This window comes from Oncorhynchus mykiss, chromosome 18 (genome assembly GCF_013265735.2).
Source record: "Oncorhynchus mykiss isolate Arlee chromosome 18, USDA_OmykA_1.1, whole genome shotgun sequence".
In the NCBI taxonomy this organism is placed as follows: domain Eukaryota; kingdom Metazoa; phylum Chordata; class Actinopteri; order Salmoniformes; family Salmonidae; genus Oncorhynchus; species Oncorhynchus mykiss.
The window spans coordinates 59,475,578-59,547,666 of record NC_048582.1 but is presented as its reverse complement, the minus strand read 5'-3'; the positions used below and the strand labels follow the sequence as shown (position 1 = coordinate 59,547,666).

At 42.7% G+C, this 72,089-nt stretch overlaps 2 protein-coding genes across 5 annotated transcripts in view; both read left to right on the top strand.

The window, feature by feature from the left end:
- Positions 1-22,652: 22,652 nt before the first annotated feature.
- Positions 22,653-46,499, top strand: col1a2 (collagen, type I, alpha 2). The gene is made up of 49 exons (XM_036953412.1): positions 22,653-22,851; positions 24,994-24,995; positions 26,614-26,649; positions 27,202-27,285; positions 27,994-28,050; positions 28,846-28,890; positions 30,610-30,663; positions 31,027-31,080; positions 31,265-31,318; positions 31,431-31,484; positions 32,040-32,093; positions 32,581-32,625; positions 33,036-33,134; positions 33,442-33,495; positions 33,853-33,951; positions 34,163-34,207; positions 34,862-34,960; positions 35,064-35,117; positions 35,226-35,333; positions 35,439-35,492; positions 35,641-35,739; positions 35,875-35,928; positions 36,151-36,249; positions 36,531-36,584; positions 37,054-37,107; positions 37,215-37,322; positions 37,588-37,632; positions 37,841-37,939; positions 38,226-38,333; positions 38,601-38,654; positions 38,771-38,824; positions 39,902-39,955; positions 40,086-40,139; positions 40,350-40,457; positions 40,581-40,634; positions 40,917-40,970; positions 41,058-41,219; positions 41,525-41,632; positions 41,932-42,039; positions 42,186-42,239; positions 42,468-42,575; positions 42,674-42,727; positions 42,890-42,997; positions 43,272-43,325; positions 43,441-43,548; positions 43,787-44,033; positions 44,361-44,545; positions 44,845-45,087; positions 45,381-46,499. The coding sequence occupies exons 1-49, from the start codon at positions 22,782-22,784 to the stop codon at positions 45,525-45,527; spliced, it is 4,059 nt and encodes a 1,352-aa protein (XP_036809307.1). The 5' UTR covers positions 22,653-22,781; the 3' UTR covers positions 45,528-46,499.
- Positions 46,500-60,379: 13,880 nt separating this feature from the next.
- casd1 (CAS1 domain containing 1) overlaps positions 60,380-72,089 on the top strand; it is a 14,120-nt gene continuing 2,410 nt past the window's right edge. Inside the window, exons 1-19 of one of the 4 annotated variants that reach the window (XM_036953409.1) lie at positions 60,382-60,509; positions 60,588-60,648; positions 60,922-61,244; positions 62,463-62,559; positions 62,710-62,830; positions 63,165-63,209; positions 63,399-63,461; positions 64,014-64,058; positions 64,161-64,284; positions 64,394-64,608; positions 65,296-65,462; positions 65,854-66,112; positions 66,336-66,425; positions 66,560-66,679; positions 69,258-69,414; positions 70,020-70,099; positions 70,317-70,418; positions 70,968-71,108; positions 71,499-71,576. In XM_036953409.1, coding sequence (XP_036809304.1) covers positions 60,932-61,244; positions 62,463-62,559; positions 62,710-62,830; positions 63,165-63,209; positions 63,399-63,461; positions 64,014-64,058; positions 64,161-64,284; positions 64,394-64,608; positions 65,296-65,462; positions 65,854-66,112; positions 66,336-66,425; positions 66,560-66,679; positions 69,258-69,414; positions 70,020-70,099; positions 70,317-70,418; positions 70,968-71,108; positions 71,499-71,576 — 2,217 coding nt within the window. In that variant the 5' untranslated portion in view covers positions 60,382-60,509; positions 60,588-60,648; positions 60,922-60,931. Of the gene's footprint in view, positions 60,649-60,921; positions 61,245-62,462; positions 62,560-62,709; positions 62,831-62,932; positions 62,997-63,164; positions 63,210-63,398; positions 63,462-64,013; positions 64,059-64,160; positions 64,285-64,393; positions 64,609-65,295; positions 65,463-65,853; positions 66,113-66,335; positions 66,426-66,559; positions 66,680-69,257; positions 69,415-70,019; positions 70,100-70,316; positions 70,419-70,967; positions 71,109-71,457; positions 71,577-72,089 lie in introns of those variants that run through there. The other 3 variants (XR_005037524.1, XM_036953411.1, XM_036953410.1) reach the window with 3 other exon arrangements.

The following is a 72,089-nucleotide window of genomic DNA, read 5'->3' as shown; positions in this document are numbered from 1 at the left end:
AGAGAGAAAGAGAGAGCTAAAGAGTGAGTTTGAGGCCTGGTGATTACAGTGAGTCTACATGCACCCACAGCTTCAATCCTCAACTCAAACCCTCCTTCTCTATCTGGCTTATAGGCTGGAAAACATGACAGAGCAGCAAAGCAGAGACTGGTGGTAACTACTCACAGACATCACTTCACAGGCAAGACTCTTACAGAACTAAACTAAAAACTCAGGGGACTAGGGTAAAAAACAAAAACAGAAATTGAAAAAGCATTGCTGACATTTTTTTCATGCCCCACACAGTTTTCTTTCTATCCCTATAGGTCAGGCCTCTTTCACACAACTAAACTCATGAACTCAGCAAAACAATAAACGCCATCTCACTGTCAACTGCTTTTATTTTCAGCAAACTTAACATGTGTAAATATTTGTATGAACATAACAAGATTCAACAACTGAGACATAAACTGAACAAGTTCCACAGACATGTGAATACCAAAAATTTAATAATGTGTCCCTGAACAAAGGGGGGGGGGGGTCAAAATCAAAATAACAGTCACTATCTGGTGTGGCCACCAGCTGCATTAAGTACTGCAGTGCATCTCCTCCTCATGGACTGCACCAGATTTGCCAGTTCTTGCTGTGAGATGTTACCCCACTCTTCCACCAAGGCACCTGCAAGTTCCCGGAAATTTCTAGGGGAATGGCCCTAGCCCTCACCCTCCTATCCAACAGGTCCCAGACGTGCTCAATGGGATTGAGATCCGGGCTCTTCACTGGCCATGGCAGAACACTGACATTCCTGTCTTGCAGGAAATCACACACAGAACAAGCAGTATGGCTGGTGGCATTGTCATGCTGGAGGGTCATGTCAGGGTGAGCCTGCAGGAAGGGTACCACATGAGGGAGGAGGATGTCTTCCCTGTAACGCACAGCGTTGAGATTGCCTGCAATGACACACCAATGATGCTGTGACACACCGCCCCAGATCATGACGGACCCTCCACCTCCAAATCAATCCCGCTTCACAGTACAGGCCTCGGTATAATGCTCATTCCTTCGACGATAAACACGAATCTGACCATCACCCCTGGTGAGACAAAACCGCGACTTGTCAGTGAAGAGCACTTTTTGCCAGTCCTGTCTGGTCAGCGATGGTGGGTTTGCGTCCATAGGCAACGTTGTTGCCGGTGATGTCTGGTGAGGACCTGCCTTACAACAGGCCTACAGCCCTCAGTCCAGCCTCTCTCAGCCTATTGCGGACAGTCTGAGCACTGATGGAGGGGTTGTGCGTTCCTGGTGTAACTCGGGCAGTTGTTGCCATCCTGTACCTGTTCCGTAGGTGTGTGATGTTCAAATGAACCGATCCTGTGCATTTGTTGTTACACGAGGTCTGCCACTGCGAGGACAATCAGCTGTCCGTCCTGTCTCCCTGTAGCGCTGTCTTAGGCGTCTCACAGTACGGACATTGCAATTTATTGCCCTGGCCACATCTGCAGTCCTCATGCCTCCTTGCAGCATGCCTAAGACACGTTCACGCAGATGAGCAGGGACCCATGGCATCTTTCTTTTGGTGTTTTTCAGAGTCCGTAGAAAGGCCTCTTTAGTGTCCTACGTTTTCATAACTGTGACCTTAATTGCCTACCGTTTGTAACCTGTTAGTGTCTTAACGACCGTTCCACAGGTGCATGTTCATTAATTGTTTATGGTTCATTGAACAAGCATGGGAAACAGTGTTTAAACCCTTTGCAATGAAGATCTGTGAAGTTATTTGGATTTTTGCTAATTATCTTTGAAAGACAGGGTCCTGAAAAAGGGATGTTTCTTTTTTTGCTGAGTTTATATGCCTCCTAATACAAAATAAACTGTGCATTAAATTTGACTTTCAAAATGCTTGTTGACAGTGTTTCTAAACCCTAGATGGTATTCTCTCTAAGTCTACTGGAGTTTGTTTAAATGTCTCTACTCCTCCTCAGTGTGAGACAGAGAACAGAGATGTGAAGGATAAATAATCACATTCCTGACTGTGAAACAGAAATGTTCTGACGAACCTCGAGGCATAGAAACAAACTGAGACAGACAGATTGGAACTGAACATCATCCTCCTATTGAAACAGATGCAGATTCACCCACACTCTGCCGAGCTTGTCTTTGGGAGATGACCAGCGCATTCTTCCATGGAGCCGAAGATCATTGTGCATTCTGAAAGAAATGGGGGGCACAATTACAAATTATTCAGTGACTTTGCAGTGTGTGGAAGCTTATGATTGAGGAGGACAAAGTGATACATCCCACTCAAAAAATTATATTTGAGTAAAAAATATATTTCTCCATACTAGGTTTAGATAGGAGGTTTAGCAATGTACCAGCCGTTTGGTTAACATTATCTGGTTTCCGACACCAACGTATCTGAACTAGCCTTTTCTCACCTAAATATCAAACAGATACAGTAGCTTAAACAAGCTAACAACAAGTCACTAACAACAGTAGCAACAACATACTAACAGCAGTAGCAATGTTACAACCGTAGCATAAGGTGGCTAACAACAACGCTGCCCATGTCAGGAAGTGCACCAACCTCACTCCTACAGTGCTCTATTGAATAAACAATAAGAATTCCACCTGTGCAGTTATAGCAATGGATCTGTCTAGCCTTAACGTGATCATTTTACCACAAGCTCAAAGATATTTAAAACCAGAGTGCCCTCAGCAATTGTACTCCCAGGTTTTATGTGGCAGGTGGAGGTTTGATTGTAAACAGGTGGAAGACATTTGCGCTTCAAGTTTTAGCCCATGACCCTGAAACAGAGGGCAGATACATTACAGTTAGATGGATAGCTTAACCCAACTACACTCCATATGTCATTGTACTAATAATACAAATGTGATCGTCATTCAATCAGTAATATCTTTGCTGAAGTTTTGTTTAAAAATATATTTTTCCAATGCTGGCCTTCCTACACCCACACGGCGTAGGATTTTCAATTGATCGGAAAATCATTCAGAATAAACAGGCAGATCATACAAATATTCCTCAAAGGAAATGGTTGCACAGTAAACCATTTTTTCTCAATTCAGTTTGACCCGCATACACTTACATTGTACAACTGATCCACAACGCATTTGACAAAACAGATAAAACAGATATTTTTGTGATACAATCAAGTGTTAGAGTGCACAAACATGTTCACACAAACGTTGTGCGGTGTCCCCAAATTATTTTTGTCCAGAAAAACACCCTGTTGTATCACCAGTTGAGACAAAATGCACGGCACTTCTGTTGTACAACTTGAGTCTTACAGTAAGAACAGTAGGAACCTTTTTTTGAAAAAGGAGAGTCAGTGGTACTATCAGGGGTGTTTACTGTTCCTGTTCCTATATCTGTCTGCCCCCCCCCCCCCCCCCCCCCCCCCCCCTTCCATCTGTAAAACAATTAATGCAGAGGGAGAGAGAGAGAGAGGTCTGGAGGAGTCATTTACTCCCTGGGAAGTTTAGCAGCCCTAAAGCAGCAGGGTAAATCCTCAGGGAGGTGTACACTCACAGACTGCAGCAAGAAACCTGTAATTCTCTACTCTAAGTATACTTATAGGGTAGCTATACCTATAGATAACTTGTGTTCAAAATAATCCATATGTCCAGTCTTAATTCCTTTATTGTAACGGCATTCTTCCTCCTATTCTGAGGAGGAGTAGCGAGAAGGATCGGAGGACCAATGCGCAGCGTGGTAAGTGTCCATAACGTTTATTTTAAGATATAAACAGAACTCTATAAAATACAAAACAATAAACGTGAACATGAACGAAAACCGAAACAGTACCGTGTGGCAACAAACACACACACGGAAAACAAACACCCACAACTCAAAAGTGAAACCCAGGCTACCTAAGTATGATTCTCAATCAGAGACAACTAACGACACCTGCCTCTGATTGAGAACCATACTAGGCTGAACTCAAAACCCCAACATAGAAAAACACACATAGACTGCCCACCCCAACTCATGCCCTGACCATACTAAATAAAGACAAAACAAAGGAAATAAAGGTCAGAACGTGACATTTATTTAGATACATTGGTGAATGTGTGAAGTTGTTGGATGTTACTCTCAGCACTTTCAGAAAGAGCTGGTGGAAAATAAGTAGAATTCTCTCAACTCTGATCTTTCCAGTCCAGTCTAAGCCACAAATTACATTTGAGTTTTCCATAATGTGTCCTTTGGCACAACAGAAGTGTTAAGGGTGAAGTTCCCCAGCCCATTCCAATGAGATCACTTTGCAATAGACAATAGAAGGTCCTTCTCTAAGTCCATCAATGCAATAATGCAGTGCTTGTGTTTCAAGTTTGAGAACAGTTTGAAACTGTGGAACAATAGATTACAATTTAAAAAAAGGGGAATTTACTCTGGATGAGATTGGTTGAACAGAGAAAGAGAGAAAGAGAGAGGAGGGATAGAGGGAGAGAGCGAGAGAGAGGGGCGATAGAGGGAGAGAGAGGGGGGTAGAGGGAGAGAGAGAGAGAGGGAGGGAACAAGAAAGTGCAAGATGGGGAAGGTTTCTTTTGGGGTCTCCACGGTCTCCATAAACCCCTCAGTTGTGCACAGGAAGTTGAAGTCAGGAATGGGGGCGGGACATGAGCTCACTCATGCAGAGGTTTCTTGCTGTTGTTTTTCTCCTCTCTGACCTCCCCTCCATAACTCTTGATAGTGACCCACCCTCTCCTGCTGTTTACATCTGGGTGCGTAGAAGAGACCCACTGTGGGGGTGGGGAGCAGATGTGTGTGTGTGTGTGTGTGTGTGTGTGTGTGTGTGTGTGTGTGTGTGTGTGTGTGTGTGTGTGTGTGTGTGTGTGTGTGTGTGTGTGTGTGTGTACTTGTGGATGTTGGCGGGGTACGAAAATATAAGGCTTTGACGCGAGTTCTGAAAGGGGACTATCTTTTTCTATCAGGTCCGTTTTTCACAGTATTCCAACATTGTCTGAAGTAGATGGTCAGCAGGACTGCGGTTGAGTCAAAGAAGTTGAAGTCATGGAAAGGATATTATTGTGGCATGTGAAGCTGAGACAGCCAGGCAACATTAATTTTCCATATTGGAAAAAAGCGAGGGAAAGAAGACCTCCATGTAGATCTATTCTAGAGAGCAGAGAAACCAGGGCAACCACTTAAAGGGGGAGGAGTTAACAAAGAGAAGGGAACAGGAGAAGGCAATGAACAGGGTGTCAGATTCCCATCAACATTAATATGAATGACGATGCCATTTTCCCCTGTCATACTTGTTGTGTGGCTCGTGCTATCCGGGGATCTTGGGACGTCCCTACCCTAAACCCTAGCCCCAACCTTAACCCTTACTCTTACCCAGACCTTAGCCATAACCAGAACCCTTACCTAACCATAACCTTAACCCTTACCGTAACCATTTAAAATGTCTACTTCAATGGGGTAGGGATGTCCCAAGGATACCGGATAGCTTTTGCCTAGACAAGGAAGGCGGAGCCTGATGGTAAACGCCCTCCCACCTTTTATAAAAGACAGCATAGATGCCGTGACACAACCAATGAGCACAGGCCCATATGGCTCATCCTTAACCCCTTAACAACCTCACCAGCTCTCACTACCTCCACATAATATGGGGCTACAAATGAATGTAATTTAGCATGTTTAAGGAGTTCAATACAGTATGAGTCACTAGTTTATAACAGACCATTTTACATTACTCTCCTATTGGGCTTCTCTTTTCAGCTCTCAAGTCTTTTTCTTAAAAGCTGGTTACTCAGTGCATTTCCCAGATGTGTAATGATAAACTGCGCTGCTCTGGACTTGCCCTCGTTGCCAGTGAGAGAGGCCGTGTCCCAAATGGCATCCTATGTAGTGCACTACTTTTGACAAGAGCCCTATGGGAGCCCTATGAGCCCAGGTCAAAAGTAGTGTACTACGTAGGGATTAGTGTGCCATTTGGACTGAACCACAGAGAGAGAGAGAGACGCTCCAGACAACTGGACTCACTTAAATCTGTTCCTCATGTGTGCAGTAATACGGAATAGATTTCAGCGTTCGACTCCTCTCCCACTGCCTTGGCTTGGCTTAACCCTTTCATGGTATTTCAGACACAAACCTACTCCATACTGAGACCTTCTGAATGTAATGTACATTCTACGTTATACAACGGGTGGGTCTAATACAACAGGTGGGTCTAATACAACAGGTGGGTCTAATACAACAGGTGGGTCTAATCCTAAATGCTGATTGGTTAAAACGGCATTCCAGCCGGTGTCTATTCCACAAGTTACCACCGACTAAACCACCGGCTAAAATTAATATGTACTCTGTTCCAACTAACTTCGCAATCCACTGTCTCATCAGCCCAGCCAGGCAATTTATACACTTGATCTCCAATATAAAAAGCATCTAGACATTATCTCACAAATGAACAATTATCAGTATTCCTTGTAGTTCTTCCATCTCTGCCAGCTGGCTATATCATGTGTTTACTAATAAAAGGGAGACAACAATTGGCGTAATTTTCAACGCTACAAATGTAGGATCTTACTTATATGCATAGTCTCTTTAACTATACATTCATGTACATACTACCTCAATTGGGCCGACCAACCAGTGCTACCGCACATTGACAAACCGGGCTATTTGCATTGTGTCCCACCACCCACCACCTGACTACCCCTCTTTTACACTACTGCTACTCTCTGTTCATCATATATGCATAGTCACTTTAACCATATCTACATGTACATACTACCTCAACCAGCCTGACTAACCGGTGTCTGTATGTAGCCTCACTACTTTTATAGCCTCGTTACTGTATAATGGCTGTCTTTTTACTGTTGTTTTATTTCTTTACTTACCTATTGTTCACCTAATACATTTTTTTTGCACTATTGGTTAAAGCCTGTAAGTAAGCATTTCACTGTAAGGTTTACATCTGTTGTATTCAGCGCACGTGACAAATAAACTTTGATTTGATTTAATCTTAATTTGAGCCAGTTTACTACAGCATTAAAATATTCCTGCATCAACAGGAATAGTGAATTATTATGTAGATTTGAATGAATGGACATTTTTGTAGAATCATTGACACTCTTTGAACTGGAACTGAAACGTCCTTTGTGTATTTCTTCACGAGCACTAAACTTTTATAAATCATTTTTTGCTGGACAGTCTCTCGCTGGTCTTAAATCCCATCATACAGTACGTTGCAGGTTTTCCCTCTGAAACCACGGACAGAGCTATCCACCAATTTTCCTGTTGCTTCTGACTCCGGGGACATTGTGTTGGGATATTTCTGTCACATTTATTATGCCTTTGCTGACCAGACTATGAGTCATGTGGACACAGAGGAAGATAAGTATGTCTTAGCCAGAACCTAGGGAGGTTCCCAACTTTGATTCTCTTTCACGACACGTAAACTTCCACTCTCACAGACAGGGAATAGGGATAGTTAGTGAATTGTTATTGTTTGATAACCCTTAGATACCCTGAGCAGTATCTTACACATTTCTTTGACTCTGTGGGCTTACAGAGAAGCAAACTATGCAATGAGCATCAATTCAGACAGTTGCAAGGCCCAAATAGCTTGTTTAAACATGGAAGATGCAAAACTTCCGGATGAAAAACAGCAGTGTTTTGAGCTGTCTGAGCCTCAGTTGTTATCTATCTCCAACAGGACATTCAATTCCCAGTTTGACCCCCCAACCCCATGTTTATGTATGACACATTTTTATACTCACAAGCCCACCCCCACCCCATCCTATGGTAATAATGCCGCAATAACCCCACCCCCTCACTCTCCTGGTAACAATTGTGAGAAATATGTTCCATCGGAACATCCCTCATATGTGGTAGCCTCAAGCAGCAGAGAGGTAAGGGGGGAAGAGAGAGAGAGAGAGAGAGAGAGAGAGAGAGAGAGAGAGAGAGAGAGAGAGAGGGAGAGAGAGAGAGAGAGAGAGAGAGAGAGACAAGCCTATGCCTATCCCCCTGTCATGTAAACCCAGCAATGACTGAGCCACTGCACTGGACCACCAAGGTGTTCCAACACATGTCGTTGTTGCTGGGAGCCCCCCTCAATCCCTTAAGACTGATCATTCCTGAGGACTTAAGGTGCACTCAAAATAGGCACAAGAGAGAAAAGAGAAATCTAAACAGATTTAGACATTTAGGAAGAGTGGTTGGGTGAGAGAGAGTGTGGTTGGGGTGAGAGTGTGGTTGGGGTCAGAGAGAGAGTGGTTGGGTGACAGAGAGTGTGGTTGGGGTCAGAGAGAGAGTGGTTGGGTGAGAGAGAGTGTGGTTGGGCTGAGAGATAGATAGTGGTTGGGGTGAGAGATAGATAGTAGTTGGGGTGATAGATAGAGATTGTTTGGGGTGAGAGAGAGATCGTGGTTGGGGTGAGAGAGAGATAGTGGTTGGGGTGAGAGAAAGAGAGTGGTTGGGGTGAGAGAGATAGTGGTTGGGGTGAGAGAGAGATAGTGGTTGGGGTGAGAGAAAGAGAGTGGTTGGGGTGAGAGAGAGATAGTGGTTGGGGTGAGAGATAGATAGCGGTTGGGGTGAGAGAGAGATAGTGGTTGGGGTGAGAGAGAGAAATAGTGGTTGGGGTGAGAGATAGATTGTGGTTGGGGTGAGAGAGATAGATCGTGGTTGGGGTGAGAGATAGATAGTAGTTGAGGTGAGAGATAGATAGTGGTTGGGGTGAGAGATAGAGAGTGGTTGGGGTGAGAGAGATAGTGGTTGGGGTGAGAGAGATAGATAGTAGTTGGGGTGAGAGATAGATAGTGGTTGGGATGAGAGATAGATAGTGGTTGGGGTGAGAGAGAGATAGTGGTTGGGGTGAGAGAGAGAAATAGTGGTTGGGGTGAGAGAGAGATAGTGGTTGGGGTGAGAGAGATAGATAGTGGTTGGGGTGAGAGATAGAGAGTGGTTGGGGTGAGATAGATAGTGGTTGGGGTGAGAGAGATAGTGGTCGGGGTGAGAGATAGATAGTAGTTGGGGTGAGAGATAGATAGTGGTTGGGGTGAGAGATAGATAGTAGTTGGGGTGAGAGATAGATAGTAGTTGGGGTGAGAGATAGATTGTGGTTGGGGTGAAAGAGAGATAGTGGTTGGGGTGAGAGAGATAGATAGTGGTTGGGGTGAGAGATAGATAGTAGTTGAGGTGAGAGATAGATAGTGGTTGGGGTGAGAGATAGAGAGTGGTTGGGGTGAGAAATAGATAGTGGTTGGGGTGAGAGATAGATAGTAGTTGGGGTGAGAGATAGATAGTGGTTGGGGTGAGAGAGATAGTAGTTGGGGTGTGAGTGTGGTTGGGGTGATAGATAGATAGTAGTTGGGGTGAAAGAGAGAGAGTGGTTGGGGTGAGAGATAGATGGTAGTTGGGGTGAGAGAGTGTGGTTGGGGTGATAGATAGATAGTAGTTGGGGTGAAAGAGAGAGTGTGGTTGGGGTGATAGATAGATAGTAGTTGGGGTGAGAGAGTGTGGTTGGGGTGATAGATAGATAGTAGTTGGGGTGAAAGAGAGAGTGTGGTTGGGGTGATAGATAGATAGTAGTTGGGGTGAGAGAGTGTGGTTGGGGTGAGAGATAGATAGTGGTTGGGGTGAGAGATAGATTGTGGTTGGGGTGAGAGATAGATAGTAGTTGGGGTGAGAGAGTGTGGTTGGGGTGAGAGATAGATAGTGGTTGGGGTGAGAGAGATAGTGGTCGGGGTGAGAGATAGATAGTAGTTGGGGTGAGAGATAGATAGTGGTTGGGGTGAGAGATAGATAGTGGTTGGGGTGAGAGATAGATAGTAGTTGGGGTGAGAGATAGATAGTGGTTGGGGTGAGAGATAGATAGTGGTTGGGGTGAGAGAGATAGTGGTCGGGGTGAGAGATAGATAGTAGTTGGGGTGAGAGATAGATAGTGGTTGGGGTGAGAGATAGATAGTGGTTGGGGTGAGAGATAGATAGTAGTTGGGGTGAGAGATAGATAGTGGTTGGGGTGAGAGATAGATAGTGGTTGGGGTGAGAAATAGATAGTAGTTGGGGTGAGAGTAGACCACAGTCAAAGTTGTATGATTTGAAGCACAGAAAGTAAATGTTTGTCCCTCTGCTTCCTTCCTTCCTGTAGATAAAGCCAGGAGCAACATGCCAGCAGCATTCTGATATGCGTTTAGGCCTGTTGGTGTAATGCGCTGAATTCTTTGACGCAGCGTGCCTGGTGCTTAAAGACTCATGCATGTGCCAGCAACCTCCTACAGTATAAGTCACCAGAAAACCCTGTTTTACTGCACTGATATCAAATGAATTCAGGGGAATATTGTACAGCTGGTCATCTATTACTGACTGGTGGCCTATCTTGAGCCAAGGCAACTAACAACGTGTAGTTTCTGCCAACATTATCTACAGGAGGGTGTACCTGTTAATGTAGTGGGGCTCATTAAAAATATAACCTCAATTCCAGAGTGCATCTCAGTACTGACAAATAGGAGTTTACAGCAGAAAGTATAATGAATACTGCTTCAGTACAGCTAAGCTGAGTTTCACAGTTGACGTTTTCTTGCAGATTCTTTCTTTCAATATTTCATATGGAACGTTCGTAACCACAGTGTCCAGAGCAGAGCAAGAGAATATCATAGCCTGGCATTTAAAAACCTCAGCCATCCTGGTAGTTGTCAATTGCTGCTGTGTGTGTCTTATATTCTCTCTCGCTCTCTCTCGCTCTCTCTCCTTCTCTGTCTCTCTCTCTCCTTCTCTGTCTCTCTCTCTCCTTCTCTGTTTCTCTCTCTGTCTCTCGTTCTCGCTGTCTCTCTCTCTCTGTCTATGTCTCTCGCTCTCTCTTTCTCTCTCTGTCTCTTGCTCTCTCTCTCTCTGTCTCTCTCTCTCTGTCTCTCTGTCTCACCCTCTGTGTCTCTCGCTCTCCGTGTTTCTCTCTCTCTCTCTCTCTCTCTCTCTCTAGTCAGTGAAATAAGTCCATCATTATGGGAGTGTGTGCTCCTCCTCTTTAATCACTGACTCTCTCTCTGCCCTGTGTCTCTGTCATCCCCCTCCCCCTATAGGGAGCTCCTCTGGACCGGTGTGCCAGTCACGTAACTTTGTCTACGTGCATCGGGACACCTTCCTAATATTGAGTTAATAAAAATGAAAAGCTGAAATGTGTTGAGTCAATAAATATTCAACCACTGTTTTATGGATTCATATTTTTGTTCTGTACAAGCGACCTTGTTTTCACTCTATAATTTAGGTGAGTATTGTGGAGTAACGGCAATGTTGTTGATCCATCCTCAGTTTTCTCAGTTTTCTGTAACTGTTTTAAAGTCATCATTGGCCTCATGGTGAAATCCCTGAGCAGTTTCCTTCCTCTCCAGCAACTGAGTTAGGAAGGATGCCTGTATCTTTGTAGTGACTGGGTGTATTGATACACCATCCAAAGTGTAATTAATAACATACCCATGCTCAAAGGGATATTCAATGTCTGCTTTTTTATCTTTACCCATTCACCAACAGGTGCCCTTCTTTGCGAGGTATTGGAAAAAAATCCTTGTCTTTCTGTTTGAATCTGTGTTTGAAATTCACTGCTTGACAGAGGGACCTTACATATACTGTATGTGTGGGGTTTGTATGTGTGAGGTACAGAGATGAGGTAGTTGTTCAAAAATCATGTTAAACACTATTATTGCACACAGAGTGAGTCCTTACAACTTATCATGTGACTTGTTAAGCACATTTTTACTCGTGGACTTATTTAGACTTGCCATAACAAAGGGGTTGAATACTTATTTACTCCAGACATTTCAGTTTTTCATTTTTAATTCATTTGTAAACATTTTTAAAAACATAATTCCACTTTGACTTTATGGGGTATTGTGTGTAGGCCAGTGAAGTAAAATCTCAATTTTATCCATTTTAAATTCAGGCTGTAACATAAAATGTGGAAAAAGTCAAGGGGTGTGAATACTTTCTGAAGGCTCTGTATCTAGAAATCCATTGATGTATCCAAAACCTTTTTATGAGTCAAGTGTTTAATGTACCTCAAGGACAATTTGTTACATTCACTAAAACTGATGAAAGTGATCTCTAAAGCCGTTTATCTTGTTGATTTCCTGTTTCAACTGGCTGCAGGGCCAGAATAACACATCATAGCCCACAAAATGTGTAAAATTGCAGGAAATCTATTTTTTTTCTGCCGTCAAGTGGGGGGCGACTAAAGTGTTCTGCCCGTGAGGTGGCAGGGCCCCCAAACCAAATCTTGCTTAGGGCCCCCAAAAAGCTAAGGCCGGCCTTGAATCAGTTACCCAACCAAGGCAGGGCACCCCAGTTACCCACATGGGACCCCTACCTCCTCTCCTCCACCCATGTAGCAGAGCGGCAGCAGGCAGCAGCAGGCTGTCTACGCTCATTGATAGCGGGCCCCTGAGTCCTTCTGTGGTTGGTGGTTACAGTAAACAAAAATGATATATATAATCTATTTTCTTTTTTATTTTGGGGGGGTTCTGTTGGACCCCTGCATTAATCTGGCACTGGCTGGCTGGCAGGTGTACAAACACCACTGACATGGAGGGATTCAGCCGGCCTATAATCCTCAGTGCCTGCCTCTAGATCTGGGGGAAATATGAGATGCCGTGATAGGGGCCAGGGAGACGAAAGACCAACACTAGCCAATCAGAACGCAGAATGCTGGCTAACCTGACACAGAGACAGAGGCTCCAGACAACAGTGGAAAAGAAGGAGAAAAAGGTTTCAGCAAAATGACCAACGGCTGGAAGAAAAGAATGAGGGAACTCTCCTTGTTGCCCTGAGAAGGACTTTCACTAGGAGAGAATATGAAGTTTAGACTGGAACTCTTTAGCTAATCAATAACATTAAGTGATTTTTTTAAGTGCTACAAGGGGATGGCTCAGGTACTGGCGTTTTCGCACGCATTCAAATGAAAGGGCAAAATCACCCTTTTTTCTGTAGGCATTTAATTCCCTTCCGTGAGTGACCAACATGTACCACACATCAGGGAGCCCATTGTAAACCATGATGTTCAGTTGTCTTATGACAGACAAATCAACACATAATCCTCAGGCTGGCCTAATAACACAGGCTGGCCAGACTTGATTCTAATGACAAGACTGTTGCATTAGCGTGTGAAGGGAAACGTTGGGAATCCCCATGGGGAGATGTTCAACTGTGAGACAGGTCCTACTGATAAACTCTCTGATTCTTAAAGAAACCTCACGTTCCAGGGGTTTAGGATGGACAAGACAAGCACTATCCACTACGCTGTTCCAAAAAAGGCTTCCAAAATGGTTCTCTCGCTGTCCCCACAGGAGAAACCTTTTTAGTTCCAGGCAGAACCCTTTTGGGTTCCATGCACAACCATCTGTAGAAATGGCTCTACATGTAACCCAAAAGGGTTCTACCTGGAACCAAAAACAGGTTGTTCGAACTGTTCTCTTATTGAGTCAGCATAAGAACCCTTTTAGGTTCTAGATATCACCTTCTGTTCTCAGAGTGTAGAGACCTGGATTTAAGTACTATTTGAAAGCTTCTATTAAGCCAGGCAAGCAAAGCAAAGCCCAGGTAATGTTTTTGTAATTATTTCTATTAAGTCTGATCCACTAATGCTTTGAGGAAAACTTTGAGGAACAACTATCTAGACACTGACTCACTATTGGTATTATATAGGGTGTAGTGCCAGTGTGAAAGTCAATGTTGAAGGTACATTACTGTACCACATACATATACTGAACCAAAATATAAACGCAACATGTAAAGTGTTGGTCCCTTGTTGCATGAGCTGAAATTAAAGATTCCCAAAATGTTCCATACGCACAAAAAGCTTATTTCTCTCAAATTTTGTACACAAATTTGTTTACATCCCTGTTAGTGAGCATTTCTCCTTTGCAAAGATAATCCATCCACCTGACAGATGTGGCATATCAAAAAGCTGATTAAACAGAATGATCATTACACAGGTTCACCTTGTGCTGGGGACAATAAAAGGCCACACTAAAATGTGCAGTTTTGTCACACAACACAATGCCATAGATGTCTCAAGTTTTGAGGGAGTGTGCAATTGGCGTTGGCATGCTGACTGCAAGAATATCCACCAGAGCTGTTGCCAGGAATTTAATGTTGAATTGAATTTCTCTACCATAAGCAACGTTTTGGAGAATTTGGCAGTACGTCCAACCGGCCTCACAACTGCAGCCCACGTGTAACCATGCCAGCCCAGGACCTCCACATCCGGCTTCACCTGCGGGATGGTCTGAGACCAGGCAACCGGACAGCTGTTGAAACTGTGGGTTTGAACAACCATAGAATTGAATTGAACAACCATAGAATTACTGACCTCTGCCTGCCCTGACCCTGAGCCTGCCTGCCTTTCTATACTTTATGGATTCTGATCTGGATTACTGACCTCTGCCTGTCCTGACCCTGAGCCTGCCTGCCGTTCTATACTTTATGGATTCTGATCTGGATTACTGACCTCTGCCTGTCCTGACCCTGAGCCTGCCTGCCGTTCTGTACCTTATGGATTCTGATCTGGATTACTGACCTCTGCCTGTCCTGACCCTGAGCCTGCCTGCCGTTCTGTACCTTATGGATTCTGATCTGGATTACTGACCTCTGCCTGTCCTGACCCTGAGCCTGCCTGCCATTCTATACCTTATGGATTCTGATCTGGATTACTGACCTCTGCCTGCCCTTGACATGTCATTTTGCCTGCCACCTGTTCTAGTAATAAACTTCTGTTGCTTCGACACCGTCTGCATCTGGGTCTTCTTCTGAAACGTGATAAAACAGAGTGCCCCATGGTGGCGGTAGGGTTATGGTATGGGCAGGCATAAGCTACAGGCAATGGACACAAATGCATTTTATCGATGGAATGCACAGAGATACAGTGATGAGATCCTGATAACCATTGTCGTGCCATTCATCTGCCAAAATCACTTCATGTTTCAACATGATAATGCACGGCCCCATGTCGCAAGGATCTGTACACAATTCCTGGAAGCTGAAAATGTCCCATTTCTTCCATGGCCTTCATACTCACCAGACATGTCACCCATTGAGCATGTTTGGGATGCTCTGGATCGACGTGTACGACAGCGTGTTCCCGTTCCCTCCAATAGCCAGCAACTTCGTACAGCCATTGAAGAGGAGTGGGACAACATGCCACAGGCCACAATCAACAGCCTGATCAACTCTATGCGAAGGAGATGTCGTGCTGCATGAGGTGGTCACACCAGATACTGAAGGAAGCCTGACGCACCAATGTGTTGGAGGAAACACCATACAACCGGCGACCAAAATCGTCCCTAAACAAGGGCAAGGGCATCCCAGTGCCAAACCCTCCCCTAACCCGGACGACGCTGGGCCAAACCCTCCCCTAACCCGGACGACGCTGGGCCAAACCCTCCCCTAACCCGGACGACGCTGGGCCAAACCCTCCCCTAACCCGGACAACGCTGAGCCAAACCCTCCCCTAACCCGGACGACGCTGGGCCAATTGTTTGTCGCCTCATGTGTCTCCTGGTCGTGGCCGGCTACAACACAGCCTGGGATCGAACCCAGATCTGTAGTGACGCTGCACCACTCAGGAGACCTCTGACTGGTTTTCTGATCCACACTCCTGATCCACCTTTCAAAAAGGTATCTGGGACCAAAAGATGCATATCTGTATTCGCAGTCATGTGAAATCCTTAGATTAGCGCCTAATGAATTTACATATTTCAATTGGCTGATTTCCTTATATGAACTGTAACTCAGAAAAACATTTGAAATTGTTGCATATTGCGTTTATATTTTTGTTCAGTGTACATGGTGACTTGACTTGATTTAGGCCTATATGTGCATTTCTTGATTTAACTGTTGGTTTTTGGTGCTTGATGTTTAGATAAGTCAAACATAGACACACACACAGATGTAATGTCTTAATCTGATCACTCTGTTATCATAGAGAATCTTCCTGCACCGCAGGACATGCAAACTTGTAGCAGTTTAAAAAAGCTTCTACAGTTTGTAATTTCTACTTTAAAATGTCAGTTATTTTGCCCCAAAGAAACATGTATCAACCCCTACAATATGTTTATTAAATATAATCCACATTACAACTCACATGTCCTGTTACTGCAGAATTATTTTCCTGCTGCATAAACTTGTCAAATGAAAGACAGCAGATCTGTAGATCTCTAAAGAACTCTTGTTCTAAATATGACTCTAACGAAGAGTAATGTTTTTAAGACTAGACCTGTGTTTGTTGTCAACTGTAGTAGAGTTTGAGCCATCATTGTTTTGTCTGTCATAATGAAAAGATACTGGAGTCTTGCAAGCAGGGAGCATCTTTCATTTCATATTCATGAATGCAGTCGGGTCTCAAAGTAGTTCAAGACTTCCAGTGTCTCAGTCAGAGAACATGAGCCATGTTCAGCTGTAACAGTGAGTTGGGCGTGCAGCCATCTTTAAAACACATTTCATCCCAGTACCACTCACCCCTCACCTCTCTGATCTCCCCCTCCTTTCACTCAGGGACAGAGAAAGTTGAGTTTGGGTTGTCTGGATATTCTAGCGATGACTAATTTTTTCCGGCACTGCTAAGGTAGGAGAGGGGAGGCCAGTGGAGGAGGACCATGGAAAAAGAAGATCAGAGAATCTGCCATTTTGAGGCATACTAGGCTACATCAGTGGCTAAATTACGGACCCAACACTAGTATCATAATGTTTATCCGCATCTTTCCTACAGTATTTTGTTAGCAATGCCTGGGTTTATCATATAAGAGAGTGTGGATATTAAAGGAGACATGCCGAAATGGAAAAAGGAACACAACATCTGGAATCTGACTACAGGCAGTGCTACAGTGCCTTGCGAAAGTATTCGGCCCCCTTGAACTTTGCGACCTTTTGCCACATTTCAGGATTCAAACATAAAGATATAAAACTGTATTTTTTTGTGAAGAATCAACAACAAGTGGGACACAATCATGAAGTGGAACAACATTTATTGGATATTTCAAACTTTTTTAACAAATCAAAAACTGAAAAATTGGGCGTGCAAAATTATTCAGCCCCTTTACTTTCAGTGCAGCAAACTCTCTCCAGAAGTTCAGTGAGGATCTCTGAATGATCCAATGTTGACCTAAATGACTAATGATGATAAATACAATCCACCTGTGTGTAATCAAGTCTCCGTATAAATGCACCTGCACTGTGATAGTCTCAGAGGTCCGTTAAAAGCGCAGAGAGCATCATGAAGAACAAGGAACACACCAGGCAGGTCCGAGATGCTGTTGTGAAGAAGTTTAAAGCCGGATTTGGATACAAAAATATTTCCCAAGCTTTAAACATCCCAAGGAGCACTGTGCAAGCGATAATATTGAAATTGAAGGAGTATCAGACCACTGCAAATCTACCAAGACCTGGCCATCCCTCTAAACTTTCAGCTCATACAAGGAGAAGACTGATCAGAGATGCAGCCAAGAGGCCCATGATCACTCTGGATGAACTGCAGAGATCTACAGCTGAGGTGGGAGACTCTGTCCATAGGACAACAATCAGTCGTATATTGCACAAATCTGGCCTTTATGGAAGAGTGGCAAGAAGAAAGCCATTTCTTAAAGATATCCATGAAAAGTGTTGTTTAAAGTTTGCCACAAGCCATCTGGGAGACACACCAAACATGTGGAAGAAGGTGCTCTGGCAACAATGCAAAACGTTATGTTTGGCGTAAAAGCAACACAGCTCATCACCCTGAACACACCATGCCCACTGTCAAACATGGTGGTGGCAGCATCATGGTTTGGGCCTGCTTTTCTTCAGCAGGGACAGGGAAGATGGTTAAAATTGATGGGAAGATGGATGGAGCCAAATACAGGACCATTCTGGAAGAAAATCTGATGGAGTCTGCAAAAGACCTGAGACTGGGACGGAGATTTGTCTTCCAACAAGACAATGATCCAAAACATAAAGCAAAATCTACAATGGAATGGTTCAAAAATAAACATATCCAGGTGTTAGAATGGCCAAGTCAAAGTCCAGACCTGAATCCAATCGAGAATCTGTGGAAAGAACTGAAAACTGCTGTTCACAAATGCTCTCCATCCAACCTCACTGAGCTCGAGCTGTTTTGCAAGGAGGAATGGGAAAACATTTCAGTCTCTCGATGTGCAAAACTGATAGAGACATACCCCAAGCGACTTACAGCTGTAATCGCAGCAAAAGGTGGTTCTACAAAGTATTAACTTAAGGGGGCTGAATAATTTTGCACGCCCAATTTTTCAGTTTTTGATTTGTTAAAAAAGTTTGAAATATCCAATAAATGTCGTTCCACTTCATGATTGTGTCCCACTTGTTGTTGATTCTTCACAAAAAAATACAGTTTTATATCTTTATGTTTGAAGCCTGAAATGTGGCAAAAGGTCGCAAAGTTCAAGGGGGCCGAATACTTTCGCAAGGCAGTGCTATGTAGCTAGCCTGACCATCATCTGGGCTGGATGCAACAGTTGAATGGAAGAAAAAAAGGTTTCAGCAAAATGGCCAACTGCAAGAAGAATAAAATGAGGGAATTCTCCTTGTTGTCCTGGGAAGGACTTCCATATAGGAGAGAATGTGGAGTTTAGACTGGAACCCTTTAGCTAATCAATAACATTAAAGGGATCAATGAAGTACTAAAGAGTGATGAACATCAGCAGGGCTGACTAGCCCTCAAGGACTGGAGTTATGCACCCAATCAAATGAAAGGGCAACATCTCCATTCATGCAGTGGGCATTCAATTTCAATCGGTGTGTGGACAATTTTGCTTTGGCTGCCTGGATGTGCCAAATGGGCCAGGTTTGCAGTTTGGGGACTATTCTATTGCTCCATTAAGCCTGAAAAGCACTATCAAGCCCAGATGAAGTATTTGAAATAATTTAAAATAGTATTTAAACAAAGGTCTGATCCATTAGAGCTCTGAGGAAGACTTCTGCACATTTAGTCTAAACAACTATCTAGACACTGACTCACTATTGGTATTATATAGGGTGTAGTGCCAGCTGTTGGAGGTGCATTACTGTACCTCCTACATACATGGTGACTTGATGTCGGCCTGTATCAGCATTTCTTCATTTAACTACTAGTTGTTGATGCTTGATGTTATGATAGGTCAAACATAGACACACTGCATAGATCCCAAAATAACTATTGTTCTAAATATTACTCTAATGAAGAGTAATGTTTTTAAGACTAGATCTGTTTCATATTCATAAATGTTGTCTGGTCTCAAAGTAGTTCAGCAGTCTGGTCTCAGTCAGAGAACATGAGCCATGTTCAGCTGTAACAGTGAGTTACAGCCATCTTTAAAACACATTTCATCCCAGTACCACTCACCCCTCACCTCTCTGATCTCCCCCTCCTTTCACTCAGGCGAGAGAGTCGAGTTTGGGATGTCTGGAAATTTCAGCGATGACACATTTTTGTCCAGCACTGCTCAGGGAGGAGAGGGGAGGCCAGCGGAGGAAGACCATGAGAAAAGAAGAATCGGCCATTTTGAGGCAGACTAGGTGGCTGGTTTAGGGACCCAACACTCATACGGTCTCCCTCCAGTTCATTTTCACTGGATTAAGACTGTTAGTGTCGGCCTCCCGGGTGGCGCAGTGGTTAAGGGCGCTGTACTGCAGCGCCAGCTGTGCCATCAGAGTTCCTGGGTTCGCGCCCAGGCTCTGGGGCGACGCACAATTGGCCTAGCGTCGTCCGGGTTAGGGAGGGCTTGGTCTGTAGGGATCTCCTTGTCTCATCGCACACCAGTGACTCCTGTGGCGGGCCGGGTGCAGTGCGCGCTAGCCAAGGTTGCCAGGTGCACGGTGTAGCCTCCGACACATTGGTGCGGCTGGCTTCCGGGTTGGACCCGTACGGGAGTTGTAGCAATGAGACAAGATAGTAGCTACTACAACAATTGGATACCATGAAATTGGGGAGAAAAAGGGGTAAAATTCAAAAAAAAAAAGACTGTTAGTGTTATTATGATCCACACATTGTCTTTATTGTTAGCACTGCCTGGGTTTATCAGGGACAGCACTGAGGGAAATTATATTGCAATAAGAACTGTCTTCTCATTTGACTTCTGATTGAATGAATGCATGAACACAATGAATAAACCAGCAAATATTGTCAGGGTGGAGAAAGGCCATGAATGTCATCAAGAGACAGCCAGGATATGGGCAGAAACGTAGAATTGTCAATCATCGGGCGGCAGATAGCCTAGCGCATAGAGCATCAGGCCAGTAACTGAAAGGTTGAATATTAATACACTATTGTGAAATAGGACAAATATAAACACCCACCAAGTTGTTATTATTATTAGGATTGTAAGTAGTTACTTCAAGTTAAAACATATGGGGGTATTTCTGATCTGATAGTCTGCATAGATATTGCAGTAATGATTTTCCTCTCTGTTGAAGTAGGTCCTCATTTCCCTAAGGGGATGTAGAAAGTTGTATTACATACAATGTGTGTCCTTGGGTTGTCTGATGTCAGAATACTCTTTCTAAACTATACTGAACAAAAACATAAACTCATGTAAAGTGTTGGTCCCATGTTAGATGAGTTCAAATAAAATATCCCAGAAATGTCTAAAATGTTGTGCACACATTTGTTTACATCCCTGTTAGTGAGCATTTCTTATTTGCCAAGATAATCCATCCACCTGACAGTTATGGCATATCAAGAAGCTGATTAAACAGCATGGTCATTACACAGGTGCACCTTGTGCTGGGGGACAATAAAAGGTCACTATAAAATGTTGAGGGAGCATGCAATTGGTATGCTTACTGCAGGAATGTCCATCAGAGCTGTTGACATATAATTTAATGTTAATTTGTCTAGAATTTGGCAGTACGTCCAACTGGCCTCTCAACTACAGACCAAGTGTAACGACACCAACCCAGGACCTCCACATCCGGCTTCTTCACCTGCGGGATCGTCTGAGACCAGCCACCCAGACATCTGATGAAACTGAGGAGTATTTCTGTCTGTAATAAAGCCCTTTGGTGGGGAAAAACCTGTTCTGATTGGCTGCGCCCACCCATGGCTGCGCCTCTGCCCAGTTATGTGAAATCCATAGATTAGGGCCTAATGAATTTATTTAAATTAACAGATTTCCTTATATGAACTGAAATTGTTGCATGTTGTGTTTATATTTCTGATCAGTAAGTCCATTTTACTTTACAACAGCCTCCATCAATTATATTTACACTTTGGTGTGGTAAAGATATCATTTTCTAATCGGCTGTTGTAGTAAACATTACATTTACTTTTGAATGTGTGATCATTTCAAACTCTTTAATGTGCAGTCCAAATAAAAAGGGTCTGTGTGACTGTGAGAGGTAGAGATAGCATCAGGGAAGCATTAGTGTGGTAGTAGTGTGACTGTGAGTGGTATAGATAGCATTAGGGAAGCATTAGTGTGGTAGTAGTGTGACTGTGAGAGGTAGAGATAGCATTAGGGAAGCATTAGTGTGGTAGTAGTGTGACTGTGAGTGGTATAGATAGCATTAGGGAAGCATTAGTGTGGTAGTAGTGTGACTGTGAGTGGTATAGATAGCATTAGGGAAGCATTAGTGCGGTAGTAGTGTGACTGCCAACATGTCTGGTCATGTGGCCAGGTAAGAGCTGATTGGGGAGGGAGGGAGAGAGAGAATCTGAAATCAGATATCTCTCACCTGTCTTTTGTATGATCAGTCCAGGCGGTAGAATACCTCCATTCCATGACAATGCACAGGCTTTTCCAGAAAATAGTTCCCTTTGAACACCGGATCCCCCATCACCATCAATTAATGTAGCCTACAGCTGTGCTATAATTTATATCAAAACGCCCATATCTTACACTGTATGTTGCTTGGGGGATGATCTGTCATTAAACCTGTGCTTTTATTCATTCAGATAAATATATAAAATGTTTGTCTCGATGAATGAAAAATGCTTTCTTTATATTAATTAGGACTCACTTAGAAATGTTAGAAGCTTTACAATGTCGTTAGGCAGGGAGAGGCCTGTGTGTGAAATCAGTGAAATGATTGTGCAAAACAGTAAATAGTTATAATGCGTAAACTTGGGGGGGGGGGGGGGGGGGGGGTAAATATAGGCTAAATCCACGCTTAAAAAGTCAAACTTGGAGTACAAATAGTCCATGAAAAAAATTGCTGATTTTTACAACCAGAAAAATCTCCTGCGTCCTCTCCCTGTATGGCATTTTCTTATTTAAATCCGACCGACATAGATGCAGGGCGCATTCCTGCGCGCACCGCACTGGACAGATTTGGCCTACGCGTCAGACCCGACCCGGGCAAAGCACAAGATGACAGTCGGATGGCCAACGTGCCCTCACCAAGCTCCGGCGTACTGAACTACCCCTTCTTTCTCGGCTACACGTCCAGTGTCATGAACCACCTTACAAAAAGTCTGAGAAAAAAATGCAGGTCTTACTCCTTTTTAAACGTCTACATTGTCCACGTCCTCAAGAATGGATCTAATTAAAACGATGCACTCGTCATCATCGACGAAGCATTGCCAACGTTTCTGGGAGAAGGCTGGAGATGTAGGACCACATGACTTATTGGGGATGGGATGGGATGGGAGTCGTATAGGATTTCACTTCTCCTATTGGTCCGAGGGCTGACTGTTGACACGCAGACAAAGGAACCTCCTGCCATATAAATAGGACTGATTGGTCTGTATTATTCTAGCATCACGGCAGCAGGTTTCCAAGCTTGGAGTTACTCTAGTCACCACAACTGTATGCCTGCTTGAAGTAGTTAAACAGGGCACTGCAGCACAAGGAGTCTGCATGTCTGCTTAGACATGCTCAGCTTTGTGGATAACCGGATTCTGTTGCTGCTTGCAGTAACTTCATTTCTAGCATCATGCCAATGTAAGTTTGATTTGTTTTTGTCTTTTACCGAGGATTTTTGTCCTGTTTTAAGAGTTCAGGAGGACCTTACAGCGCTTATGCTTGGCTTTTATATGGAACTTACTTGGAAATAACCAGAGGACCACTAAAAGTTATTTTGAGGGTTTCCCTCTGGCTGTATAAAACCGAACGGATCCTGGTCATTTCGGTGGATTCTTCATTATTTTTCCGTGGATACAATTGATTAGTCAGAGAAACGCACTGATGAGAACGTTATAACAGGCTTGAAAGAATCGTTTAAAGTTGTTAATGTAGTGTCTTTGAATATATTTTAGAACAATGGAACTGCGAACATCTAGACTACAATTGGAATGTATGTTTAAACTCCTAGGATGAAAAGTTTGGGGCGTTGTACATACTGTTCAGAGTCCAGGGAATGAACTTTTATTATAGGGAATTGAAACGTCGCCCCCTGGTGGTCAATTTAACAGTATCCCCTTTGGCATCAACCCTCCTAGATATATTTTCTATAGAAATACATATAGATCTTTACAAAAGTATAGATTTTCGATCCCAAAATTATTTTGACATATTCTTGAGTAACTTAGTGCAAGCTATGACCTATTTGCTAGGCCTTGTGAAAGAGATGGCCTGGTGTAGAGAGGTTTAGAGCTATTTCATTTAAATATAGTTAATATTAGTATTATAAGAATTAAGAGCATTATTTTCAAGTAAAACAAATTACATTTCCGTTGTATATACAAGTAATATAAGTTAAAACATTTTTTCCCGTGATGATATTCTTTTAAGTGTCCAACTGCGTTATCTAGTGGCCACGTAAGGACATTACAACGCAGTATTTTAGAGGAGGTGCGATGCCAATCCATCAGCAGAGCAGGACCAAATGTAGAGGAACTGGTTGCATCATAATGAGGACACCACTGAGGCCTAAACAGGAAACGCCTAGGTCATAACAAGCAACATAAGATGATAGTTCTTCAGAACCATTGACAATGTAATTTAGACCAAAATGTAGTAATTTAGACTCCTCAAAATCAAGTTGCTATACATCAGGGCTGCCCAACCCTCTTCCTGGAGATCTACTGCCCTGTAGGTTTTCAGTCCAATCATCTTCCTTGAGATCTACTGTCCTGTAGGTTTTCAGTCCAATCATCTTCCTTGAGATCTACTATCCTGTAGGTTTTCAGTCCAACCCTCTTCCTGGAGATCTACTGTCCTGTGGGTTTTCAGTCCAACCCTAATTTAGCATCTCTGATTCAGCTAGTTAAGGTCTTGTTGAGCACCTAATTAGTAGAATGTGTTAAATTAGGGTTGTACTGAAAACCCACAGAACGGTAGATCTCCAGGAAGTGTTGGACTGAACCCACAGGACGGTATATCTCCAGGAAGATGGTTGGGCAGCCCTGCTATACAGAGGAGATAATAGGCAATGATGCAATACAAAAGCATAGGATAGCATACGATAGGATATCATTTACTTAGGTATACTATAGTGAATGCTGATCACTTAATTTATAGCAAGCAGTACATTCATATACAGTACCTAATTACACAAGGTTTACTTCTGGTCTTCTCTCCATCACAAGTTGATTTCCTTAGGGGATGTGGATACACAGGCCTTTGAAGCTTGTAAACACTTCTCACTGGCTGGCAAGTGTCTAAATGACACTGACATTTCCAGTCAGTGAGAAGTTGTCAACAATGCATTAAATATAATTCAGTCCTATTTGAATATTTTTATTTTCCCTAAAGATGGATGCTGTTGAATTTTACTAACTACTTCAGGCCTATAAATGACCCAATGTTGTTGTTGACAAAACTCGATTGAATATTGTAGAAGCTTGGCCGCATTTCTGTGGACAGCTTTGATACCTTTCACCTTTTATATGGTTCTGGTTGTTTTTGTCAGATTGCCGTTTAGAAGCTTATCTTTCTAATCTTTGTGTATATTCTGGAAACAAATAACAACAGTTATTTTGCTATCTACAAAGGAGAATAAGGCATTTTGCATTAGACAAATGCGTCAAAAGAAGAGAGAATTTAGATTGCTCCAGAAACTATTTTACTATGTTTGTTATCATGTTCTAACTGAGTATGTCCTTTCCCCTCCTCCTCCTCCTCCTCCTCGTTGATACATCACAGCGGTTAGTACATGTGCATGATATTATCTATCAAAACAGCTTTTAGAAGAGATTTTACCTTTTTGCATCTTCTCTGTTGGTTCCAAATTCCAGCTAATACTCGGTGAAAGTGGCCTCTGTCGACAATATGAGCGATCTCAACTATAGCAGAGTATTTCACTTTGATTCTAGGCTGCCTCTGAAGAGGGTTATTTTTTCTTCATTTGCTGCCAATGAATAGGTGAGGCTCCTATTGGTCAGGGGTGGTGTCAGTGACAGTTAAAACTGCCAGTGCTGGTGCTGGTTTACCCATGGGGCCGCTGGGCACAACGGGCCTTTTAATAGGATCAGGAAGAAGTTTGAAAGCTAAAAATGGCAGATACATTCCAGGCCCATATTCAGTAAGTCTCTGAGAAGTGCTGATCTAGAATCAGTTTAGCACTTTAGATAATAATTAATACAATTACGTGAAAGGTAAGACCTGATCCTAGATAAGCACTCCTACTATGAGAAGCTTTTTTTAACACGGGCCCTGGATTTGGTCTGTATTATATCAGATTTGTTTTTACAGTATAAAGGAAGTATTGCTTGTTTAAAATGGTCTGTTATAGTTGAGATTGCTACAAATTGCTCACCTGGATATTGTTTCTGAGCTCTATATTTTCATTCTGAGGCTTAAACGGGGCAGTGTTTCTATGTGAATTGATTATGATTGATTGATTGGCCTATACACCTGCATAGCCTACTGCCATGCAACATCAATCTGGATTTGGCATTCGATCACTGACCCAGCTCCATAGTGCACCTTTAAACATCTCTCTGCAATAGTGCTTAATATGATATTATATCTTTATGTGCTGTTATCTGTTTGATATAGTTATCTGCACAAGCATGTGACTTATAATATACACTAATGCATGCAATACTGTGTTATGACACTGGCAACTAATATGCTTTGTTGGAAAAAAAGAGAGACGAGAAAAGTGAGGTACGGTTGATATAGCTTACACTTTGAATGACATAAGAAATGTAGGAAAGACTCAATAAATAAATCTTACATTTATTTATCATATTTTCTATTTAGGGGGGACTCAAGGTGAGAACATGTTCTTATGTGTCATTTATTAGTATAGAAAAGTGTGGCATATCTAAACTTTGAGGCTCAGGATTACTCAAAGGTCAAAGGTCAAGTGAGAGGACAAGCATGTGTTGACATGCTTGTCATCAAACTGTAAGGTCAAGTTTGTTTATGTACACATTATGACACATAGACTGCTATCTTCTAACGCTTGAAATCAATTAAAGGAAAAATCCACTCCAAAAATACATAAATATATATTTGTTTCATTAATCCACTGTTGATACGGTCCCAAAATGTTTTACATGTCAGCAGTCAAGTTTTCAAGATATTGGGCTTTCAAAAAGCAAAGTGTCACTGGCCACATCATCATAATGATCAACATTGGATTAATGAAAAAAATACCAATAGATAGTTTGAGTGGATTTTTCCTTTAACATTGATGCAATCTATTTGAGATGAGGGTCTGACCAGCTTTGCTAGAAGTACTGGTATCCTTTTAAAATTTTTATTTGAGTGGTTTGTCTTGTATGTTTGTCTGATTAAGATATTTTCCCACCACAGGGCCCAACGGGAGAGAAAGGACCTCGAGGTGACAGGGTAAGCAAAGAGAACCCAGCTGTCCCCTTTGGTGTTTAGATGTTGTATGTTAGGTGTCTGCAAGTTACTATGCTTGTTTAAATGTACATTTCTGAGAGGGCCACATGACATATACTTTGACCCCGTTGTGGCCACACCCCTTGATCACATGGCACAGAGGCCTACATCCTCGATGTTGACAATTATTATTATTATTGGCTGTATTTTTACCCAGATATATTATAAACATATAAGCAATAACATATGATTTTAAAATGGCTATAAATCAATTATACATCATTTTGTAAATTGTAGTCATTTTGTAATAATTTAGCTTATCTAATAATGGAGAATGTTTTCCCATTTTTCTATAGTGTACAATACAGCACTTCCAGCATGTTGCAGGACTGGGCAACATCACAACAGAAAACAAAAATAGAAAGTCATCATAAAAAACAGCAGAGGATGAGGGACATTTCCAGCAGAATTACAGCATGAATATGTATAGAATGTAAAGTATTTTAGCTGAAACATTTTTTTAAATAATAAGTTGTTTCTATCTCTCTCTCTCAGGGTCCCCAAGGCCGTAATGGAAGAGATGGTAAAGATGGACTCCCCGGCGTTGCCGGGCCCCCTGGTCCCCCTGGACTTGGAGGAGTAAGTTCAGCTATATTATTATGTCCCTCATTTTCTCACTCTAAAAACAAGCATGTTTTAGTCACACATGAAATGTTTTAGTCACACATGAAATGTCTGACAGTTCTGTAACAAATGTTTTCACTGGCTGGCAATTTTTTTCCCCCGAAAATGGAGGACATTTGTAACTCTAAACGTGACCAGTAGAACTCCTCTGTTTAGGTTTGTTACCGGGGCATGGCACTTGGTTCCTCTTTCAAATCAGCCATGGTAAAAGTGTTCAGAGTGTCCCTTGAATACTTACCTAGTACTCTCTAGGGATGAGTTCAATTGGGTGGTATTGACCCCATGACCTCATATACCCTTATGACTTTATACCCTGTTGACCTATGAACCTTTGACTCCATGATGACCCCCTGACACTGTAAATCATAAACATGGCTTACACACACAAAGTGATTGGAGGTTCCAATGACCTTTTATTCTGAGAATTACGTTTTAGACTAAAATCTAGTTTTAGACTCATTTTCAATACTGGGAAAGTTTGTCAATATTGTTCAGTATGGTTCATCATGGTTGACTCTAAGAACTACTACTCTGATGTCTCAGGACCCTCTGGGATTAACCAATGGAATTATGACTACTATACCATTATCTTTTGTCAAACATGGCTTTTATTAATTGTTCATTTCTGTGATAATAATGTGTGTCCCTGTTTTGTTTTGCCAGAACTTTGCTGCTCAGTTTGATGGAGGAAAAGGCAGCGACCCCGGACCTGGACCCATGGTGAGGCCCCCACAAGAGAGAGAGAGACCCTGAATTAACCCCAAATTAAACCCTCACCCCTAACCAGTTGGCACACCCTGTAGGCCCTAACTACTTGGCACTAGCACTGGCACTGGCACTGTCCCTGCTTAGCCCTTAGGCCATTATTCCCTTGTCACTAGTCCTTGCCTAGCCCCTGACCCCTAGGCATTTGTATGGATCTGATAAGATGGATGTAAGCAAGCAATGTTGTGAAAATTCCACCTGGCCTTTTGGAGGACAAGGTAGAGTTGTAACCGTGAAGCTGATAGCCTTTCATAATCTTATCAGTGCCTATGAAGTAGGCTTTCTTCTGGGATTCAGCCAGAAACTGCATTGTAGATCCTGAGCTGTTACAAAACTGATCATAACCTCTTCATCGTCCAGTATATGACACCAAACCCTGGACATAATAGGTGCACTGCAGTTATTTCTTCATCTATTTCTTCATCTGTTCCTGTTACCAATTCGGTAACCATGAATAATGTATTACCATTTTATTCTCTTTAAATCTTATCCCTCTTCTTCCCAAATCATTTAAGATTTAAATTTGGATAAGATGTCACACATTTCACACAGCCTTTCTCTGCTATTTTAAGCGTTTTTGTTATTATTTTTGCTATTTTAAACGTTTTTGTTTGACATTTTTCCAATTTCATTCCCCCTGCAGTGACTCATATCCGAATTGGACGTCCATTTTGATTGAACAGTATTAAGATCATGTACAGTAACTTTACTTTGATCTGATTTCAATGTGCTTTGTCTTTCTCTCCTCAGGGTTTGATGGGATCTAGAGGGCCCAACGGACCTCCCGGATCCCCTGTAAGTAGTTCTCAAATGACACAAGGTGGTTTATTTTTCTCATATAAACTCAACATGAAGGCCAAGAGGTTTTCCTGACTCAGTGACCTGGCCAGGAAAAATGTACAGGCCCTAGTACAGCCCCTAACTAGGACTCCTACTATAGCCCCTAACTAGGACCCTACTATAGCCCCTAACTAGGACCCCTACTATAGCCCCTAACTAGGGCCCTACTATAGCCCCTAACTATGACCCTACTATAGCCCCTAACTAGGACCCTACTATAGCCCCTAACTAGGACCCCTACTATAGCCCCTAACTAGGACCCCCTACTATAGCCACTAACTAGGACCCTACTATAACCACTAATTAGGACCCCTACTATAGCCACTAACTAGGACCCTTACTATAGCCACTAACTAGGACCCTTACTATAGCCACTAACTAGGACCCTTACTATAGCCACTAACTAGGACCCCTAACTAGGACCCTACTATAGTCACTAATTAGTACCCTACTATAGACCCTAGCTAGGACCCCTACTATAGCCCCTAACTAGGACCCCTAACTAGGACCCCTACTATAGCCCCTAACTAGGACCCCTAACTAGGACCCCTACTATAGCTCCTAACTAGGACCCCTAACTAGGACCCCTACTATAGCCCCTAACTAGGACCCCTACTATAGCCCCCAACTAGGACCCCTACTATAGCTCCTTACTAGGACCCCTACTATAGCTCCTAACTAGGACCCCTAACTAGGACCCCTACTATAGCCCCTAACTAGGACCCCTACTATAGCCCCCAACTAGGACCCCTACTATAGCCCCTAAATAGGACCCCCTACTATAGCCCCTAACTAGGACCCCTAACTAGGACCCTACTATAGCCCCTAACTAGGACCCCTAACTAGGACCCTACTATAGCCACTAATTAGTACCCTACTATAGACCCTAGCTAGGACCCCTACTATAGCCCCTAACTAGGACCCCTAACTAGGACCCCTACTATAGCCCCTAACTAGGACCCCTACTATAGCCCCTAACTAGGACCCCTACTATAGCCCCTAACTAGGACCCCTAACTAGGACCCTACTATAGCCCCTAACTAGGACCCCTACTATAGCCCCTAACTAGGACCCCTAACTAGGACCCCTACTATAGCCCCTAAATAGGACCCCTAACTAGGACCCCTACTATAGCCCCCAACTAGGACCCCTACTATAGCCCCTAAATAGGACCCCCTACTATAGCCCCTAACTAGGACCCCTAACTAGGACCCTACTATAGCCCCTAACTAGGACCCCTAACTAGGACCCTACTATAGCCACTAATTAGTACCCTACTATAGACCCTAGCTAGGACCCCTACTATAGCCCCTAACTAGGACCCCTAACTAGGACCCCTACTATAGCCCCTAACTAGGACCCCTACTATAGCCCCTAACTAGGACCCCTACTATAGCCCCTAACTAGGACCCCTAACTAGGACCCTACTATAGCCCCTAACTAGGACCCCTACTATAGCCCCTAACTAGGACCCCTAACTAGGACCCCTACTATAGCCCCTAAATAGGACCCCTAACTAGGACCCTACTATAGCCCCTAACTAGGGATCAGATCACATGTTCAGGATGGAATAAGTCCTGGTTCTACTCATCACACCAAACTGATCACATAGTAATAAAACAATGTCTAATTTGGATAAATCGACTCACTGTTGTGTCATTTTCCCATCAACAGGGACCCCAAGGATTCACAGGACACGCTGGAGAGCCTGGAGAGCCCGGACAGACTGTAAGATAACTCTCTCATGGAAACTGTAACCCACTGTAACATTCTCTCTATAACAGGTTGATCAGAGCTCAGCATGTAACTCTATACATATCCCCGTACTCTCTCTCCTCTACCCCTTATCCCACATCTTCAACACTGTCTCATGTAGTATAGTTATAGTCCAACACATCCCCACCCAGTGATACCCCATAGTCAATTTGGACTAAACAGATATTAATTTCTCATACCTGTGCGTTAACCATTTAAACTCTACAGACACAGATGAAGCCATCTACACTACTACACAGAAAGGCAACCTAGAGCACTGAACACATAATTTGACTATGACCTTAACCCTGACCTCTGACATCTCTCTCATCCAAGGGCTCCATTGGTGCTCGTGGACCTTCTGGATCCGCTGGCAAGCCCGGTGAGGATGTAAGTAAAACGTTAAAATTCTTGGTGTTATTTTGGTCTAACTGTTGGTTTAATAACTATCTACCTGTGGCACTACTTGCCTACTGGGGCAATTAGCGAATGTGGAAAATGCTACAGACACATGCTATCATGATAGTGGACCTACAGTATACACATCTAATGCAGCTTGTCTGTTCAATTCTAGGGTAACAACGGCAGACCTGGAAAGCCTGGTGACAGAGGTGGCCCTGGAACTCAGGTAAGGGCAATGTCCAGAGCTGACAGACTTTAACAAAATATACATTGACACTAAATATACATGAATCTATAAAGTGTTATCACATAAAACCTCTTCTTTCCCTCCTCTGTAGGGTGCTCGTGGATTCCCCGGAACTCCTGGACTTCCTGGAATGAAGGGACACAGAGTGAGTATTTACATAAACACCTGCCTGGCCCTGCCTCTCCTAACGACCTCCCAACAACCCTGTTATACAGTATCCCCGGTTACAGATAGAGATTACTTGTATAGAGCAGACATGATTCTCCATTTCACATGTCTGTTCTACGTAATACATTTGTATCTGGATGTTCTGTAATGTTGCACCCCACTGAACCCGGTCACACACTTCCCTTGTAGTGCTCATCACAAATGACACCCTATTCCCTATTCCCCCCCACTGTGGCTCTGGTGAGATGCAGATATAGTCTATAGAAAAGACTAGTAATGATGGGAAATTAGGAGTTTTGTCCCATGAGAAGCTGAGCGAAAATGCATCCTACATCAAACAGAATACAATTAGCAGAGATCTCTAGATTAAACTCAAATTAATATTCCCTCACCAGATAATCAATATGAGAATCAATATGATCTGAACGATAAGTGGGTCTGGGAGATTATTTGTTTCCTGTTCTTAATTGATTTTAGACTATAATAATTGTGTATTGTCTCAGGATGCTAACCTGTTCTCTTTGTGCTCCAGGGTTACAATGGTCTGGATGGACGCAAGGGAGAGTCTGGTTCAGGAGGTGCTAAGGTAATGTTGCAGCCACAGTACATCCTCCTCAATCACAACCTAATTCCTTTATCCCTGTCAAATCCCACAGATGGCACAGGAGGTGTAACAGACATTTAGCTTTCATCTTTGTAGGCCACAGATTAGGCCTATTCCTGGACTAAAAAAACACTTTCAATGGAGAGATCCATTGTGCAAGCTTTTGACTTGACGTATAGGATTAACCTGGGTCCGGAAACCTACCCTGTAACACCTAAAAGTAAAGTGAATTTCACATACAGTAGCACATTTTAGTGCACCTTTAGTCACAATCCCGCTACATTGATAGCAGTTACTCAAATATCAGTGTTTGTTTTACCACTTGTTCACCATAGTACCTACATAAATCTCTGAGAATTACATTTCTATTACAACCGTGTTTACCAATCTAGATATATCCAGTGTTCACACCGTTCGTAACCTATGACCTCCTGTCATCTGAATACGTGTTCTCCTGCTTCTCCCATAGGGTGAGACAGGTGCCCATGGAGCTAACGGAAACCCCGGACCAGCTGTAAGTTCACACATTGTCACCCTTCTCTTTTTCATCATATTGTTCCCAAGAGGAAAATGTCAAAATGAGCATGTTGTCAGGTGCTAGCCCGAGCCATATGTATCACTAATAGAACATGTCACCTGCATAGCCGAGCCTGAATGTACCTCACATTGATTCTTTACCATTTGTCACGTGCAAAATCCATTGCGTTCACATGGCTGATTGCAAAGGAAACAATGGAGATGAGTACTTGCTGTATCCTCTTCACTGTCTACTGATCACCAATCACTATGTATTATCCTCGTTGGGAAATCAAATGTACAACCAGTAATATATCATATACTATACTCACTATATACACGCACTTAAAAATAAATACACACTTGTACTCAACCATACTCTCTCTCTGCCTCTCTTCCCCACCTCAGGGTTCTCGTGGTCTGAATGGTGAGAGAGGCCGTGCCGGCCCTGCTGGCCCCGCTGGTGCCCGTGGTGCTGATGGAAGCACCGGACCCGCCGGCCCTGCTGTGAGTGCTACTTCTCCTTTGACCCCATAACCTCTGACCCCTTAACCATATGGATAACCTAGGAGTGACCCCTCTGTAGAAGTTACTGTATCTGCCTAGTTAAATAAAAAAGATTACAAAAATCTTTAGGCCCAGATCTGATCTAGGACCAGCTTATCCCTCTCGTAATCCTAACCTAAATCATTACAGGTGGAAATGCTAAAACTGAAGTTAGATCGTCCGCTTCTAGGGGTAGCTTCATCTTACAACACTTTCTGTAACCCTTGACCTCTATTTCACTGTCATCTCTCTATTTCCTGTTTCCCAGGGTCCTCTTGGAGCAGCTGGCCCCCCTGGTTTCCCTGGAGCCCCTGGCCCCAAGGTGAGGGATGTCATCATGGTCATCTCCAAAGCATTTCTTCATGATCACAATCCTTAGTATATCATGGACATTATTAGTGTGGACACCAGAGAAGATTCCCAGTTCTGGGAACCGTAGAACCACATCTAAAGAGCTTTCTCAACACCCATCATGATTCTCTAATTGGTTATCACTATCCGATAATCTGATTGATTTACTGTCTAAACTAAAGAGACCAATCATGTTGACCAAACTAATGATTCCATACATAGTATTCCTATGGGGATTTCTATACCATAAAACATCTATATAACATCATAAAACATTTTATTACCCATTTGAATGGATTGTGTGACTGTCAAAATGTTACTGTAACAGGGAGAGATCGGAGGTGCTGGAGCCAATGGCCCATCCGGACCTCAGGGAGGCAGAGGAGAGCCCGGTACTAATGGAGCCGTTGGCCCCGTCGGTCCCGTTGTAAGTATACACTACCAACAAACTACAACATTATCAGTGTGAAATATGTCATATTGAAGGCTTTCTTGATGTTCTTGTTACCTGGTCCTGAAATACATACTGTAACTCTCTCCATTGGTCATATATATTTTCTATCATGTTGGTTGGTTTCTTGGCATCTCTACACACTTGTCTGTATAACACTCTCTCTTTCCTTTTCCTCTCCTTGTAGGGTAACCCTGGTAACAATGGTATCAACGGCGCCAAGGGAGCTGCTGTAAGTATTCTGGCCATAGTTGCATTGTGGTTAGACTAGATTGACAGTCCAAAGGTAATTTAGGGTGAGACAAAGGTCAAGATGTAGAATCTTGTTCACTTGAGCCTTGGACTCATGTAGGCATGATATGAGTTATGATTGAAGCACAGCAGTTGACTTATCAGCAAATAGCACACTCAAATAGCACACTCAAATAGCACACTCAAATAGCACACTCAAATAGCACACTCAAATAGCATCAACAACGAATCACTTTAGCTTTAGAATTCATGAAGGACAAAAATGAATTCAGTTGTTCCCACATTACATGGAAGTGATATTAGCCATAAGTAACTGTTCTAGTGACACCATTGGATATTGGGTGATTAGGTACTGTGATTAGATCATGTGATTATATAATGTGATTGGGTACGATTATGGTAATGTGATTAGGTGATGTTATGGTAATGTGATTAGGTGATGGTATGGTACTGGGATTAGGTAATGTGATTAGATCATGTGGTTATATAATGTGATTGGGTACGATTATGGTAATGTGATTAGGTAATGTGATTAGGTAATGTGATTAGGTAATGTTATGATCATGTTTATGCAGTAGGTACCACAGCTGTCTTCTTACTCACCACTCTTCCATCCTGTGTGTGTGTGTTCTAGGGTCTCCCCGGTGTTGCTGGAGCCCCTGGTTTCCCCGGCCCAAGAGGAGGTCCCGGCCCCCAGGGCCCTCAGGGATCCACTGGAGCTAGAGGCCTTGGTGTGAGTACCGCTGGCCCTAAAAAGCAGTTCAACAACACTTTACTAACACAATCTGTATGAATATTGAGGTATTGATCATGTATCTGTGTCTCTTTGACTGCAGGGTGACCCTGGACCCTCTGGACAAAAAGGAGATTCTGGTGCTAAGGGAGAGCCTGTGAGTATCCATACGACTGCTGTTATGCAGTATAGGTATGCTCTAGCATTATGTCAGTACATGGTGTGTGTTTGTGGCAGTCTCTAATGTCTCTGCTTTCTCCTTCAGGGTCACTCTGGTGTCCAGGGTGCCGCTGGTCCCGCTGGTGAGGAGGGCAAGAGAGGCTCAACTGGCGAGGTTGGTGCCACTGGGCCCGCTGGTCTGCGTGGAGCTAGAGTGAGTATATCATACCAGACCCAGTGTGGGGGTACAGTCTTGGTGTATTGCTATACGGTGCAGGTGAGTGGTTATGGTTGACTCATGTCTGTTTGTGTCTCATAGGGAGGTGCTGGAACTCGTGGTCTGCCTGGTCTGGAGGGAAGAGGTGGTCCCATTGTAAGTCTCCCAAAATATTCTGTTTAATAAATATTATTAACCATGATGAAAGTTGTTCAAATGCAGGAAGAAAATAGTGAATTTTACCTTGTAATATAGTGACTGTTCTGTACTCATGGGTTCCTCTTCCTCCTCCCCTCTCTGCCAGGGTATGCCCGGAGCTCGTGGAGCCACCGGCCCTGGTGGTATCCGTGGAGCCCCTGGTGATGCCGGTCGTGCTGGCGAGTCTGGTCTGACTGGAGCCAGAGTAAGTGTCACACACACCTGTCAATCATGTTTCAATAAGATGTGTAATGGATTCTCTGTCTAATCTCTGAACCAAATATAGCATGTGATCTCTATCTGTGATGCTAAATGACTAACAAGTAATGTCTGTTAATAGGGCCTGCCCGGAAACTCTGGACAGGGTGGACCCCCAGGCAAGGAAGGCCCATCTGTAAGTAATTAAACATCTCCAATATTCATCCTTTCAAATACTGTATATCCTAAAATATTAGAATACAATGAATTTGCTGGTCATAATAATGGATTGGTTCTAAGCACTGACGTGGTATTGGTGGTATGGTTACAGTAACCCACCCCATCCACCAACGATGTTAAAACCCACCTAGTGGTGGTGTGCCATATCTGATCCCCGTTGGTTGGTGTCCTATTCTAGGGTGCTGCTGGTCTGGACGGACGCACTGGTCCCCCCGGCCCAACTGGACCCAGAGGCCAGCCCGGTAACATTGGATTCCCCGGCCCCAAGGGACCTGGAGTAAGTAGAACCAGGAAGTAAAACCAGGAAGTTGATCTACTAGCGTGAGATTGGACTGTGAGAGAGACAACTGGGTTGTTGATGCACTTCGATATGGGCAAAATAGGATCAAATTAATAAACAGGAAGTGATATGGATCGCAGAATAGGATCAAAAGAATAAACAGGAAGTAAAATTGAAGAACAGAATTTGGACAGAAAATGCTCGTATATTCTGTCAACCAACATGAAACGATGATCATCTGACGTTTCCATGGTCTCTTCTTCATTCTCGCCCTCCAGGGTGAGGCTGGCAAAGGTGGTGATAAGGGACCAACTGGTGCAACTGGTCTGAGAGTAAGTACCCCCGCATCAGACAACATTCATTACATTATCAACTCTCTACTGGTCTGAGAGTAAGTACCCCCGCATCAGACAACATTCACTACATTATCAACTCTCTACTGGTCTGAGAGTAAGTACCCTCGCATCAGACAACATTCATTACATTATCAACTCTCTACTGGTCTGAGAGTAAGTACCCCCGCATCAGACAACATTCACTACATTATCAACTCTCTACTGGTCTGAGAGTAAGTACCCCCGCATCAGACAACATTCACTACATTATCAACTATCTACTGTTAAAGGCATTCATTTACTACTATGGTAGCCATCTCTCAAATTACTTACTCTACATCTATAGTCATTTATTACAAAAGAGTTGTGTTTCCGCAATGAACTTTGACTGAACTACCATGTATCATAGATCATTCACCTGCTGCCAGTGTCAGTGTTTCACCTAGCTCTCCCTGTCTCTACTTAGGGCGGCCCAGGTGCTGATGGTAACAATGGAGCCCCCGGCCCAGCTGGAGTCGTTGTAAGTAGTCTACACTATTTCCTCTAAATACACAGTAAGAACGAGAATCTAATCTTACAGTGAATTGCATTTGATTTGATTGAACTTGATTCTCTCCTCTTCTACAGGGTAACGCTGGTGAGAAGGGAGAGCAGGGACCCTCTGGTGCACCAGGTTTCCAGGGTCTGCCCGGCCCCGCTGGACCTGCTGGAGAGGCTGGCAAACCTGGCAACCAAGTGAGCAACTCAACCTAGAACCTGTGATCTGTAACACAAACCCACTGTACATCCACAAACACATAAACACTTCCACAAACCTACATCCACAAAGCCGTAACAAAGTTCAAACAAATACATTTACCCTGTAACACAAACTTAACAGCAAATTTTAGTTTATAGAAATGTTACCTCCTTTTTCCTCCGTCTCAGTATATTCTCTTTATTCGAATAGTATTCTCACTATGTAATATCTTGCACTAACAAAGCATTCATCTCTCAACAGGGTATGCACGGAGACCAGGGACTCCCTGGACCCGCTGGCGTCAAGGTATGTCCACTCATGAATACCTCTCACAGACCATTATCTATGATCTTCTGACAGCTGGTCAACCGTACACCTGTTGCCATGCACATGATCCTGTTCACTCATTTACATCTTTATATACATCTCACACCCACACACCTGTAGTGTATACATACTGTGATGTGCCCATGGCAGATGCTGACAGCCACCCTCTCTCTCTGTCTGTTCCTAGGGAGAGCGTGGAAACTCTGGTCCTGCTGGCTCTGCTGGATCTCAGGGTGCCATCGGTGCTCGTGGACCTGCTGGAACTCCAGGCCCCGATGGTGGCAAGGTGATCCCAGCTCTATGAAGGGCTTAGAACCATATTACTGTTGTAAACAATGCCCAGAGTTTATCCTGGTCATGTTGTGTGGTCTGCAATATCTTCTGGCCCTACAATAGATCTGGTAGTACCAATGTATGGTTTTGATGAAGACGCAACCCGATTCTGTATGAGAAATACACCACTGTTCTTTTAAGCACTGTAGTCAGATGAAGCTCCTAACCACTCATGGTCTTGCTCCATGAGATGGATAGCTGATAGGTGGAACCATTCTTCACCAATGTCTGTGTTTCAGGGAGAGCCTGGTTCTGTCGGCATTGCTGGCGGCCCTGGACACCAAGGACCCGGTGGCATGCCCGGTGAACGCGGTGCCGGTGGTACTCCTGGACCCAAGGGTGAGAAGGTAAGTCCCCCAGAATATGCCGCAAGTAAACATATTAAAAAAAGTAACATTTCACAAGATAAAAGTTGAATAAGAGCTGTAATTGATGTCAATGATCATTTCTGATTGGAAATGCAGCGCTTCATAGTTATTTTACAATACAAACTTGAATTTGACATTCTTAGCCTTAATGCAGCATCTTCTCTGATAGACCTTGACTAAAAACAATAAAATAGAATGGTTATTTTAAACGAGTGACTAACGTGTTTTCCCATCTTTCGAATCTAGGGTGAGGGTGGACACAGAGGACTTGAGGGTAACATGGGAAGAGATGGAGCCCGTGTAAGTTCCTCTCTCATCTCATTAGGTCAATTTCACAGTGAAAACAACATCCAATACATTGTTATTGTGTCTCTATTGTGTTTTAGTCTGACTTTGTGCCTTGTGTCTCTTTCTAGGGTCCCGCCGGACCAAGTGGACCCCCTGGACCTTCCGGTGCTAATGGTGAAAAGGTAAACAGCCTGAATATCGTCTCCCTTAGTCCTCAACACATTAAAGGACAGCAAAGGATGAATGAAACACATTGGTTCAGATGATGAGAAATGTTGTGGGGCTCACTTAGGGAAGATTTGTCAACGATTATGCACATCCAAGATGGAGTACCGTTCACTCACCTACAGAGCAGGAATAGCAAGGCTTCTTCAAGACTCTTTGGCTCTTCACAATTGATCAAGATATGGAATGGACTATATTGCTGAGTATGGTCATTCTGAATATTTGGACAACAACAAAGGCCTCTAGTCCAGACCAGAGAGAAGAACTAGTTGCGCCCCATCTGCCACGGTCCGTGCAACCCGGGATCCTTGGAGTGTCCCTACCCCATTGAAGTGGAAATTATATACAGCTGAAATTTGAAATGGTTAAGGTAAGGGTTCGGTAATGGTTAAGTTAGGAGTTTGGGTTAGAGTTTAGGGTATGGATGACCCAAGGATTCCAGATAGCACTGACCCACCTGCCACAGCTTCTGAATCTAGAACCTCAACGTTGCCATTTGCAGGACAGTTTTCAGTAGCACACTGCCAAGGTCCAAACAGCTGATGTCATCTTCAAATGATGGAAACCTATGTCACGGTCAGGAGGGTGCACCATAGCGCCAATATATTGTTTTACGATTTGCATCAGAAAACAAAACATAACATTTTTGATTGGACAAGTACCTCCCTGTTTCAATTTCTGATTGAAAAAGTACCTCCCTGTTTCAAAAACGTTTTCCTCTGTGCTGTGCCTACTGGACATGCCCCTGGAAGACACAACACTGCCTGGACACCGGCTCTATTATACACCACCACACTTCAAATTCCTCTGCCAGGATATGGCAACTCATTGTTTTGCCTGTTTTGGAAACAAATGGTAGTTTATACGCTTCAACTTGAATACTGGACATCCTGTGGAACTCGAAAGGCTAGGGTTCATTGATCAAAGTTATGCAGACCATGAAGAAATGTTCTACATCTGAGCTTCCAAGCTGATTCTTTTCAGATTTTTGGGTTGATTCAGCCTTTACATTCTCCATCTTTGCTCTCTTTCAGGGTGAGTCTGGCTCCTTCGGCCCTGCCGGACCTGCTGGTCTCCGTGGACCCAGTGTAAGTACCTACAACTACTTATATAACACATTATCACACTTCAAAGGAATTAAGGACTAACATGATCTACTATTCAGAATGTCTTCCCAAAAACACCAGTCAACCCTATCATGTTCCTGCTCTGTTTTAGGGAGAGCGTGGAGAGGGTGGACCTGCCGGACCTCCTGGCTTTGCCGGACCCCCTGTAAGTACTGCTTCAGTTGATACCCTGAAACCACACATAAACATGTCCCATGTATGCATCAGAAAATAGTGATTTTCTTTAACATGGAGACGTATACCCTCAAACATGTGTTCAATTTTATGTACGTGCGCCAACACACACACACACACACTACCTTGTGTTGCTGCGGCCCTTGTTCTGTTCTGACCCGTGTCTTTGTGTTCCATGCAGGGTTCTGATGGTCAGTCTGGACCTAGAGGAGAGAAAGGACCCGCTGGTGGGAAGGGAGATGTCGGCCCCGCCGGCCCTGCTGGACCTGCTGGCCAATCTGGACCTTCTGTAAGTCTCACTCAGAAATGCTATCTTCAACGGGAATCAACTATATCCATTCACACAGACATGTACTGTAAATCCTCACTGGGAATTATATAATTTACTGACTTTTCTTGTCTTCTTGTCTAGGGTGCTAGTGGACCCGCTGGCCCCCCTGGTGGTCGTGGTGATGCTGGACCTTCTGTAAGTACTGTCACTGATATCACACACACACGATACCACAGGTGGCTGCTGAGGGGAGGACGGCTCATAATAATGTCTGGAATGGAGTCAATGGAATGAACCATATGGAAACCATTTGTTTTATGTGTTTCATACCATTCCAATGACTTCGTTCCTGCCATTACTATGAGCTCATCCTCCCCAATTAAGGTGCCACTAGCCACCTGTGAATGACACCCCATCTCTCTGTGACCCAGTGATCTTGGCTGCTTTCTACCTTTGACCTCTGTTCTTTCTCTTCAGGGTCTGACTGGTTTCCCTGGTGCTGCCGGTAGAGTTGGAGGCCCCGGTCCCGCTGTAAGTACACACACACACACACACACACACACCTCTCACTTTTTTCCCCTCAACAACCACTTATCCCGTCCTCTTCCCTACACACAGGGTATTTCTGGGCCCCCTGGCTCCGCCGGTCCCGCTGGTAAGGATGGCCCTCGTGGTCTCCGTGGTGATTCTGGTCCCGGGGGACCTCAGGGAGAGCATGGACAAATTGGACCCTCTGGTATCGCTGGAGACAAGGGACCCACTGGAGAGAGCGGTCCTCCCGTAAGTCTTCATAGCTCCCATTGAGGCTTCTTCTCAAGAATGGATGAGATTGATGTCATGCCTTTCACTAGCCTGGTCCCAGATCTGTTTGTTCTGTTTTGCAATAGGACCATAGGAGTTGGCAAAACAGCACAGAACAGATCTGGGACCAGGCTAGCTTTTCATTTGGTCTCAAGGCATTTTACATTGTTTGGGCAGCGTAACAAAACACCCCCATTCACCACTAATGGTGATAGGGGGAGGTGATAGTGTTTCTTTCTCTGCTTTTCTCCACTCTCACCTCCTGATCTCCTGTCCCTGTTCAGGGTGCTCCTGGTACCGCTGGACCCCAAGGTGTGCTCGGACCCTCTGGCTTCGTTGGTCTGCCTGGTTCCCGTGGTGACAAGGGTCTTCCTGGTGGTCCTGGTGCTGTGGTGAGAACATCAAACCTTCTGTTATTTCAAAACATTATTCAAACTGCCTTAGCAGACACATCCGACTGCAGAACATAAAAAAGCTCTGAAATGTGCTATTTGGCATATAATATTGGAATGATCCAAAATGGGCTAAATCACACTTCTTGAAAATGACAGGCTATTCCAGACTAGTGCAGCCCATGCAACCATATCAGTCTGCGTTGCAATCCATTGATGAGTTATGGATACAGTACATTGACTGTTACTATGGTATGTGTTTGTACTGTGTTGATCCTGTGATACTGTGTGCCATTCAGGGTGAGCCTGGTAGACTTGGACCCGCTGGTGCCTCTGGACCCCGTGGTCCCGCTGGTAACATTGGCATGCCCGGTATGACTGGTACTCAGGGAGAGGCTGGACGTGAGGTAAGGATTGATTGATTCATTCATTCATTGATTTGTTAAACAAGTACTTAGAGCCTGTAAGTAAACATATGGCTCAAAATCGAAATTACAGTTCACGTGCAGTTCCCATGGCAGCGCAATTAACATGCTATTTTGTCACCCCACAGGGTAGCACTGGCAACGATGGACCTCCCGGCCGTCCCGGAACTGCTGGCTTCAAGGTACACTCCTCTCTCATGTGTGGTATAGGGTGAAGTTGCCCCTAGACGCTGATTTGGGGGTCAGTTTTGCATTTTCCCCACTAATGGTTAAGGTTAGGATTGGGAGAGGGGAAGCTGATTCCATTTTACATCACAGGAACATGAAACATTCATATGAACGGACCTTCATATCAGTTGAAACAATGTCTTGAACTTTCAACTTTGAACCTTGAACTTTGCCCCTTGCAGGGTGACCGTGGTGAGCCTGGTTCTCCTGGAGCCCTTGGAAGCTCTGGTCAACCCGGACCTAACGGACCCTCCGGCGCCGTCGGCAGACCTGGAAACCGTGGAGAGTCTGTAAGTTCATATTCACATAAAACAAACATAACTTCTCCACTACACAAAGGAACTGTTATCGTGGTTCCATCTCTTAATCTTCTTCTATTCCTCTCTAGGGCCCAACTGGAAATGGTGGTCCCGTCGGTGCTGCTGGTGCCCGTGGTGCCCCCGTGAGTACCTTATCCAACCTCATCTTGACTCGGACAGCTGAGTTAAGACTTGTCTAATCATTTTAACTATCATAATACATCGCTGTAGCCTAATTGTGCCTATACTGTAGGTCGATATGAAATAACGCATGTCTGTTATGGTTCTGTCTCCTTGTGTTGTAGGGCCCCGCTGGTCCCCGTGGAGAGAAGGGTGGGGCTGGAGAGAAAGGAGACAGAGGCATGAAGGGTCTGCGTGGACATGGTGGTCTCCAGGGAATGCCCGGACCAAACGTAAGTCATGATGACTGCTCTGACCCTCCTGTCTATCCATCCATCCATCCAACATAATATAATCTCATATCCTGAAATAGCCCATATCCCCAAGTTTGTATCACCTCCATTTCATTTTATTTCCACGTCACGTAAAAATCGAAATATTTTACTGTATGACAATGTTCTTATTCTGTAGCTACCCCTGAGGTCTACTATCTTACCATATCCCGCCCCTGCAGTATTCTGTAGCAACCCCTAAGGTCTCTAATCTAACCATATATCTCCCCTCCAGGGACCATCTGGTGAGACTGGCTCTGCTGGTATCACTGGACCTGCTGGACCCAGAGTAAGTAACCTGTGCTATCCACATCAAACTCCCTCCATTGTATCTTCCTCCAACTAGACAGATAAAAGGCATGTATTGACAACTGTCCTTGTCATCTCCCTCTGCTTGTTTCTAGGGCCCTGCCGGACCCCATGGTCCCCCTGGTAAGGATGGTAGAGCTGGAGGTCATGGTGCTATCGGACCTGTTGGACACCGTGGTTCCCCTGGACATCTCGGACCTGCTGTGAGTATATCTAGTATCTAGTCAGCCAGTCAGTCAGATAAAAGCCACAGTATGGCTGACAAAGAGGGATGATCTAATAAGCTCTGTGTGAAGGCAGATACTAGCTGTTCACATCCAAACACATAATGTATCTAGGCTAACATGTAATTAGCTTAAACATAACTTCACAAATACAAGTTACACTTGTAGTGACCTTTGACCAAGGTTGAGGTTGTTAACTCTCTTCTCTCGCCCACAGGGTCCCCCCGGCTCTCCTGGTCTTCCCGGACCCGCAGGTCCCGCTGGTGGTGGATACGATCAGTCTGGTGGATACGATGAGTACAGAGCCGACCAGCCCTCTCTCAGGGCCAAGGACTACGAGGTGGACGCCACCATCAAGTCCCTAAACTCCCAGATCGAGAACTTGCTCACCCCCGAGGGTTCCAAGAAGAACCCCGCCCGTACCTGCAGAGACATCAAACTCAGCCACCCTGAATGGAGCAGTGGTGAGTTGGTACCACAGACACAGCTCTGTCTATCTCTTTATTGATTGGTTGACTCACTGAGGTGCCTTAGAACCATCAAACTCTTTTAACCAATAAAATATCTACATCCTTTGAGTCTCAACAACTTTCCACCTCTTTATCTATCACTCTACATTTCACTACCAATACTGTCCTTGAGCGATCAAACTCATAAAATATACAGTATCATGTCGAACCTGAAACTTAAACAACACCTAAACAAAGTAAAACCCCAGTGAAGCATTAATAATAGTGTTATTAGTATTATCAGTGCTAATCGATGTGTCTCGTTCTTGTCCTCCCCTGCAGGTTTCTACTGGATCGACCCCAACCAGGGCTGCATCGCTGACGCCATCAAGGCCCACTGCGACTTCTCCACCGGACACACCTGCATCCACCCTCACCCAGAGAGCATCGCCCGCAAGAACTGGTACAGGAGCTCTGAGAACAAGAAGCACGTCTGGTTCGGAGAGACCATTAACGGTGGTACTGAGGTGAGCAGACTGAACCTGTACTGATTCTAATGACGAGCGGACAGTTTGAACATCAGGAAGACACATTGATTTGATTGGCACACCAGTCTGATTTGAGGCATGTTTTACTAGTATAGTATTGAACCATATGTTTGGCTTACATTAATATCCACTACCCTTAACATGATTGTATTGGTTCCATTTTAGGGAGAGCATCAGACATCTATCTATACGCTTCTTCATCCAGGTTTTTTTTCTAAATGCTTGAGACTATATCTTGACACTGATCCTGTCTTAATTCCTCCTATGTTGTTTCACAGTTTGCGTACAATGACGAGACCCTGAGCCCCCAGAGCATGGCCACTCAGCTGGCCTTCATGCGTCTCCTGGCCAACCAGGCCACCCAGAACATCACGTACCACTGCAAGAACAGCGTAGCGTACATGGACGGCGAGAACGGCAACCTGAAGAAGGCCGTGCTCCTGCAGGGCTCCAACGACGTGGAGCTGAGTGCCGAGGGCAACAGTCGCTTCACTTTCAACGTTCTGGAGGATGGCTGCACTGTAAGTCCCCTTTCTATTTGCACCGCAATGTCTAGATAATAGCCTTGTTTGTTCTCTCTGTGCTCACTCACACAAATAGATGCAGTGCATGGTGGAAGGGTTAACTCAGGCTCAGGGTAGTTTTCTGTAACTTATTGGTTAGTGAAAGAATTTGGGAACCTGACTATTTAAAGTATCATGGGCTACTGTAGGGTATTATTGTAAGTGAAGCATTTGTATGTTTTCACGATTTGATATAATGAGTGGGTGCACTATTCTGATACATGGTTTCTCCTTTTGTCCTACCTCTGCAGAGACACACTGGCCAGTGGAGCAAGACAGTCATTGAATACAGAACAAATAAACCATCTCGCCTGCCCATCCTCGACATTGCACCTTTGGACATTGGTGGAGCTGATCAAGAGTTTGGTTTGGACATTGGCCCAGTCTGTTTCAAATAAATGGACTTATGATAAATTAAAAAAAGAGAGAAAGAAAAAAAGAATCTCTGCCCTTCTTTCTGTGTTGTTTTTATACTGAATGCTGATTTTCCACTGCGCATCCACTTGCTTAAACTGGGCTCTATCGGAGAGGACCAATGGACTGAACAGAGCGTTGTGCAATGCAAATTAATACAGCAGCCCAAAGAGACGCGGGAAAACACCATGTTGTGGGACATGTCATCATTTTGTAAAAAATAAAAGAAGTGTAATAAAAACGCTGAACGTATGCATCACTTTGTGGTCTTTGTATATCTTCCAATGAGGAGGTTTAAAACCACAAAAATATTACAAAAAAAGGTTGAAGCTACCTCATGCCTGTTTTTTTTTTGAAAAAAATATTGAGAACCTGTCTGATCCACAACCTAGAAGTTAAGAGTTCTACGGCTTCAAGCTCCGTCCTGTATCAAAGGTGCTGAATTACTTGAAGCAGAGACCTATGGTGCTAAACATCCAGCTGTGTAGGAGCAGAAAACCACTCTCATTTTTACTGTGTTTCTTTGTATTGACTGAGTCTTGCACAGGTCCCCCCCCTGATTAACCCCATTTTAAGCAGGTGGAATTTCCTAAGTCTGGTCTGATGTTTGTCTGGTTTTGACCGTTTAAAAAAAAAACGTTTTTTTGTTCATTTTTGTCTCGAAGTTTTGATTTGTTTTTGTTCAGCCATTTTTCTCCTTCAATTCCCCCTTCAATGCAGTGTTCATGCTGACAGCACATTATTTCATCCATTTTTAATGGATTTTAGGCGGCCTCTCTCTCTCAAAAGAAAAAAACCACAAAGTTTATTGTACCTATTTTGTATATGTGAGATGTTTAAATCGATTGTGAAAAGTTCTGAAATAAAGCATGTCCAATGTTCCCAAACACCATTCAATGACTAAAGTGCTTTCATGTTTTATAATGATAATATCATTAAATGATGTTGGCGTTGAATGATTGATTTTTTTTGTGTTTTTGGTTAGAGTACTTAACTTTTCATTTCACATGTCATTTTCAACCAAGAGGAGAATACAAAGACCCTGCCAGCATTCAAGTAACTTATTTAATCATCATAACTATGTTTTATAAGTCATTGTCAACCAAAGACCTATACTTTTTACAATAGTCTAGGAATCAAATAGGCCTAAAAGTACATGAATACAAATGCCTGTTTACAATTGTTTGTTAAATTATTATTATTTTGTGCTTGTAAACACATTTTTCAATGCATCCACTGCCTCTGACAATAGTAATTTCTAATATTTCATCTTGCATAATCAAAGTAACATTTTGTATTCAAATAGAATTGTGATATTTGGGTCACAAAGGCTTCTAGAAAAAGTATGCAGCAGTGTTGCATGTACACTACACAAGATAATCTACCTGTTTACATTCCTCCCACTGTGGACTTCTAGGTAACCTCATCCCCGCAGGCTCGAATTGCTGGAGCACAGACGGAGATCGAGCCGGCTGGTGCACGAGTTTAATTTACGCAATGTTGATTTAGCGCCGCTCAGTGGTTAATGAGTTAAGAACAGATCCGGTAGACGTTGCCTAAAATCAGTTCACCATATACCCAAGAAGACGAGGGACAGAACAGGGTAAATCTTTGGCTCTGTTCGAATACTAAAAAAATGTATACATTTGAAGTAATCTGCACTGATCTGATGAAATTGGATTGATGAAAGCATCGGTGCTCCTCTCATAGTCATTTACAGATTACAGATCGACAGTGCTTTTCGGCCTAGCCCTGAACACAACGGGTGAAAACTGATATAAAATTGAAACCATTGTGCCCGAGGATGTCATTAAATAGGCCTAGGTTAGGTTAGTTGCCGGGTCGGAGGCAGGCCTTCTTGTACGGCTGTTGTGTCCAGCAAATAATGGTTTAGAGCAATGTTATTGTAGTAAACAAAAAGATTCTATCAAAGATTCTTCTTCTATAGTCTATCAAAGATTCTTCTTCTTCTTCTATAGTCTATCAAAGATTATTCTTCTTCTATAGTCTATCAAAGATTCTTCTTCTTCTTCTACAGTCTATCAAATATTATTTTTCATACACTCTAAAAAGGTTCCTGGAGTATCCTTTAGGTTAGGGGTTCTTCAAATTGAAACTGTGGGGGGACCCCTTTAAGTTCTTCAAATAACCCTTGGAAAGGGTTCTTCTTTTAATGGTTCCTCAAACAATCTTAGAAGAACCTTTTGGGGTTCATTTTTAACTGCCCCCCCATCCCCTATTATTATTAATAATAATAAATAATACTAATAACAACACACATAACAATAACACAATATTTTAGTTGTCAGTGTGTATTATGATTTTAGTGGCAAAGCAGAATAAAAACAAATCTAAATATGAGGTCAACTCCCAGCAGAGTCCCAAGTCCAATGGGTATATCCTCTGGCGTGTTGATGTTAATGTGTTGATGTTCTCCGTATCCATAGCCACAATGATTTTGCAGTGCATGGTGGTCGAACAGGTTTCCTGTGTTATTCATCAGAGGTGTAGGGAGGGTGAAGTCTATGAATCCAAAAAAATCATAATTATTCAGATGATTAACAAAACATGCACACAACAGGATTAATAACTTGGTTTTTGTGGTGAACATGAATGAAAAAAACTGTTTTGATAATGGTTTTCATACACATACCTTGTCGATAATATAGAGGCCTATGGGATATTTATTAAAGATGTTAGGAAGGAAGATGGTAAATGTGATCTGCATAACATACCAATACCAATTGACATACCTTTGTATGCCTCCTTGTCTGTATACCTGCAGACACAGACACAGAAGTGAGCAGTTCAGTCATCTGCACCCAATTCTGCTAGCCTTCAACATATTCTTATAGCCTACATATTCGTACCTCTTTGTTTATTGATATCCATTGAATTGTGTCCATTATCTGTTCTAGAAAGATTTGCACAAATATTAAAATATAGATGGTATCATCATAAAATAATATCAATTAGCTCATATAAGGGGCGAACCTTGCCTAAAGTTGAGATATTTACCAGGTAAGTGCCTGCACCTGCTGTCCTTTCAAATTAAAATCCAAACGTTTCAGTTGGTTCTTGCAAGAACCCCCACCAACTAAGGAGGTTCCTCAATGAACCCCACCTCCTATGGGGATCTTGGAAGAACCATTTGGGGGGCAATTTTTCAGTGGATCTTAGAAGAACCCTTGTTGAACCCCTAATTTTTAGAGTGTAGCTTAAACTTCCATAATTAGAACTAAAGGCTACATTTCTGTCGAATTTGTGACTACACTCTAAAAAGAAAAAGTTCCCAGAGCAGTTCCCGAAAACAGTTCCCGAAAACCTTTTGAAGAACCTTTTGGGGATAATATCTGAACTACCCCCCTGTCCTATAATTATTATTGTTAATAATAATAATAATAATAATAATAATAATAATAATAATAATATGGATAACAATAACACAATATTTTAGTTGTCAGTGTTTATTCTGATTTTAGTGGCAAAGCAGAATCTTTTTTTTAAATGTGAGCTCCAAGTCCAATGGGTTTATCCTCTGGCCTGTTGATGTTAATGTGTTGATGTTCTCCGTATCCATGGCCAGAATGATTTTGCAGTGCATGGTGATCGAACAGGTTTCCTGATACATTCATCAGAGGTTTAGGGAGGGTGAAGTCTTTGAATCCCAAAAATAGTAATTATACAGATGTTTAACAAAACATGCACACCACAGGATTAATAACTTGGTTTTTGTGGTAAATGTGAATGAAAAAAACTGTTTTGATGATGGTTTTCATACACATACCTTGTCCATAATGTAGAGGCCTATGTGGTTTTCATTGATGAGGCAAGGGAGGAGAATGGTACACGTGATCTCCATAACATACCAATAGACATACCTTTGTATGCCTCATCGTCTGTATACCTGCAGACACAGACACAAAAGTGAGCAATTCAGTCATCTGCACCCAATTTTGCTAGCCTTCAACATATTCTTATAGCCTACATATTCTTACCTCTTTGTTGATTGATATCCATTGAATTGTGTCCATTATCTGTTCTAGAAAGATTTGCACAAATATGAAGAGATAGATGGTGTCATCACAAAACAATATCAATGTAGATCATATAAGGGACAAACAAACCTTACCTTAAATTGAGATTTTGACATTTTTCAGTTAAGGGCCTGCACCTGCTGTCCTTTCAAATTCAAATCCCAATGTTTCAGTTGGGCAGTTAGGTTCCTTTAGGAACCCGCACCAACTAAGAAGGTTCCTCAATGAACCCCACCTCCTATGGGGATCTTGGAAGAATCTTTTAAGGGCAATTTTCAGTGCCAAGAACCCTAAGGTTCTTCGAAGAACTTTGAGGATTTTAGAATAACTCTTGTTGAACCCCTAATTTTTTGTGTATGCATGCGTGTTACCTACAGCAGCCACTTCTACAGATGCGCAATATTTTCTGTGGAAGAGTTCAGGAAAGCAAACTAAATCAAACTAAGAGCATATGTAACAGGGTTGGTTATGTTTCCACTTGCCTCTAAAGAAATGTGTATTTAATGTTCAAGCATTCTTATTAGTTGGTTCAACGCTGATGACAATAAGGTGTGTTGTGATTGGCCCCGCTTGCAGATAGGGGGAGATCGCGAACGTCAGGTCTTCCCAGTATGAAAATGTGATGCAAGGGATTTTGCCATCGACAGCCATCAATATCGTTAAGCCCTGCACAACTAACGTGCTGTTTCCCATTTAACAACAGCAACGGAAATAAATGATGCTCAACTGGGACCACTGGCTGATGTGATTTATTTGGAGAAAACACAACGCAAGGAGAGTACATATACATCTGTTACACATATTCTATTTTCATAGCTGATGTGAAATTTCCTACATGTCAGTAGCCCATTCGAATCTGCCGCAAATAAGAGTAAATGCCCATTCAGAGAGCAACACACACACACAAGCTATTGCAAGAGAGCAGGGACGAGACAAAAAGTAGGCTATTTGTCATTTTCATGGTATTGATGTCCCTTTTACCATAGTCTATCCCTTTGTGTAATGCAAATGAATCAGAATCAACTTCATTAGCCACGTACATTTGCACATACTCATGTGATACGGTTCTGCTAGTGATAGACAACATTTAGAGACATGATACAGACAGCGGGGTTTTAACAAAGTATACATACATTACATACAATGAACCGAGTGAACGTTTGCCTACTTCTTTTAGTTGGGCTACACACGCTATTAGTCCTATACTACTCCAACATGTACACAAATGTAGGCTTAGCTGAAATGCAGCCATATACACAACTGTCATTTTGCACACTGCGCGGTAAAGCACGGCTCTGACACTGCTTTCAATAAGCCTGTGGCCTCAAGTCTCATATCTGTGCCATATGCACAAGTAGATGCGATTTCACCGAGCATCTTTGTGATGTTGTCACTTGATTTCCAAAATTATTGAGACCGTGGCGAGGAGGCCAGTCCATCTCTGATCAATAAGTATTTTCAGTTTTTCCCCAGTGTACTGTGCATCCACCGTTGGTTTCCTACATAAATTGTGTAGAGAGCTAAACACATTTTTTTTAAGTCCTCTATTGTATGGAGTCAAATCGTCCAAAAGTCAAATGCGCACAAGATGGAGAATGCGAAAAGATAAAACATTATTGCGCAAGCAAACACTTGCTTCACTGCTCTCTAACCTGATTTTTGATGATAGATGGCTGACATATTCCATATGTGTTGTTTCATAGTTTTGATGTCTTCCCTATTATTCTACAATGTAGAAAATAGTTTTAAAAATTAAGAAAAACCCTGGAATGAGTAGGTGTGTCCAAACTTTCGACTGGTACTGTATATCTACTAATATCCAACTGGTGTTAGACCCTATTGAATATTCTGATCTAATCTTCGAAGATAGTTTCATTGTCTTCTTAGACTTTTATAAAGCCTTCGATACAGTGGAACATGAGTTTCTATTTCTCTCCCTCGAGAAATGTGGTTTTGGGGAATTATTTTGTAGTACTAAAACTCTTAAAATGAATGGGAACAGTTCCATTAAATTACAACATGGCACTTCTCCTAGATTTGATTTGAAAAGAGGAATTGGGCAAGGTTGCCCAGTTTCGCCTTCTCTTCCTGCTTGCAACCCAGCTTCTTACAAGTTTTGTTAAATCCAGCGATATACAAGGGATTTCAATTGCTGACAGAGATATTATCACAATTCAGCTTGCAGATGACACCAACCTATTTTGGAAATATGCTGACCAGATTACTAGAGCAGTCGATGTGATAAATATTTTTTCCAAAGCATCTGGTCTTTGCCTAAACCTTAATAGATGTGAATTGTTTGCTGTTAAAGACTGTGTGATACCCTGTGTCTGCAATCTTCCAGTCAAGGAAAAAGTAACATACATTTCTCTCCCACCATTAGCTCTGACAAATTGAACACCCTAATCATTGGCGACTTCATTATCGGTAGTATCAGACTAAAAAGAATAATCCAACGCTCATACACTGTTTACCAGAGGGCAGGGCTACCGACATTAAGGCTAATCTGAAGATGGTGCTGGCTAAGGCTAAAACTGGCGAGTGTAGAGAGTATAGGGATATTGTTATCCACGTCAGCACCAATGATTTTAGGATGAAACAATCAGAGGTCACCAAGCGCAACATAGCTTCAGCGTGTAAATCAGCTAGAAAGATGTCGGCATCGGGTAGTTGTCTCTGGACCCCTACCAGTTAGGTGGAGTCTCACAACTCAATCTTTGGTTGAAAACTGTTTTCTGCCCCTGCCAAAAGATAGAATTTGGAGATAATTGGCCCTCTTTCTGGGACTCACCCACAAACAAGACCAAGCCTGGCTTGCTGAGGAGTGACAGACTCCATCCTAGCTGGAGGGGTGTTCTCATCTTAGCTACGAACATAGACAGGGCTCTAACTCCTCTAGCTCCACAATGAGATAGCCAGACAAATGTTAAGAAAACAAGTTACCTTGCACGTTATATTGGCTGACAATTTGTTAGCTACGCTATCCTTACGAACCACATAGCATATTATTACATCAGTATGTACCGGTATTTTAGCTAGCTAAACTAGCTAACTAACGTTTGATGCATTAGTAGCCAACTAACTTGCCAGTATATTAACTATGTGCTACCTATCTACAGTACCAGTCAAACGTTTGGACACACCTACTCATTCAAGGGTTTTTCTTGATTTTTACTATTTTCTACATTGTAGGATAATAGTGAAGACGTCAAAACTATGAAATAACACATATGGAATCATGTAGTAACCAAAACAAAATGTTAAACAAATCAAAATATATCTTATATTTGAGATTCTTCAAAGTCGCCTTGATGACAGCTTTGCACACTCTTGGCATTCTCTCAACCAGCTGATTTAGAATGCATTTCAATTAACAAGTGTGCCTTGTTAAAAGTTAATTTGTGGAATTAATGTGTTTGAGCCAATCAGTTGTGTTGTGACAAGGTAGGGGTGGTATACAAAATATAGCCCTATATGGTAAAATACCAAGTCCATATTATGGCAAGAACTGCTCAAATAAGCAAAGAGAAACAAGAGTCCACTTTAAGACATGAAAGTCAATCAATGCGGAACATTTCAAGAACTTTGAAAGTTTCTTCATGGGCAGTCGCAAAAACCATCAAGCACAATGTTGAAACTGGCTCTCATGAGGACAGCCACAGGACAGGAAGATCCACGGTTACCTCTGCTGCAGAGGATAAGTTCATTAGAGGTAACTGTACCTCAGATTGCAGTCCAAATAAATGCTTCACAGAGTTCAAGTACAGACGCATCTCAACATCAACTGTTCATAGGAGTCTGCGTGAATTGTATGTTTGTATTTATTATGGATCCCCATTAGCTGCTGCCAGGACTACCACATATCTACAGTACTAAATCCATGTGTCTATAGTGCGTATGTTATCGTGTGTGTTTGTGTGTGTATGCATGTGCCTGTGCTGCTTCACAGTCCCCGCTGTTCCATAAGGTGTTTTTTAATCTGTTTTTTTAATCTAATTTTACTGCTTGCATCAGTGAAATATAGAGTGAAATAGAGTTCCATGTAGTCATGGCTTTATGTAGTACTGAGCACCTCCCATAGTCTGTTCTGAAGTTGGGGATTGTGAAGAGACCTCTTGTGGCATGTCTTGTGGGGTATGCATGGGTGTCCGAGCTGTGTGCCATGTCTTGTGGGGTATGCATGGATGTCCGAGCTGTGTGATTTTTACCTTGTCAGCTTGGGGATTCGATCTAGCAACCTTTTGGTTACTGGCCCAACAGTCTAACCACTAGACTACCTGCTGTCATAAATCCGTAGTGATGAAGTCAATCTCTCCTCCACTTTGAACCAGGAGAGATTGACATGCATATTATTAATGTTAGCTCTCTGTGTACATCCAAGGGCCAGCTGTGCTGACCTGTTCTGAGTAAATTACAATTTTCTTAAGTCCTTTTTTGTGGCACCTGACCAAACGACTGAACAGTAGTCAAGGTACGACAAATCTAGGACCTGTAGGACCTGCCTTGTTGATAGTGTTGTTACGAAGGCAGAGTATCACTTTATTATGGACAGACTTCTCCCAATCTTAGCTACTACTGTATCAATATGTTTTGACCATGACAGTTTACAATCTAGGGTTACTCCAAGCAGTTTAGTCATCTTAATTTGCTCAATTTCCACATTAATTACTACAAGATTTAGTTGAGGTTTAGGGTTTAGTGAATGTTTTGTCCCAAATACAATGCTTTTAGTTTTAGAAATATTTAGGGCTAACTTATTCCTTGCCACCCACTCTGAAACTAACTGCAGCTCTTTGTTAACTTCTTGAGTGTAGGGGGCAGGATTTTAATTTTTGGCAAAAAAAATTACCCATTTGAAAGTGCCTATTTCTCAGGCCCAGAAACTAGAATATGCATAAAGTTTCCAAAACTGTCAAAATATTGTCTGTGAGTATAACAGAACTGATATTGCAGGCGAAAACCTGAAGAAAATCAAACCAGGAAGTGCTGTTTTTCCTGAAAGCTCTCTGTTCCATTGGATGCCTTGCCTCCATTTAAAGAGATATCAACCAGATTCCTTTTCCTATGGCTTCCTCAAGGTGTCAACAGTCTTTAGACATAGTTTCAGGCTTTTATTTTGAAAAATGAGCGAGAAAGATAACATTGCGTCAGTGGATAGCTGGGTGTTCGCAGAGTTTTGCTTGCGCAAAAGAGTGGGGCAGCCATTGCCTCTCCCTCTCCTATTGAAAAAGTGACAGTCCCGGTTGATATATTATCGATTATATATTTTAAAAACAACCTAAGGATTGATTATAAAAAACGTTTGACATGTTTCAGTGGACATTACGGATACTATTTGGAATTTTCGTCTGCAATCTCGTGACCGCTCGAGCCTGTGGATTTCTGAACATAACGCGCCAAACAAAGGGAGGTATTTTGGATATAAAAATAATCTTTATGGAACAAAAGGAACATTTATTATGTAACTGGGAGTCTCGTGAGTGCAAACATCCGAAGATCATCAATGGTAAGCAATTTAATCTATTGCTTTTCTGACTTTCGTGACCAATCTACTTGGCTGCTAGTGTTTGTAATATTTTGTCTACTGAGAGAGAAGTTCTTACATAAACGCTTGTTATGCTTTTGCCGAAAAGCTGAATTGAAATCTGACATGCCAGGTGGATTAACAACAAGCTAAGCTGTGTTTTGCTATATTGCACTTGTGATTTCATGAAAATTTTATATTTTTAGTAATTTAACTTGAATTTGGCGCGCTGCAATTCAGCGGGTGTTGATGAAAATAATCCCGCTAAAGGGATGGGTGCGTCAAGTTAAGTGTTGCAGACATTTCAGTCACTGTAGTAGCTGACGTGTATAGTGTTGAGTCATCCGCATATATTGATACTCTGGCTTTCCTCAAAGTCAGTGGCATGTCATTTTAAAAAGCAAGGGGCCTAAACAGCTACCCTGGGGAATTCCTGATTCTACCTGGATTGTGTTTGAGAGGCTTGTATTAAAGAACACCCTCTGTGTTCTGTTAGACAAGTAACTCTTTATCCACATTATAGCACATTAACGCCATTTCCAGCAGCAGACTATGATGAATAATGTCAAAAGCTGCACTATCAAGACAGCCCCACAATAATTTTATCATCAATTTCTCTCAGCTAATCATCAGTAATTTGTGTAAGTGCTGTACTTATTGAGTGTCCTTCCCTATAAGAGTGCTGAAAGTCTGTTGTCAATTTGTTTATTGTGAAATAGCATTGTATCTGCTCAAACACCATTTTTTCCAGAAGTTTACTAAGGGTTGGTAACAGGCTGATTGGTCAGCTATTTGAGCCAGTAAAGGGGGCTTTACTATTCTTGGGTAGCAGAATGACTTTAGCTTCCCTCCAGGCCTAAAGGCACACACTTTCTAATAGGATTAAATTGAAGATGTGGCAAATAGGAGTAGCAATATCATCTGCTATTATCCTCAGTAATTTTCCATCCAGATTGTCAGACCCTGGTGGCTTGTCATTGTTGATAGACAACAATAATATTTTCTCCTCTTCCACACTGACTTTACATAATTCAAAAGTACAATTCCTGTCTTTCATAATTTGGTCCGATATACTTGGATGTGTAGCGTCAGCGTTTGTTGCTGGCATGTCATCCCTAAGTTTGCTTATCTTGCCAATGAAAAAGTAATTAAAGTAGTTGGCAAGATCAGCGGGCTTTGTGGTGAATGAGCCATCTGATTCAATGAATGATGGAGCCGAGTTGGCTTTTTTCTCCAAAATGTAATTTAAGGTGCCCCAAAGCTTTTTACTATCATTCTTTATATAATTGATCTTGGTTTCATAGTATAGTTTATTTTTTATTTTGTTTAGTCACATGATTTAATTTGCAGTACGTTTTCCAATCAGTTGGGCTGCCAAACTTATTTGTCATGCCTTTTGCCTCATCCCTCTCAACCATATAATGGGGATTTAACAGTTTTAGAGTCATTTTCTTAATTAGTGCTTTCTTATTAGGCCTTCATGGTCAAATTGCTGCAAAGAAACCACTATTAAAGGACAGCAATAATAAGAAGAGACTTGCTTGGGCCAAGAAACACAAGCAATGGACATTAGACTGGTGGAAATCTATCCTTTGGTCTGATGAGTCCAAATTTGAGATTTTTGGTTCCAACCGCTGTGTCTTTGTGAGATGCAGAGTAGATGAACGGATGATCTCTACATGTGTGGTTCCCACCGTGAAGTATGGAGGAAATGTGATGGTGCTTTGCTGGTGACACTGTCTGTGATTTATTTAGAATTCAAGGCACACTTAACTAGCATGGCTACCACAGCATTCTGCAGCGATACGCCATCCCATCCGGTTAGCGCTTAATCTGACTATCATTTGTTTTTCAACAAGACAATAACCCAACACACCTCCAGGCTGTGTAAGGGCTATTTTACCAAGAAGGAGAGTGATGGAGTGCTGCATCAGATGACCTGGCCTCCACAATCACCCGACCTCAAACCAATTGAGAGGTTTGGATGAGTTGGACCGCAGAATGAATGAAAAGCAGCCAACAAGTGCTCAGCATATGTGGGAACTCCTTCAAGACTGTTGGAAAAGCATTCCAGGTGAAGCTGGTTGAGAGAATGCCAAGAGTGTGCAAAGCTGTCATCAAGGTAAAGGCTGGCTACTTTGAAGAATCTCAAATATAAAACATATTTTGATTTGTTTAACACTTTTTTGGTTACTACATGATTTAATGTGTTATTTCATAGTTGTGATGTCTTCACTATCATTCTACAATGTAGAAAGAGTGAAAATAAAAGAAAACCCTTGACTGATTAGGTGTCTCCAAACTTTTGACTGGTACTGTAACTACCCAACTTTATTGACTTGATTATTCCCGTCATTCTTATCTTAGCTAAATGGTATAGTTGTTGTGCGTTCTCAATGGACATTTCGGGTGCTTTCTATATTCGCTAGAACATAAATGAATTTACGAATGCTCAACACCCGTTGAATATGGCCGGTGTCAATAAACTTAGCAAAAAAGTGTAACATTTTGAACTCTTTTTTTGGGGACAAAATTACATAATGGTCTTCAATTGGACTCGCATTTTTCTGGTCTCGGTCTAGAGACTAGACTCTCTGTCTAGACTGTCTTGGATCCCTTGTCCCTCTCCGGTATTCACTTTATCTGCAATAAATACATTTGATGGAAACCCACCGGGTTATCAAACTTGAAGTGTTTTCCTCGCACACTTGTGTTGCAGCTGGAGGTGGAGGGCTGGAGCGAGCAGGGAATGGCTTCCCTTGAGAAGGCAAGAACGAGATGTATGTCAGGAGAAGTGCAAAATTATCATAAGGAGATTATGGAGTATGAATGGAGGGTAAAAGAGATGTAGAGGAGGTTGAAGAGAGAGACGGAGGAAGAGGGTGAGCTTGAATTTGTTAAAAATGTTGGAAAAATATCAGAAAGTATAAGCAAAGTAAGCTGTACACCGGATTGAAGACAGGAGGAATTGAATGAGGGCGAAGTATCGGTGGTCGAAGGTGTGGAGAAATGATCAGAGCCCGAGGATTGCACCAAGGGTCAGGATAAATACGAGTCTGATGGTAGGAGTGACATTTTTGGAAAGTGGACTCTTGCCTTTTGGCTGAAAATGGAGTTAGGTGTTTTGGAATCGCCCCAAGTGGTCTTGTGATAATTGTTTGTGTTTCTGTTGGTCAGATGGAGCAGGTGCTCCGCGTCAAACGATTGGGGACAAGAGATGTGAATTGTTTTGCTCTCAATAAAGGGTGCCATTGAAAGGAGGGATTACTGTGGTAGCAGTAAATGTGGCAGTGGGGAAAATTACAGTTTTTTTTTGGGGGGGGGGGGGGGGGGGGGGGGGGGTAGATCAGCTTTAATAATGATTGCAGATAGATTGTGGCTTACATTGATGTAATTGTATGCATAATTTCCAATACCCCATATATTTTTTGTAAATATAAAATATGTTGTTTGTGATGCTCGTTTGGTGCGACGCAGAGAGGATGGCGTGATTGGAGAAACAGATGTTGAGAATAGATGTTGAGTCTTTGCCCGACTAAGTGATGTTAGGATATATCAGTTATCCCGCACACACTTTTGTACCAAATAATGACATTTTTGCAGGTGTCAAGCTTATGGGCATGTGGCAGCAGTGTGTAGGAGGGAGGTTCCTAGGTGTGAGAAGTGTGCAAAGGGCATGAGACAAAGGAATGTGTAACATTGAGGAAAGTAGTGGTATGTGTTAATTCTAGGGGTGCCTATGGGGCTGGGAATCAGAAGTGTCCGATGCGAGAGAGGCAGGTTGAGGTTACCAGAGTTATTTGTGCAGAAGTTGTCATATGCTGAAGCAGTGAATAAAGTAGAGGAAGATTGGTCAAGGGGGAGGGATCCTAAGAGGAGTGTTGTGAGTAGTAGAACTGTACCAGTACACAGAGATAGGCCCTCAAGTGACATATGTTTCAGTAAAATTGGATTTTTAGCGTTTATAGCAATGGTTATCAACTGTACTGCGGGGATGGAACATAAGTTGCAGAAAAATTGAGGTTGTGGTGGCAGCTGCATAGAAGTATTTGGGTTTACGAGATTTAACGTCAGAAGAGTTACAGGGTGTGTCGTGTGGTGGTGTCCCATCCTTTCAGGCTGTTGGCCTGAGGTACGACTAGATAGATTTAGTGGAGTAGGGTGGTGGATTTGTAATGAGTGTAGGGTTATTGTGGCCAGAGTCAGGGAGAAACTAAATCCTACCTGCTAGCCCAGTTGCTCTTAAAAAGGTTTAACAAAATATGAGACTATATCTAATGACGTTCCACTCAATATACTCTTTAAAACTAATTTCATGAATCCCCTTCTCCCTCATACTAGATCATCCTCTATCTTTCCCTCCAATAATGTCCACACTGTATCAATACATGCTCCACTGTCTGTTTCCTGGCAATACTCACATTTTCCTGTTGGATGCTTTCCTATCACATGTAAGGTCTTATTCAACTGGCTGTGTCCCACACTTAATCTTGTAAATATAGCCTCCTCTCTTCTGTTCCTTCCTGCCATTCTCCCCTCCCCAACTTTCCTCTGTACTTGAAATAAATGCCTGCCCTTAGTATCTCTACTCCACTGTTCCTGCCTTTTCTCCACCAACACTGTCCATATCATGCTTTTTGCCTCTGCCTTGCTCATTGAAACTACCACACCAACATCCCCACTACTTAGTGCTTGTTTAGTGAGGAAAATTAACTGCCTCGTTCTGCTCCACTCCCACATGAGCTGGGACCCATGTAAATATGCTCTGTATATATAACGGATGTGAAATGGCTAGCTAGTTAGTGGTGGTGCGCGCTAATAGCATTTCAATCCGTGACGTCACTTGCCCTGAGAACTTGAAGTAGTGGTTCTCCTTGCTCTGCAAGGGCCGTGGCTTTTGTGGAGCGATGGGTAACGATGCTTCGTGGTTGACTGTTGATGTGTGCAGAGGGTCCCTGGTTTGCGCCCGGGCGAGGGGACGGATTAAAGTTATACTGTTACATTTACCCATTTGTTTACTCCTGCCAAGGGTTTGTAGCAGGTATGGTCTGCTATGTGATATAAAGGACTGGAGACTCCACTGCACATGAATCAGAGCAAATAACTACTCTTTCTGGCCTAACTTCCTCCACCCACTGCAAGGCCAACAGTAGGGCCATCATCTCTGCCATGTATATACAGCCACATGATCTTTCGGCTGCATATTTTCACAATTTTCTTCAAATCTGAAAACGTTGTGAAGCCACGCCCATTTACTGAAGAATTGCATTATGGGCCATAAAAGTAAGGAAATTAGTTTCCACTGCATGTATACTTTGTATTATGCACGAATTTAGTACATCAGGGAACATTTGGCATTATAACAATACTGCGGTTACTATGAGTTTTCGAACACAGATTCTGCGGTTAGTATGACGCCCGTTGCTCATACCTGATCCAGATCACAGTTTTTGGATTTACTGTAACATATTTTCCTATCATAGGTTCTAGGTCCATTTATAGGGAAAAAGTTGGAAGCCGTTCCTAGACTAACATCGGAAGCAAGTGAGTGCTTTGTTTTTTTATGAGTGCTTTTTGTAGTCTATCCAAGTCCTGCCTTGTTATCTCTGATCTTTATTATAGCAGATGCAGCCAATCCCCTTACTGTCTTTAAGCTGATATCAAAACCCCATGGCAATCAAGAAAGTAAAGTCACCACAATATATAGTTCCAGGAGCGGAATGATGACATACAATGAATACAATTGAACAGCTGTCAAGAGTTTGCAGAATAAGTTTTCAGGATCCTCTAATTGTACTACTGATTGTTTTAAACCAGGTTTGCACTAATGATGGAAGATGAAAAGCATATGCAGGTGGTTGCAGTAGCAGCATCCGAGAAGCCCGCACCAGCCATGCCCCACGCAACAACAGTAGCGGAATTCGGAGTCGTGGACGCGCCGGTGTGCTCAGCCCCCTACGGCTCCGCTGCATCCCATCTGTCTGCTTGTTGTCATGGAGGAGCCAAGATGGCGTTCCTGGCCTATAGCCTAGGCAAACGGGAAATAAATCAGTATTTTAGCATTAAAAATGCTAAATTATTATCCGTCGCTGCCGTCATTCTACTCACCCTGTTTCACACCGTTTCTCGGTATTATGGAGGTAAGCGACTGGCTCCCAGATATATTGTTAGCTAGCTAGCTTGACACAGACTCAACTCGGTGTTAGCGGAACTTGTAGCTAGCTAGCTAGTAAACTAAAGTTACCTTCCCCCTGGTCATTTTTGCTCACGGTATTTGCAATTGCAAGGAAACATGAATAAACGTGCAGTAGCCTGAATTAACCGAATAAAGTAGCTAACTAACATTAGCTAGCTACATTGTTTCAGTGTAGGTGTATACTGGATACAGTCATTAGCATCGGAAAGGAATCGCATCGTCGCGAACTAACCCATGTTTACATATTGTAGCCGCACACGATAACTGGCTAACTAAGTAGGTAACTTTCATGTGCATTGAAGTCTACATATATACAGACATTGGTTTAATTATACTGAACAAAAATATAAACGCAACATGTAAAGTGTTTGTTTCATGAGCTGAAATAAAACATCCCAGAAATGTTCCATATGCACAAAAAGCTAACTTCTCTCAAATTAATATGTCTAACGTTATCTGTCAGTTAACTAGCTGGCCAGTTAACTTTCACATTTCCAGCTAGCTACTATATAATTCATACTAGCTAGCTAATCAACCAACTGCACATGCTTGGCTATTAGCTACCATGCTAGTTATCATGGTTATTTACAGGAAGTTAAAATCTGTCTAATTACTGTTGGTGGATAGTTGGGATCATAAAGCAATCTATTGTAGATGGGTAGCCTATGTCTTATTAATGGTAATGATCCTGCCACAGGGGAGGCATGATCCTAACTGGACATTTTATAAGTTATTGTTTGTATCTGACTGGCAAGAATCTGCCTCCCGAAGATGCCTTGCAAACAATGGTCTTTGTTTATGGAAGGTGTGGGACACTGGGCTGTCTGTTTGTACAATGATAACAGCTGCTGTTGTCTGGCTGGCTTTGACTCCGGATGCTCTTGACTCCTCCTCTTGCCACCTGTCATCTTCTGAGTGTTTGCGTTGGTGAATTGGCAGATGGGTCTATTCAACTAGAACACAAGTTGACACCAGGAGGTGTCCTTTAATGGAAAATGTTAATAGATTAATTTGTACCGCAGGCTGCAATGCTGTCTTGGCTGAACCATGCATTGTGCACACTGCTGCATTTGAAAATGACTTGTGTAGAGGCAGCAGGTTTCATATATCCCTTTGTGTGTTTTGTTATGGCTTACTGGGATGTTCTCTGTCTTTCCCTCAGGCGGAGACACGTGTGAGTGGCTGCTGTCCAGTGGGCGGTACCTAGGAGAGACCGTATGGCAGCCCTATGGCTGTATGATGCACAAATACAAAAATACGTGAGTCACACCCATGAGGGGAATGTATAATGTGCATGTGTAAAATGTAGATGGCATCGTTAACCAAGCCCACAACCACACAATTGCAAAAAACACATTTCAGTTGTTACTATGTGCAAGTGATTCATTAGGTTATTTTTACTCTCACAGGGAAGCAAAGACTTGCCTTGCTGAGAAAAGGGTGGCCTTCGTTGGTGATTCTAGAATACAGCAGCTATTCTATTCATACATCCAAATAATCAACCCTGCACAAAGAGCAGATGGAAGGAAGGTAGGCTTAGTACCCCTGGCATAAAGCACACACACACAATATTTTTTGTTTATATTCATCCCACCATGAATCTGTGAGCTTTGGGCTGAATCCTAATTTCAGATCTCTGCCCGTGACTCATTTTCCCACAAGGCTCCCATTGACATCAATACATGATTGCTCAAAGGTCAGAGTTAAGTTGGAGTTCAGCCCTAAGTGCATATAAACAATTTATATCCATTGTATTCCTGAAATGAGATGGGTAATTGCTGTACTATGTCATGATAGCAATGGTGTACTCTTAGATAGAGGGACATTGACTGTTTTATCCCCTGTTGTAATGTCTGTCCACCAGCACGAGAACATTCTCTTTGAAGACAGGAGCGCTTCAGTCAATGTGGTGAGCTATTTATCTCTCTGTCTGTCAGTCAACAATAGTGACGTAAAAGCCAACTATTTATTTTTTTATTTTACTCTGTAGATTCTCTATTTACATAAAAAATAATAATAATAATTTAAGGCAAATGGCATGTATTTTTGTTTTGGAGATTTTCCCAATAAGAGTAACTGTTTGCTGTTTTGCTGATAGGACTTCCTGTGGTATGCAGAAGTGAATAACTCTCTGAAGGAGCGCTTGATATCATGGAGAAAGGTAAAGAGAAGCACATTTAATCAGCAGACCTGGGGGTGTTTTCATTAGAGCACACATAGCAAAGCGTTATGCACTGAAAAACGTTTAGCAACAAAAATGAGCATTTCTTATTGGAGAGGTTTAGCTTTGTCCCTCATTTTTTTCAGCCCGTTTCCTTCTGTTTGTTTTCTAGTGAATACATCCCTGGGTTTGTCAGGAGCAGATCAGAGTTCAGTCAAAAGATAAAACATTTCTAATCTGAATCAAATCTTTGTTTACTCAACTTCTGTCCTCAAGTGAAAGTGTATACTGTACACGTGTGATGGTACTGAACCTGTGATTTTTAACAATGCAGTTTTTGCTTGACTGTATGCAATATGTAAGATTATAGGTATATTTAAGTGCTACTGTATAAATACTGATGTTTGATTGAATTGAGCCCTTAGAAGAGCATTCGGCTATTTCGGTTTCCCATAAACAGAAGATACAGAGCAATAGTTTTCTGCCATTTAAGGTCATTCAAAGATAACAGTTCGCTGCACGATTTAATAGGATTTCTTGACTGTGTTGTAGGATCCTTCTATAAAACCAGATGTTGTCATCATCGGAGCTGCCACTGTGAGTGAAGGATGCTTGTCTTCCACTCTATACCACTGATTATCACATATCAGCCTGTATAGTTTAGATTCATTTCATCATTGAAATCTATCTTTCCCAAAGTGGTCCATCAAGTTGCATGGGGGCAGCAGCGAGGCGCTGCAGCAGTACAGGGCTAACCTCACAGCCATCTCCTTGCCTCTGGAACAGCTGGCTGAGGATGGGGAGGTCTACTGGGTCTTACAGGGTTAGTGCTTTACTGTTCATTCACTTGTCAGTCAGAGAGAAATTATGATAAGTGCTTTGAAAGTGAGGAATTGATATTGATTAAGCATCTCTCTCTCTCTCTCCTCCAGACCCTGTCCATGAGGAGGGTCTGAGTGACAACAGGAAGATGATCACTAACGAGCAGCTGGAGCTATACAACAAGGTGGTGCTCAGCACTCTGAACAGCAACAAGAAGAACTCCAAGGCCAGAGTCAGGTTCCTAGGCGCCTCACGCCAGGCTGCCATGGAAACAATCACCCAATCAGCTGACGGCCTACACCTTCCCGAGAGCACCCGGAACGTGGTAGGTGTTTAAGTGCTGACTGGCCTAGCACCTCTTCCTGCATCTGTGGGATTCAAATAACAGCTGGCTTCAGGCTAAAATGAAAACAGAAATAAAAGATGTATGGTTTGAACTAGCTTTATGCTGAAAAATAAATCAGGCTCTATGACTCTTCAAACCAACACCGTGTCAAATAACACTGTCCATCCCTTATAACTTTCATCCCATATTTGACAGCCTCCATGTGCACCTGTATTTTCCCTAGTTAATATACTTAACAAAAATATAAATGCAACATGCAACAATTTGTAAAAATATTTTACTGAGTTTCAGTTCATATAAGGAAATCAGTCAATTGAAATAAATTCATTAGGCCCTAATCTTTGGATTTCACATGACTGGGCAGGGGTGCAGACATGGATGGGCCTTAGAGGGCATAGGTCCACCCACTGGGAGCCAGGCCCAGCCAATCAGAGTGAGTTTTTCCCCACAAAATGGCTTTATTACAGACAAAAATACTCCTCAGCACCCCTCCCACCCCTTCTCAGATGATCCTGCAGGTGAAGCCAGATGTGAAGGTCCTGGGCTAGCGTGGTTACATGTGGTCTGTGGTGGTGAGGCCGGTTGGACGTATTGTCAAATTGTCTAAAACAACAGAGGCAGCTTATAGTAGAGTCTGGTCTATAATGCCCCTCTACCCTCCACCAGGCTGCCATGGTGCTGATGAACGCTGTGTGTAACAAGGTCCTGCGGCCCATCGACGGCTCCTGCTGCCAGGCCCTGCCGGCCCCCAGCCTCCTCCAGAAACTGACGGCCTGTGTCTTCCTGGGCTCAGCCCTGGTCTTCCTGGTGCTCCATGCTCTGGGCCACAACAGGTACACTGCTGGGAGGAGCTATAAGAGGATGGGCTCATTGTAATGGCTTAAATGGAACAGAGTCAAATGTGGTTTCCATATGTTTGACATGCTTGATGTGTTCCATTCATTCCATTCCAACCTTTACAATGAGCCTGTCCTCCTATAGCTCCTCCCACCACCTTCCTCTGAGGTACACACTCCCCTGTGTCTCAGTCAGTTAGAGCGTAGCGCTAGCAACACCAAGGTGGTTGGTTCGATTCCCACTGGGGCAACATACTGATACATGGACCTGGACTATTTTGTGACCTGGATCTCAATGTGACTTCATTATATACATAAAGTTTCACTGTACTGTAAGTCGCTTCGGATAAAAGCATTTTGCTAAGTGTCGTGTAAACAAATTTAACAGGAGCTGGAAGTCCCGGCCCACGCCCCCCGACGTGGAGAGCGGCGAAGAGAAAAAGCCAGCCACGGCAGCATCTCCGCTCAACCACAAGGCTCCGTTCCAGGCCCTGTGTAAGATGGGCCTCATCATGGTTTACTTTTACCTATGTGACCGGGCCAACGTCTTCATGAAGGAGCAGAAGTTCTACACCCACTCCACCTTCTTCATCCCCCTCATCTATATGTTTGTCCTGGGGATCTTCTACAGTGAGAACAGCAAGGAGGTGAGAGGGTTTGGGATAGAATGTTTAAGGGAGTTGGGTGGAAAGTGGTGTTTTTGGGGGATTTTTTTTTTTTGTGGGTGTAAGCATAGGCCTACATAAATTCAGAGATCTTTCTGTTTTAAAGGATTTAAAGTTGTTGTCGTTGACAGCTAAGCTCAATCGTCCGTGTCTGATCTGAGAGAAGGCTCTATCTATCTCAGGGATTTTTCTATTTCCCATGCAGACCAAGCTGCTGAACAGAGAGCAGACTGACGAGTGGAAGGGCTGGATGCAGCTGGTCATCCTCATCTACCACATATCTGGAGCCAGCGTTGTGAGTTTCACCATTCATTGTCTTTGATTTATTGCTTTGAATATAAACTCAATTAATGATATTATAATTGCATGTTTTACTGCTATGTGTGACAAGTGAAGGGATGTGTGTTTTAAGTCAACCTTCCTTCCCAGTTCATCCCCGTGTACATGCATGTCCGTGTCCTGGTGGCAGCCTACCTCTTCCAGACAGGATACGGACACTTCTCCTTCTTCTGGCTCAAAGGGGACTTTGGATTATACAGAGTGTGCCAGGTAACCATAGGAAATGATTGGGTTTTATTAGAGTTAATAAGTAGTGGTTCCAGCTACTATACCTATTCTAAGGGACAAAACTGAATATCAAATGAACAAGTGTTGACATGTAGTGCCATAGAACAATTCACTTTGAATCAAATACCAAAACATGAAAGAAACATGGATATTTAGCCTCAACTGTATTGATCACATCTTTATAAGGAAACCCTTGATAAGAAAGATTCCGTCTGGCCAAAGCTTATCTCACACAGGTTTTTACTTTGGTTGGGAACTGCAATATAGAGTTCCTTACCTCAAGTCACCCTCTGTGTTATCTTCAATTATAAACTTGGTGGTTTGAGCCCTAAATGCTGATTTGGCTGAAAGGCGTGGTATATCAGACCGTATACCACGGAGATGACACAACAGTTATTTTTACTCTACGTTTTACTTTATGTTGGTAACCAGTTTATACAGTGCCTTGCGAAAGTATTCGGCCCCCTTGAACTTTGCGACCTTTTGCCACATTTCAGGCTTCAAACATAAAGATATAAAACTGTATTTTTTTGTGAAGAATCAACAACAAGTGGGACACAATCATGAAGTGGAACAACATTTATTGGATATTTCAAACTTTTTTAACAAATCAAAAACTGAAAAATTGGGCGTGCAAAATTATTCAGCCCCTTTACTTTCAGTGCAGCAAACTCTCTCCAGAAGTTCAGTGAGGATCTCTGAATGATCCAATGTTGACCTAAATGACTAATGATGATAAATACAATCCGCCTGTGTGTAATCAAGTCTCCGTATAAATGCACCTGCACTGTGATAGTCTCAGAGGTCCGTCAAAAGCGCAGAGAGCATCATTAAGAACAAGGAACACACCAGGCAGGTCCCAGATACTGTTGTGAAGAAGTTTAAAGCCGGATTTGGATACAAAAAGATTTCCCAAGCTTTAAACATCCCAAGGAGCACTGTGCAAGCAATAATATTGAAATGGAAGGAGTATCAGACCACTGCAAATCTACCAAGACCTGGCCGTCCCTCTAAACTTTCAGCTCATACAAGGAGAAGACTGATCAGAGATGCAGCCAAGAGGCCCATGATCACTCTGGATGAACTGCAGAGATCTACAGCTGAGGTGGGAGACTCTGTCCATAGGACAACAATCAGTCGTATATTGCACAAATCTGGCCTTTATGGAAGAGTGGCAAGAAGAAAGCCATTTCTTAAAGATATCCATAAAAAGTGTAGTTTAAAGTTTGCCACAAGCCACCTGGGAGACACACCAAACATGTGGAAGAAGGTGCTCTGGTCAGATGAAACCAAAATTGAACTTTTTGGCAACAATGCAAAACGTTATGTTTGGCGTAAAAGCAACACAGCTCATCACCCTAAACACACCATCCCCACTGTCAAACGTGGTGGCAGCATCATGGTTTGGGCCTGCTTTTCTTCAGCAGGGACAGGGAAGATGGTTAAAATTGATGGGAAGATGGATGGAGCCAAATACAGGACCATTCTGGAAGAAAACCTGATGGAGTCTGCAAAAGACCTGAGACTGGGACGGAGATTTGTCTTCCAACAAGACAATGATCCAAAACATAAAGCAAAATCTACAATGGAATGGTTCAAAAATAAACATATCCAGGTGTTAGAATGGCCAAGTCAAAGTCCAGACCTGAATCCAATCGAGAATCTGTGGAAAGAACTGAAAACTGCTGTTCACAAATGCTCTCCATCCAAGCTCACTGAGCTCGAGCTGTTTTTCAAGGAGGAATGGGAAAGAATTTCAGTCTCTCGATGTGCAAAACTGATAGAGACATACCCCAAGCGACTTACAGCTGTAATCGCAGCAAAAGGTGGCGCTACAAAGTATTAACTTAAGGGGGCTGAATAATTTTGCACGCCCAATTTTTCAGTTTTTGATTTGTTAAAAAAGTTTGAAATATCCAATAAATGTCGTTCCACTTCATGATTGTGTCCCACTTGTTGTTGATTCTTCACAAAAAAATACAGTTTTATATCTTTATGTTTGAAGCCTGAAATGTGGCAAAAGGTCGCAAAGTTCAAGGGGGCCGAATACTTTCGCATGGCACTGTACATCCCAACCATTGCAAATAGAATGAACTACCAACCCATTTGGTTAGCAACTTCAGACTCTTAGAACTAACGACTGGCTTTTTCTCAGACTATTGTTTAAGGAAGGATTAAATAAAAATAATTTACTCAGTATAATGTTTTTAATAAGAACTGTTGCAATCATTTTATTAAAGCAATTAGGCCCTCGGACCCGTGACTTATCGAGAATAACTCCCTCCTAGGGGCTGTTTCCCATCCCTTGGCTTCAAACAAGAAATGCACTTAGGAGTTATTTACACGATAATTCCCAGGTTCTCATGCCTTATTGCTTAAATGTGACCACTTCCTGTGTCTGTCCACTCTGGGGTGGACAGACACAGGAAGTCTGTCCACTCCCCTAAGTGCATTTCCTCCCTTCCCCAATCCTAACTTCAACAATTAGTGGGGAAAATGCTAAACTGACCCAAGGTCAGCGTTTAGGAGCAACTTCACCCTACTCCTGTCTCTCCACAAGGTCCTGTTCCGTCTCAACTTCCTGGTGGTGGTGCTGTGTCTAGTGATGGACCGGCCGTACCAGTTCTACTACTTTGTGCCCCTGGTCACCTTCTGGTTCGTCGTCATCTACGCCACCATGGCCATGTGGCCCCAGATACTGCAGAAGAAAGCCAACGGTCAGTATGGGTCAGCCATTGTACTGGACAAGTAGCAGTGATGATGGTAGTATTGATAATTATATAAAATAGGGTTTCAAAGGTAAATATCATGAGCAGTTGTAGTGTAAGTCGTCAGTTGAAGAAGTAGATCAGATGGCCTGTCCCCCACAATCACCCGACCTCAACCCAATTGAGATGGTTTGGGATGAGTTGGACCGCAGAGTGAAGGAAAAGCAGCCAACAAGTGCTCTGTGTATGTGGGAACTCCTTCAAGACTGTTGGAAAAGCATTCCAGGTGAAGCTGGTTGAGAGAATGCCAAGAGTGCAAAGCTGTCATCAAGGCAGAGGGTGGCTACTTTTAAGAATCTCAAATATAAAATATATTTTTGGGGGTTACTACATGATTCCTTCCATGTGTGTTATTTCCTAGTTTTGATGTCTTCACTATTCTACAATGTAGAAAATAGTAAAAGTAAAGACAAACCTTTAAAGGAGTAGGTGTCCAAGCTTTTGACTGCTACTGTATATACACACAGCACATTTGTCTCTGTTAAAATTACTAGTGTTGATTTGTGAAGTAACACTCTCCAGCACTTTTTTTTTTGTCATTTGTCTTTTTACAGGTAGTGGGATGTGGCACGTTGGGATTCTAGTGAAGCTGCTTGGGCTACTCTTGTTCATCTGCTTCTTTGCTTATTCACAGGTGAGTTCATCATCTGGTTTATTCACTCATTTAGAGATATTCTCATATTTAAAATGATATAAAAAAAAAAATGAACTGCTATAGGTCATTTCATAAAGCGTCTCAGAGTAGGAGTGGTGTATTTGCCCATGTAATCAAATTCAGATTTAATCTAAAAATCAAAACTGATCCTAAATCATCGGATGTTTAACTAACTTACTCTCTCTCTCTTTTCCAGGGGTTATTTGAGAACATTTTCTCAGTATGGCCCATCTCCAAGCTCTTTGAGCTGAATGGAAGCATTCATGAGTGGTGGTTTAGGTGGAAGCTGGATCGATTTGTAAGTAAACATTTGAACGGGTTGCTACACTCTTTGGCTCTGTTTAGACAGGCGGCCCAATTCGGATCTTTTTTTCTTCACTAATTGGTGTTTTGACCAATCAGATCAGCTCTGAAAAAGATGTGAAAAGATTTGACATGATTGGTCAACTGACCAATTAGTGAAAAAAATATCAGAATTGGGCTGCCTGTCTAAACGCAGCCTTTGAGTTGCTCTATTGTATTATATTTTCATATTAAGGTATCAAAATATCACATCTCTCTTTAGTGAGTTGTGCCAAAAACCTCTTGACTAGATGAATCTGTTGGTCGATGTTTAATGTTGAAGATCGTTCTATGGGTTGGACAGTAGACTAAGTGGTCCTGTGTGGCTCAGTTAGTAGAGCAGGGCACTTGCAACGTCAATACTTTGTGGGTTCGATTCCCACGGGGGCCACCCCTACAAAAATGTATGCACGCAGCACTAAATTGTTTTGCATAAAAGCATCTGCTAAATGTTTTATTATTATTATATTAGTAATTGAATGTGTGATTTGACTTTGTCTTTCAGGCCATTATCCATGGCATGCTGTTTGCCTTTGTCTACCTGGTACTACAGAAGTGCCAGGGCCTCTCCGAGGAGAAAGGAGAGCCTCTCTTCTCCACCAGGATCTCCAACATTCTACTCCTCATCTCTGTGTTCTCATTCATGGTAAAAGAGAACAACTTGGTGTATTTAACCATTCTTAAAGAAATTATACACTCAAACTATCTTTTAGAATTTTGTTTATTAGTCCACTGTTAATACAATCCCTAAATCATTGTGCATGTCAGCAGTACATTTTTTAAGATGGAAAACTTTCAGTAAAGAGCAGAAACTGTGATTTAAATTAAATGTCAAGAATGATGCATTTTGTATAATTGGAGTGTGGTATTCCTTTAAACCAGAATATCGATCACCTGTTCTCGTAAAGTTACCCTCATTAACATTCACACTCTGAGGTGAAATAAATCTCAGCTGGAAGATATCTCTTAGCTGATTTACGTTGTGCTCCTTGAACACCACTCCTTTCCTAACCACTCCATGTTTCATCTGTTCCAGACCTACTCCATATGGGCCAGCAGCTGTAAAAACAAGACCGAGTGCAACGAGCTGCATCCCTACATCTCAGGACTCCAGGTAAATACAGTAGGAGGTCAGACCTTGCTTAACATTGGTCTCAGACAAAGCATTGCTCACAGTAATTTTGTCCTACACTGCTTCAATTTTCGTTATTTGTCAAGTAGTTAGCCCTTAGCTAAGGAGTTGGTGAACACCTTCTAACACTTTATGCACCTTCTACAAAGCATATTGTAATTGACACAGACATAGATTTCACCAATGTTGACATTGCCAAAGTGCCGTTAAACAATAACTAGAGAAAGCATCACCTTTGGGTAGACTAACCTTTAGGTAGGTTAAATAATGGCACCTGTGGCCTAGAGGGTTTTGTTGAAACTAGCATTTATCTTCCATAATTATCCCCTGTTAGGCTATGATATACCTAACCCAAAATAACAAGGGAGGGAGTTGCCTTCTACAATAACAGGATGGGTGTACTCTACTGTCGCCCAGCCGAAGAAGAATTAACAACGTGTCATGGGCTACACTTCATCTTTAGACATATAATGACGGTAATGTCCACTCACTATT

Bases quoted from the DNA above. Each gene is read 5' to 3' on its own strand.
- col1a2 (XM_036953412.1), top strand. From the start codon at position 22,782: ATGCTCAGCTTTGTGGATAACCGGATTCTGTTGCTGCTTGCAGTAACT. The intron at 33,496-33,852 runs GTGAGGGATGTC...TTACTGTAACAG, and splicing joins CTGGAGCCCCTGGCCCCAAG to GGAGAGATCGGAGGTGCTGG. The intron at 35,740-35,874 runs GTAAGTGTCACA...GTCTGTTAATAG, and splicing joins CTGGTCTGACTGGAGCCAGA to GGCCTGCCCGGAAACTCTGG.